At 47.1% G+C, this 71,417-nt stretch overlaps 1 protein-coding gene across 1 annotated transcript; it reads left to right on the top strand.

Moving 5' to 3' along the window:
• Positions 1-30,470: 30,470 nt before the first annotated feature.
• On the top strand, positions 30,471-43,412 carry EFNB1 (ephrin B1). The gene is made up of 5 exons (XM_055563776.1): positions 30,471-31,371; positions 39,952-40,229; positions 40,977-41,069; positions 41,284-41,412; positions 41,565-43,412. The coding sequence occupies exons 1-5, from the start codon at positions 31,244-31,246 to the stop codon at positions 41,975-41,977; spliced, it is 1,041 nt and encodes a 346-aa protein (XP_055419751.1). The 5' UTR covers positions 30,471-31,243; the 3' UTR covers positions 41,978-43,412.
• The last annotated feature ends 28,005 nt before the right edge of the window (positions 43,413-71,417 follow it).

The raw sequence follows: 71,417 nt of genomic DNA, 5'->3' as shown, positions 1-71,417 counted from the left end.
TTTTCTATTGCTGCTTTTCATATTTTGTATTTGTCTTTGGTTTTTGTCAGTGTGATTACTATGTGTCTCAGTGTGTTCCTCCTTGGGTTTATCCTGCCTGGGACTCTCTGCACTTCCTGGACTTGGTTGACCATTTCCTTTCCCATGTTAGGGAAATTTTCAGCTATTTCTCTTCAGATATTTTCTCGAGTCCTTTCTCTCTCTCCTCTCTCTCTGCTGCTGCTGCTGCTAAGTCATTTCAGTTGTGTCCAACTCTGTGTGACCCCATAGAAGGCAGCCCACCAGGCTTCTCTATCCCTAGGATTCTCCAGGCAAGAATACTGGATTGGGTTGCCATTTCCTCCTCGAATGCATGCATCCATGCTAGCTCCTCTGTCCACGAAATTCTCTAGGCAAGAATACTGGAGTGGGTAGCCATTTCCTTCTCCACTCCTTTCTCTCTCTGGACCCCTATAATGTGAATGTTGGTGGGTTTAATGTTGTCCCAGAGGTCTCTTAGCCGGTCTTCATTTTTTTTCCCATTCTTTTTTCTATAGTCTAGTCTGTGACAGTGATTTCCTCCTTTTGGTCTTCTAGGTCAATTATCTGTTCTTCTGCCTCAGTTGTTCTGCTATTAATTCCTTCTAGTGTATTGTTCATCTCTGTTTGTTTGTTCTTCACTTCTTCTAGGTCTTTGGTAAAGATTTCCTGAATCTTCTCTCTTCTTTTTCAGAAATTCTGGATTATCTTCACTATCATTCTTCCAAATTCTTTTTTTCTGGGAAGTTGCCTATCTCCACTTCATTTAGTTGTCTTTCTGGGGTTTTATCTTGTCACTTCATTTGGGACAAAACTCTCTGCTTTTTCATTCTAATTAACTTTCTGTGACATGGTTTTCATTCTGGCAACTGCGTGATTATGGTTCTTGCTTCTTTTATCTGCCCTCTGGTGGATGAGGCTAAGAGGCTTGTGTAAGCTTCCTGATGGGAGGTACCGGAAGAAAAAACTGAATCTTGCTCTGGTGGGCAGAGTCATGCTCAGTAAAACTTTAACCCAATTACCTGCTGATGGGTGGGGTTGGTCTTCTTCCCTGTTAGTTATTTGGCCTGAGGTGACCCAGCCCTGGGGTCTACAGGATCTATGGTAGGGTTAATGGTGACCTCCAAGAGGGCTTACTCCAAGGGGCACCTTCCAAGACGCTGCTGCCAGTGCCCCCGTCCCTGTGGCGAGCCACTGCTGACCCACACTTCCACAGGAGACCCTCCAACACTAGCAGGTAGGTCTGGTTCAGTCTCCTGTGGGGTTACTGCTCCTGTCTCCTGGGTCTTGATGCACACTAGATTTTGTTTTTACCCTCCAAGAGTAGATTCTTTGTTTCCCCCAGTGCTACAGAAGTCCTGCAATCAAATACTGCTGGCCTTCAAGGTCAGATTCCCTGAGGATTCCTAATCCCTTTGCTGGATTCCCAGGCTCGGAAGCTTGGTGTGGGGCTCAGAACTTTCACAAGAGTGGGAGAACTTCTTCGGTATTATTGTTCTTCAGTTTGCAGATTGCTTACCCAGCAGGTATGGGATTTGAATTTATTGTGATTGCACCCTTCTAGCATCTTGTTGCAGCTACTTTTTTGTCTTTGGACACAGGGTATCTTTTTTGGTGGGTTCCAGTGTCCTCCTCTCCCAACAACACAAGAGAACACTCTACACATGGACATCACCAGATGGTCAACACTGAAATGAAACTGATTATATTCTTTGCAGCCAAAGATGGAGAAGCTTTATACAGTCAGCAAAAACAAGACCAGGAGCTGACTGTGGCTCAGATCATGAACTCCTTATTGCCAGGTTCAGACTTAAACTGAAGAAAGTAGGGAAAACCACTAGACCATTCAGGTATGACCTAAATCAAATTCCTTATGATTATACAGTGGAAGTGAGAAATAGATTTAAGGGACTATATCTGATAGATAGAGTGCCTGATGAACTATGTACTGACGTTCATGACATTGTACAGGAAGACAGGGATCAAGACCATCCCCATGGAAAAGAAATGCAAAAAAGAAAAATGGCTGTCTGGGGAGGCCTTACAAATAGCTGTGAAAAGAAGACAAGCAAAAAGCAAAGGAGAAAAGGAAAGATATAAGCATCTGAATGCAGAGTTCCAAAGAATAGCACGGAGAGATAAGAAAGCCTTCTTCAGCAATCAATGCAAAGAAATAGAGGAAAACAACAGAATGGAAAAGACTAGAGATCTTTTCAAAAAAATTAGAGATACCAAGGGAATATTTCATGCAAAGATGGGCTCGATAAAGGACAGAAATGACACGGACCTAACAGAGGCAGAAGATATTAAGAAGAGGTGGCAAAAATACACAGAAGAACTGTACAAAAAAGATCTTCACGACCAAGATAATCATGATGGTGTGATCACTGACCTAGAGCCAGACATCCTGGAATGGGAAGTCAAGTGGCCTTAGAAAGCATCACTATGAACAAAGCTAGTGGAGGTGATAGAATTCTGGTTGAGCTCTTTCAAATCCTGAAAGATGATGCTGTGAAAGTGCTGTGCTCAATATGCCAGCAAATTTGGAAAACTCAGCAGTGGCCACAGGACTGGAAAAGGTCAGTTTTCATTCCAATCCCAAAGAAAGGCAATGCCAAAGAATGCTCAAACTACCGCACAATTGCACTCATCTCACACACTAGTAAAGTAATGCTCAAAATTCTCCAAGTCAGACTTCAACAATACGTGAACTGTGAACTTCCTGATGTTGAAGCTGGTTTTAGAAAAGGCAGAGGAACCAGAGATCAAATTGCCAACGTCCGCTGGATCATGGAAAAAGCAAGAGAGTTCCAGGAAAACATCTATTTCTGCTTTATTGACTATGCCAAAGCCTTTGACTGTGTGGATCACAATAAACTGTGGAAAATTCTGAAAGAGATGGGAATACCAGACCACCTGACCTGCCTCTTGAGAAACCTATATGCAGTTCAAGAAGCAACAGTTAGAACTGGACATGGAACAACAGACTGGTTCCAAATAGGAAAAGGAGTACATCAAGGCTGTATATTGTCACCCTGCTTACTTAACTTATATGCAGAATACATCATGAGAAACGTTGGGCTGGAAGAAGCACAAGCTGGAATCAAGATTGCCGAAAGAAATATCAATAACCTCAGATATGCAGATGACACCACCCTTATGGCAGAAAGTGAAGAGGAACTAAAAAGCCTCTTGATGAGAGTGAAAGAGGAGAGTGAAAAAGTTGGCTTAAAGCTCAACACTCAGAAAACGAAAATCATGGCATCTGGCCCCATCACTTCATGGGAAATAGATGGGGAAACAGTGGAAACAGTGTCAGACTTTATTTTGGGGGGCTCCAAAATCACTGCAGATGATGACTGCAGCCATGAAATTAAAAGACACTTACTCCTTGGAAGAAAAGTTATGACCAACCTGGATAGCATATTGAAAAGCAGAGACATTACTTTGCCAACAAAGGTCCATCTAGTCAAGGCTATGGTTTTTCCAGTGGTTGTGTATGGATGTGAGATTTGGATTGTGAAGAAAGCTGAGCGCTGAAGAATTGATGCTTTTGAAGTGTGGTGTTGGAGAAGACTCTTGAGAGTCCCTTGGACTGCAAGGAGATCCAACCTGTCCATTCTAAAGGAGATCAGCCCTGAGTGTTCTTTGGAAGGAATGATGCTAAAGCTGAAACTCCAGTACTTTGGCCACCTCATGCGAAGAGTTGACTCATTGGAAAAGACTCTGACGCTGAGAGGGATTGTGAGCAGGAGGAGAAGGGGATGACAGAGGATGAGATGGCTGGATGGCATCACTGACTTGATGGACGTGAGTCTGAGTGAACTCTGGGAGATAGTGATGGACAGGGAGGCCTGGTGTGCTGCAATTCATGGGGTCGCAAAGAGTCGGACACGAGTGAGCAACTGAACTGAACTGAACTGAGTGTCATCCTGTCAATGGTTGTTCAACAGCTAGTTGCAATTTTGGTGCTCTTACAGGAGGAAATCACAGCTTCTTCTCTAAAAAAATATTCTAAGTGTTGATTCCTTTAAAAAGAACAACTTTATTGAGATATAATTCACACACAATTTATCCATTTAAAGCATAAAATTCACTGGTTTTTAGTATATGTGTAACCACTATCGCAGTCAACTTTTGAGCATTTCTTCACCTCAAAAAGATATCCTATACATGTAGCAGGCATTCCCCTTCCCCGCTGCCTCCAACTCTTGGAAACCACTAATCAACTTTCTGTGTCTGTGGATTTGCCTACTGTGGACCTTTCATATAATTGGGATCATACTATACATGGCTTTGTATGACTGGCTTCTTTCACTTAATGTGATATTTTCAAGATGTATCCATGTTGTAGCATGTATTAGCACTTCATTTCCTTTTATTGTGGAATAAATTTTCACTGAACAGATATAGAACATTTAATTTATCTGTTCATCAGTTGGTAGATATTTGGGTTGTTTATACCTTTTGGCTGTTTTGATTAATGCTGCTGTGAGCATTCATGAACAAGTTTTTGTGTGTGCTCCTGCTGCTAAGTCGCTTCAGTCATGTCTGACTCTGTGCAACCCCATAGACGGCAGCCCACCAGGTTCCCCTGTCCCTGGGATTCTCCAGGCAAGAATACTGGAGTGGGTTGCCATTTCCTTCTCCAATGCATGAAAGTGAAAAGTGAAAGTGAAGTTGCTCAGTCATGTCTGACTCTTAGCGACCCCATGGACTTCAGCCTACCAAGCTCCTCCGTCCATGGAATTTTCTAAGCAAGAATACTAGAGTGGGTTCCCATTGCCTTCTCCGAGTTTTTGTGTGTATATATGTTTTAATTTCTTTTGGGTATATGCCTAGGATTGGAATTGCTGGGTCATATGATGTGTGTGTGTGTTAGTCATGCCTGACTCTTTATAGCTCTATGTTTAACCATGTGAGGAACTGTCAAACTCTTTTCAAAGTGGCTACACCATTTACATTGCCTCCAGTAGTGTATAAGAGTTCTGATTTCTCCACATACTTGGCAACACTTGTTATTATATAGCTTTTTGTTTATAGTGATCCTACTAGATGTGAAGTGGACATTTCATTGGTTTTGATATGCATTCCCCTGAGAACCTTTTCATGTACTTATTTGTCAGGGAACGTTTAATTTTAAGGAATCTTACATGTTGTTTTCTGTTTTTCAAGGGCCTTTTGTTTTTTATCAGTTCCTGGAAAACAGGAACGAGCAGAGTTGTACCTAGTTCTCAGGACTGAGGTCATGAGATGGAACGCATACATGGATTTTTTTCAGTAATCTGTTCAGTTCAGTTCAGTTGCTCAGTCATGTCCGACTCTTTGCGACCCCATGAATTGCAGCATGCCAGGCCTCCTTGTCCATCACCAACTCCCGGAGTTCACTCAGACTCACGTCCATCGAGTCAGTGATGCCATCCAGCCATCTCATCCTCTGTCATCCCCTTTTCCTCCTGCCCCCAATCCCTCCCAGCATCAGAGTCTTTTCCAATGAGTCAACTCTTTGCATGAGGTGGCCAAAGTACTGGAGTTTTCTTTTACTTTTTTATAAAACTACTTAGTCATGTTCTTATTTCCAATACACGGATTGTCTTCTGGCCCTGTGATGATTGTTATTCTCCTAGTTACTGTTGTTATGGCCCTATGACTATTATTATTCCCTTAGTTACTGTTGTTATGCGTCTGGTTTTGGTGTTTTTTACTCAACTTTATTTTTCTGCCTAAAGCTTCCATGTATAACAATATATAAGCACACACCACCATGATTAAAGTACCCTTGTTCCATTAGAGACTTGGGTCCCACATGTCCTTCTTTTCTTCACCTTCTTTTTGTCAACTCCTGTCCCCAGGTTCCAGTCTGTCAAAAAGACCATAACAAGTGGTGCCTGAACAGAAGGAGTGTAAACCTTATACATACTCTGAAAATTACAAAATTTTGTTGGAAGAGATTTAAAGATCCTTTTATTAGTTATTCTTAAATATTTTATTCTTTTTGCTGCTATTATAAATGCAATTGTTTTCTTAATTTCGTTTTTAGATTGTTCATTGCAAGTATATAGAAATACCATTTATCTTTGTATATCCATCTTATATTTTGCAACCTTACTGAATTTGTTTATTAATTCTAACAGGTATTTAGCGGGTTTATTAGGATGATCTATGTATAAGATCTTGTCATCTGTGAATAAAAATGGGTTTATTCTTCTTTCCATTTTGGATGCCTTTTATTGCTTTTTTGGTGCCCAGTTACCCAGGCTGGAACCTTTAGTACAATGCTGAACACAGGTGGTAAGAACAGATATCTTTGTCTTGTAACTGATCTTATGGATGTTAGATGTGAGTATATCTTGCTGTTGTTTAGTTGCTAAGTTGTGTTCAACTCTTTTGTGACCCCCTGGCCTGTAGCCCGCCAAGTTCCTCTGTCCATGGGATTTTCCAGGCAAGAATACTGGAGTGGGTTGCCATTTCCTTTTCCAAGGGATCTTTTCAACAGGGGGATTGAATCCATGTCTCCTGCATTGGTAGGTGGGTATATCTTATATGTCTTCTATATAGTTAAGTAAATTATTTTGTATTCCTAATTCATTGAGTGTTTTTGTCATGAAAGGGTGTTATATTTTATCAAATGGTTTTTTCTGTACCCATTGAAATGACTTTGATTTTCATTTTCTATTCTATTGATATGGTGTATTAATTGTTTTTCAGATTTTAAACCATCCTTGCTTTTCTGTGATAAATCACACTTGGCCATGGAGTATAAATCATTTTATGTTGCTGAATTTGATTTGTTAGTATTTTCTTTTATGGCTTAAGCTATGATCTGTCCTGGAGAAAGTTCCATATGCTTTTGGGAAGAATGTATATTCTGTTGTTGGATGGCATGCTCTATACATGTCTGTTTTCTAATATCTTGTTGAGGATTTTTGCATCTTTATTTCTATGAGATGCTGGTCTTTAGGTTTCTTTTCCTGAGATATCTTTGTCTTATTTTAGTATCAGGGTAATACTGGCCTCAAAAAATGAGTTGGGAAATTGGGAAATATTGCTTCCTCTTCTATTTTTTGGAAGAGTGTCTGAAGAAGTAGTATTAGTTCTGTTTTGAATTTTTGTGTGATTCACCAATGGATCCATCTGTGCTGATACTTTCTTGTAGCTTTTTAAAAAATACCAATTCAATTCATATTATAGATACATTCTTACTATCTATTTCTTATTTAATCAGTTTTGGTGGTCTGTATCTTTCTAGGAATTTTTCCATTTCATCTGAATTATCTAATTTATTGACACAATCATTCATAGTATTCCTTTTTGTACTTTTGTAATATCTGTATTAATGTCCTGTCTTTTAGTTTCTGATTTAGTAATTTGAGTCATCTATGTTTTTTTTTCTTTGTGAATATAACTATAAATTTGCCAATTTTGTTAATCATTTCAAAGATTCAGCTTTTGGTTTCATTGATTTCCTGTAGTTTCTACTCTATTTGATTAATTTGCACTTCATTGCTTCTTTCCTTCTGGTTGTTTTACATTTAGTTTGGTTTTTTCCCCCAGAGCTTTAAGGTGGATATTAGGTTGTTGATTTGGAATATTTCCTCTTTCATAATGTAAGTATTTATAGCTATAAATTTCCCTAAAAACACTGCTTTAGCCACTTCTTAACTTTTGCAATGTTTTGTCTTCATCTTCAGTATTTTCTAATTTTTCCTTTGATTTTTTTTTCTTTCACCAAGTGGTTATTTAGGAGTTTTTTTTTTTTTTTTTTTTTTAATTTCCACATATTGGTGAGTTCCCAAAATATCTTTCCATTTTGATTTCTTAATTCAATGCATTGTGGTGAGTGAAAATAATTTCTGTGATTTCTATTCTTTAAAATGTGCTGAGGTTTATTCTATGGCCTACTAAATAGTCTATCACAGAAACTGTTCCAGGTGCACTTGAGAAGAATATATATTTTCATAAAAAATCATGGAAGCTTGTAAATGGTAGAATGACATACTGAAAGTGTTGACAGAAAAAAAAAGTCACCTAAGAATTTTATACTCAACAAAACTATTCAAAAATGAAGGAGAAATTAAGACATTCCCAGATAAACAAATGCTGAGGAAGTTTGTCACTGATAGACCTGTATTATGAGAAATGCTAATGGTAGTAATTCAGGCTGAAATAAAAGAACATTAGATAGTAAGTCAAAGCCATATAAAGTACTAAGAACAAAGCTGAGTAGGTAAATATAAAAGCCAGTGTTATTGATTTCTGCTTCATAAATCCTTTTTTTCATATACAATTTAAAAGAAAAACACATAAAATAATCATTACAAATCTGTTAATAGGTATACAGTGTATAAACATGTTATTTGTGAAAATAACATTATAAGGAAGATGGGCTGGATCTGCATAACAGCAATGTTTTTGTACACTAATAAAGCTAAGCTGGTATTACTTCAAACTAGTTGGTACAAATTTAACGTGTTAATTTATTTATTCTTTAGTCAGTTTTGGTAGTTTGAGTGTATCTAAAAATTCATCTATTTCATCTAAGTTATCTAATTTGTTGGCATACAATGTTTCATAGTATTTTTCTGTAAGTTTTTTTTTCTGTAAGGTATAACAGCAATGCCCCCACTTTCACTTATGATTTTAGAAATCTATGTCTTCCTCTCCTTCTTTCTCTCTCCCTCTCTTTCTTTGGTAAGTATAGATAAATGTTGGTCAGTTTTAATGATCTTTAAAAAGAAACAGCTTTTGGCTTTATTGACTGTCTCTATTATGTTTTTGTTTTCTATTTTATTTTCCTCAGTTCTAATCTTTGTTATTTATTCCTTTCTGATAGTTTTTGTTTAATTTGCTTTTCTGTTTTTACTTCCTTAAGGTATGACAATAAGTTGTTTATTTACAGCTATAAAATTCCATCTGAGCATGGCTTTCATTTCATCTTATAAGTTTTGGTATATTGTGTTTTCATTTTAATTTGTATCAGAGTACTTTATTGTCAGGTAACATTTAACAGGAGGATTCCTGCATGCTGTTTTCTATTTCTCAAGGATTCTCTGTTCCTTATCAGTTCCTATTTCGAGAATGAGTAAAGCTGCATGCAGTTCTCAGGACTGAGATCATAGGATGAGACATGCAATGACTCTTTTCAGTGTCAGCGACCTTGTATGTATTAGATTATCCATATTGTGGCTATTGATAAAACTTCATCCTGCGTAATAGCTGAGTAATCATCTTACTAAAGATATATAAGCCTACATTTCTGCTAATAAAGCACCCTTGCTCCATCAGAGCTTGGGTCCCCATGTCTTTCTTTCTCTCTCTCCCTCTCTCTCTTTCTCCTCTTTCACTTTCTTATTGTCAACTCTGGACCACCAGGTTCCGGTCCATTAAAGGACCCCAACACTTTATGATTTCCTTTCTGATTTTTTCTCTTTCACTCATTGGCTATTTATGTATGGCTTTATTTCCACATATTTGGAATTTTCCAGTTCTCCTAATCTTATTGATTTCTAGTTTCATTTCTTTGTGTTCAGAGCTTATCTTTTGTATGGTTTCAAACTTTTTTGTACTTATTAAGACCTGATTTGTGGCCTAACATATGTTCTATTATGGAGAATGTCCCATATGGAATTGGAAAAAAAATGTGCATTCTGCTGTTGTTGAATTCTATGGAGAATTCTGCATATGTCTGTTAAGTCTGGTTGGTTTATAGTGTTATTTAAATTCTCTATCTTCTTAATGATCTTCTATCTAATTTTTCTCTCCATTATTAAGAGTAAGATATTGAAATCTCCAACTATTAGTATAGAATTGTTTATTCCTCCCTTTGATTCTGTTAATTTTTGCTTCGTATCTATGGGAATCTGTGGTTGGGTGCATGTTTTCATAATTGTCATATCTTATTGAAAATGTGACTAGAGCAGTAACAAGTAATGGCATTGTATCAGTAATCAAAAAATTTCCATGCAAGAAAATGTCAGGATCAATTCTGCCCAACATCTAAAAATAAGTTAACACCAATTCTCAAAATCTTCCCAAAGAAGATGAGAGAATACTTTGTAAGTCATTCTGTGAGGTCACCATTACCCTGATACTAAAGGTAGACCAATATATCACATTAAAAGAAAGCCATAGATCAATATTATTTATGGATATATATCCCAAATTTCTCAACACGGTACCAGCAAATGGAAATCAGCAGTATATTAGAAGTATCATACACCAAGAATGAGTGATTTATGCCAAGTGTGCAAGGATGTTTCACCATATAAAAAGCAATCAATATGATAAATTATATTAATGGAAGAAAGGAAAAAAATCCACACGGTTATCTCAATTGATGCTGAGAAAGAATTTGACAAAATCCAGCACTCTTTCATGATAAAAAAAAAAAACCTTAACATACATACTCAGAATATCTATATATCAGGTATATATAGAATTTCCATCCAAAAGCAGCAACTACACATCATTGCAAGTTCACACAGAACATTCTTCAAGATTTTGTCATATGTTAAGCCAAAAAACAAGTCTCAGTAAATTAAAGAAGGTTAAAATCATGTCAAGCATCTATTCTGACCAGAAGACTTAAGGCTAGAAATCAACTACAAGAAAAAAGTGTATAAAACATAAAAACATGGAGACTAAAAAATACAATGCTAAACAATCAATGAATCACTGAAAAAATCAAAAAGAAATTAAACAATACCTGGAGACAAAGGAAAACAAAAATACAACAATTAAAAAATTAAAAAATCTATGGGACACAGCAGAAGTAGTTCCAAGAGAAAAGTTTTTAGCAATACAAGCCTATGTCAGTAGTCAAGAGAAATCGCAAATCAACAACCTAACTTTATACTTAAAGAAAATAAATAAATCAAAATATGCATAGAAACGAATGAAAATGAAAACATGACACCCCAAAACCTATGGGATTCAGTAAAAGCAGTACTAAAGGGAAGGTTCAGAGCAATACAAGCTTACCTCAAGAAACAAGAGAAAAATCAAATAAATAACCCAACTTTAGACCTAAACCAACTAGAAAAGAAGAAATTAAGAACCCCAGGGTTAGTAGAAGGAATGAAATCATATAAAGTAGGGCAAAAATAAATGAAAAAGAAACAAAGGAGACCATAGTAAAAATCAACAAAACTAAAAGCTGGTTCTTTGAGAAGATAAATAAAATAGACAAACTATTAGCCAGACTCATCAAGAAAAAAAGGGTTAAGAATCAAATCAACAAAATTAGAAATGAAAATGGAGAAGTCACAACAGATAACACAGAAATACAAAGGATCATAAGAGACTACTGTCAGCAACTATATGACAATAAAATGGACAAATTCTTAGAAAAGTATAACCTTCCAAAACTGAACCAGGAAGAAATAGAAAGTCTTAACAGACACATCATGAGCATGGAAATCAAAACTGTAATCAAAAATTTCCAACAAACAAAAGCCCAGGGCCAGATGGCTTCACAGGTGAGTTCTACCAAAAATTTAGAGAAGAGCTAACACCTATCCTACTCAAACTCTTTCAGAAAATTGCAGAGCAAGGTAAACTGCCAAATTCATTCTATGAGGCTACCATCACCCTGATACCAAAACCAGACAAAGATGCCACAAAAAGAAAACTACAGGCCAATATCACTGATGAACATTAATGCAAAAATCCTCAACAAAATTCTAGCAAATAGAATTCGACAGCATATTAAAAAGATCATACATCATGACTAAGTGGGCTTTATCCCAAGGATGCGAGGATTCTTCAATATTTACAAATCAATCAATGTGATACACCACATTAACAAAATGAAAGATAAAAAACATATGATTATCTCAATAGATGCAGAGAAAGTCTTTGACAAAATTCAACATCCATTTATGATAAAAACCCTCCACAAAGCAGGCATAGAAGGAACATACCTCACCATAATAAAAGCCATATATGACAAACCTACAGCAAACATTGTCCTCAATGGTGAAAAATTGAAAGCATTTCCCCTAAAGTCAGGAACAAGACAAGGATGCCCACTCTCACCACTACTATTCAACATAGTTTTGGAAGTTTTAGCCACAGCAATAAGAGAAGAAAAAGAAATAGAAGGAATCCAGATGGGAAAAGAAGAAGTAACACTCTCACTGTTTGCAGATGACATGATCCTCTACATAGAAAACCCTAAAGACACCAGAAGAAAATTACTAGAGCTAATCGATGAATATATTAAAGTTGCAGGATATAAAATTAACACAGAGAAATTCCTTGCATTCCTATACACTAACAATGAGAAAACAGAAAGAGAAATTAAGGAAACAATTCCATTCACCATTGCAACGAAAAGAATAAAATACTTAGGAATAAATCTACCTAAAGACACAAAAGACCTATTATAGAAAACTATAAAACATTGGTGAAAGAAATCAAAGAGGACACAAATAGATGGAGAAATATACCATGTTCATGGATCGGAAGAATCAACATAGTGAAAATGAGTATACTACCCAAAGCAATCTATAGATTCAATGCAATCCCTATCAAGCTACCAACAGTATTTTTCAGAGAACTAGAACAAATAATTTCACAATTTGTATGGAAATACAAAAAACCTCAACTATCTAAAGCAATCTTGAAAAAGAAGAATGGAACTGGAGGAATCAACCTGCCTGACTTCAGATTATACTACAAAGCTACAGTCATGAAGACAGTATGGTACTGGCACAAAGACAGAAATATAGATCCATGGAACAAAATAGAAAGCCTAGAGATAAATCCATGCACCTATGGACACCTTATCTTTGACAAAGTAGGCAAGAATATACAATGGAGAAAAGACAATCTCTTTTAACAAGTGGTGCTGGGAAAACTGGTCAACCATTTGTAAAAGAGTGAAACTAGAATGCTTTGTAACACCATACACAAAAATAAACTCAAAATGGATTAAAGATCTAAATGTAAGACAAGAAACTATAAAACTCCTAGAGGAAAACAGGCAAAACACTCTCTGACATAAATCACAGCAGGATCCGCTATGACCCACCTCCCAGCGTAATGGAAATAAGAGCAAAAATAAACAAATGGGACCTAATTAAACTTAAAAGCTTTTGCACAACGAAGGAAACTATAAGCAAGGTGAAAAGACAGCCTTCAGAATGGGAGAAAAATAATAACAAATGAAGCAACTGACAAAGAATGAATCTCAAAAATATAAAAGCAGCTCACGCAACTCAATACTAGAAAAATAAATGACCCAATCAAAAAATGGGCCAAAGAACTAAACAGACATTTCTGCAAAGAAGACATACAGATGGCTAACAAACACATGAAAAGATGCTCAAAATCACTCACTATCAGAGAAATGCAAATCAAAACCACAATGAGGTAGTATCTCACGCCAGTTAGAATGGCTGCTATCAAAAAGTCTACAAACAGTAAATGCTGGAGAAGGTCCAGAGAAAAGGGAACCCTCTTAAACTGTTGGTGGGAATGCAAACTAGTATAGCCACTCTGGAGAGCACTGTGGAGATTCCTTAGAAAACTGGAAATAAGACTGCCATATGACCCAGCAATCCCACTGCTGGGCATACACACTGAGGAAACCAGAACTGAAAGAGACATGTGTACCCCAATGTTCATTGCAGCACTGTTTACAGTAGCTAGGACATGGAAGCAACCTAGATGTCCATCAGCAGACGAATGGATAAGAAAGCTGTGGTACACAATGGAATATTACTCACCTATTAAAAAGAATGCATTTGAATCAGTTCTAATGAGGTGGATGAAACTGGAGCCTATTATACAGAGTGAAGTAAGCCAGAAAGAAAAACACCAATACAGTATACTAACACATATACATGGAATTTAGAAAGATGGTAATAATGGCCCTACATGTGAGACAGCAAAAGAGACACAGATGTAAAGAACAGACTTTTGGACTCTGTGGGAGAAGGCGAGGGTGGGATGAATTGAGAGAATAGCACTGAAACATGTATATTACCATATGTGAAACAGATCACCAACCCAAGTTTGATGCATGAAACAGGGCACTCAAAGCCGGTGCACTGGGACAACCCAAAGGGATGGGATGGGGAAGGAGGTGGGAGGGGGGTTTGGGATGGGTGACACATGTAAACCCATGGCTGATTCAAGTCAATGTATGGCAAAAACCACTGCAATATTGTAAAGTAATTAGCCTTCAATTAAATAAACAAATAAAAAGAAAATTAAAAAAAAATTTAGTAGAAGGAAAGAAATAATAAAGATTAGAGCAAAAATAAATAAAATAGAGAATAAAAATATAAAAGATCAATGAAACTAAGAGTCAGTTTTTTAAAAAGATTTTAAAAATTCATAAACTTTTATCCAGAAACATCAAGAAAAAAAGAGAAGGCTCAAATAAATAAAAACATAAATAAAAAAGAATTATACCTGACACCACAGAAATACAAAATATCATAAGAGATTTTTATAAAAAATTATACACCAATAAAATGGACAGGGCTTCCCTGGTTGCTCAGACTTCCCAGGTGCTCAGAATGCACCTGCCAATGCAGGAGATGCGAGTTCAGTCCCTGGCTTGGGAATATCCCCTGGCAAAGGAAATGGCAACCCACTCCAGTATTCTTGCCTGAGTAGACTGGTGGGCTGCAGCCCATTGGGTTGCAAAAGAGTTGGACATGACTTGGTGACTAAACAACAACAAACAGCAACAAAATGGACAACCTAGAAGAAATGGACAAATTTCTAGAAATGTATATTCCCTCAAGACTGAGTCAAGAAGAAATATAATATATGAACAGACTGATTCCCAGGAATGAAATTGAACCATTAAAAACAAACAAACAAAACAACAGCAAAAAAAAAAAAAATTACCAACAAAGAAGTCTATGACCAGATGGCTTCATAGGTGAATTCCACCAAACATTTAGAGAAGTGTTATCACCTATCCTTCTCAAAATATTTCAAAAAATTTCAGAGGAAGGAACTCTTCCAAACTCATACTATGAGGCCAACATCGCCCTGATACCAAAACCTAACAAAGATACCACACACAAAAAGGAAAATTACAAGCCACTGTCTGATGAACACAGATACAAATATCCTCTACAAAATGTTACAAACCAAATTCAACAATACATTTAAATGATCATAAACCATTATCAAGTGGTATTTATCCCAGGTTCAATATCCACAAATCAATCAATATGATATACCACATTAAAAATTGAAGAATAAAAATATATGATTATCTCAATAGGTGCAGGAAAAGTATTTCACAAAAGTCAACATCCATTTATGATAAAAACTCAACATAGTGGGTAAAAGAGGGAACACACATCAATATAATGAAGGCCATATATTACAAGTCTATAGGCAACAGCATACTCAATGATAAAAAGCTGAAAGCATTTCCTCTGTGATTCGGATCAAGACAAGGATGCCCACTGTCACTATTTTTTTGTTTGTTTATTTTTTAAATAATTAAAAAATTTTGATTCTACTCTCATCACTTTTATTCAACATAGTATTGGAAGTCCTAGCCATAGCAATCAGACAAGAAAAATAAATAAAAGTGATTCAAATTGAAAAGGAAGAAGTAAAACAGTCACTATTTGCAGATGACGATACTCTACATGAAAATCCTAAAGATGCCACTATAAACTATTAGAGCTCATCAATGAATTCATAAAGCTGTAGCATACAAAATTAACACATAGAATTCTGTAGCATTTCTATACACTAGCAATGAATCATCAGAAAGAGAAATTGAGAAAACAATCCAATTCAAAATGAACAAAATACCCAGGAATAAATCTAACTAAGGAAGTGAAAAAAAAAAAAAGGAAGTGAAAAACCTGTACATAGAACAGTATAAAACATTGACGAAAGAAACTGAAGATGACACAGACAGATGGAGAGAGATATTGAGCTCATGGATTGGGAGAATTAATATTGTTAAAATGACCATACTCCCGAAGGAAATCTATAGATTCCATGCAATCTCTATCAAAATATCAATGGCATTTTTCAGAGAGCTAGAAGAAATAATTCTAAAATTTGCATGAAAACACAAAAAACCTCAAATAGGCAAAACAATCCTGGGAAAGAACAGAGCTGAAAGCATCATGCTCCCTGACTTCAGACTCTGCTACAAAGCTATAGTAATCAAAACCAATATGATACTGGCACAGAAATAGTTACATAGATAAATGGAATAGAATAGAATATGAACCCACATTTACAATCAATCTATGACAAAGGAGGCAAGAATATACAATGGGGAAAAGACATCCTCTTTAATCAATGGTGCTGGGAAAACTGGACAACTACATGCAAAAGAATCAAACTGGACTACTTTTTCACACCATGTACAAAAATTAAGTCACAGTGGAGTCAAAGAATAAATTTAATGTTCAGCACTGTGAAATTTCTAGAAGAAAACAAAGGCAGTACACTCTTTGACATTGGTCTTAGCAATATTTTTTTGGATGTCTTCCCAAGCAAGGAAAATGAAAGCAAAAATAAACCAATGGGACTACATCAAACTAAAAAGCTTTTGCATGATGAAGGAAACTATCCACAAAGTGTAAAGGCCACCTACTTACACAATACTGTATGTCAGTTATATCTCAGTAAAACTGGAAGAAAAAAGAGAAATAGTAGCTTACTATATAAATAGGAATAAATGCAGGAACTAATTACCAGGAGAAACCATTAAAGGAGAAGAAAGTCTGGCATGGGAAAGGATGGAGCAAGGGATGGTTGGTTGTTATATTGACACTTCTGGTCTTTGATTTTTAACCATATACATGTGTAATATTTTGATTTCAAAAGTACTTTTTAAACTCTGCAATTCTAATCCTGTCCACTCCTGGCCTCAGATCCCCCTAGTGATACATGTTAAATTATAAATTCTTTACATATCATTCAAAACCCTTTAAGATCTGGCCCCAACCTACATTACCAGCATCATTACTGCTCTTTTCCTTAAAGTACTTGAGACTCTAGTCATAGCAATCTTTTTGCAGCATCTTGGGTGCCATATTCTTTCATGCTTCCATGATTTTGCATACTTTGTTGCTTCTGCTTAACTTTCCCCTCCTTCTTCTCTTCCCTCTCTACCTTCCCCTCATCTCCCTGATGAACCCACACTCATCTTCCCAGAGTCTGAAAATGTCATATGTCCTAGTAGGCCTTCCCTACCACTCCACAGTAAGAGTTTTGTCCTCTTTCCCCTGTGCTGTTTCAACATTTAGTACATTGCCCCACTATAGCACAGATCACATAGGATTTAACTTGATGAGTCTGCTTCTCCCACTGGATTGTGGGATGCCTGATTTCAGTGACCAGCTTTGCTTCATGTTTATAGTCCCAGGGCTTATTCCATGCTTTATTGAATTGAATGTATTTTAAAAGGGCATTTGAAAAAAATACTTCACCAAGAAACTAGGGAAAATCAAAATAAGTCTCAGAAAGCTAGTACAGGTGATTGTGTTACAGCATCACCATAACTATGAAGAAAGAAACGTTGATGGTATGGTAGTTCTTCAAAATGTTAGAGTTACCATATGACCTAGCAGATCCACTCCTAGGTATATAACAAGAGGAATGAAAATATATATTCACACAAAAACTGGTTTATGAATGTTCATAGCAACATTATTCATAATAGCCAAAAATGAAAATAACATAAGCACTTACCGACTGAAGATTGGATAAACAAAATGTAGCATATCCATATAAAGAATATTATCTGGCTATAAAAAAGAATGAAGTACTGATACATACTACAACTTGAATGAACACTGAAATCATGCTAAGTGAAGCCAGACACAAAAGGTCACAAATTGTATGACTTCATTTTTATGAAATGCTCAGAGTAGGCAAATCTATAGAGACAAAAAGTATATTAATGGCTACTTGGGCCTGGAGGTGAGTTGGAGGTACAAAGTTTCTTTTTGGGTGATTAAATGTTCTAAAATTAGATAGTGATGATCACACAACTTTGGGAACTATGCTAAAAAACATTATATTGTGAACTTTAAAAGGGTGAACTTTATGGTTTAAATGATATCTCAAAAGAGTTGTTTTTAAAAAGAAGAAATCTAGAAAAGATCCTGGAAAGAAATACACCAAAAAGTCAACAAGCTGTTAACTTTGAGTTGTGGGGTTTTGTGAAGGTGATTGTTATTATTTTTCTTTTGTTCTACTTTACATTGTTTTCCATACATTCTACAATGAACATGTAATTAAGATCGGACACTTCATGCTTTAAAACATCAAGGAAGAAGAGAATTAACATGTTCTGAGCACATGATATGTACTAGGTAGGGTAACCCCCACAGTATTTCTGTCAGGTTGCTATTTCTTTTTTCAACTTCACCAGGGTGAACGGGGGGGAAATGAGACTTAAGGAGTCACGGTCTTTCCTCATTCTCTCCCCCTTTCTAAAAAACTTCTTGGGTTTTCTGGCTTCATTTGGGGCCTTTGGTTTGTTGAACTGGTAGTAATGACTAAAGAAAAATTGAAAGAGACTTTGAAAGTTAGGACTGATTTATAGTAGAGTAGAGAGTGACCAGAGAAAGCAAAGAAGACTCTGGGGAAAGATCAGAGGAGAACAGAGAAAGAGAAGATGTGTCAAGGGCTGAACGTAGAGGGAATTACCATGTGTAGAAGGATGGACTAGATTCTGGATGCCTGGATTTTTTAATCATTCTGATCTCAGCTCAGACATGGCCTCCTCAAAAGCCCCATGAGGTTGTGATGCCCACTTCTGAAGGAGCCGCTCTCACCTCTATCTCCACCTTGTTCCATCCCATTACCCTGTGTTATCTTTTCCATAGTATTGACTACTATCTGAACATGTCCTGTCTTCTTCCACTGATGTGAGCACTGTTCCAGAAGCAGAACCTCCTCTGGCTTGTTCAGTGATCTGTTGCTGGAGTGGGAACCAGGTCTGGTAATGTGTGGTGCTCAGAATGTGAGAACTGTACTTTCTGTTATCATTCATTGACTCCTCTCTCCTCACTTTTCTCCACTTTTTCTAATGTTCATCCTTCAAAGCCCCAGTCAAAACCCAGCAACTACTGAAACTCGTATCTCTTGGCTAGAAGTGAGCCCTTGACCTTGACACATGAGCCCTCAACTACTCCCATACTGGTTTCATAAGCTCTTTGATGTCAGGGTTCATTTCTTATACATCACAGCAACACATTTTACTGAGCTTATTTGTGTGTGCATGCCATAAAATTAACACATGAGAAAAATAGTCATTTTAGACTGATAACTTATGAAGAAAATTTAAAAAGGTAAGATGATGACAAGGTAAGATGACAAAAAGGGTTGGGGGAATGGCACTAATTTCATCTGAATGGTTGGAGAAATTTCTCTGAGGAAGTGACAATTGAGCTGAGATTTGACTTGAATCTTTCTGTATCTCCCACAATGCCCTATATATTGCCTTTGCTGACTGACAGACCATGGAGTGTCAGGAGTGGAAGTTTCCTAAAGGTTCTCTAGTCCAGGTCCAATCTTACATAGGTTTCATCTCCTGATAGTAAGCTGCTGATCCCAGGTAGGGCAATCTGCCTCAAGGTCCCCAGTTTCCCATTTCAGTTGGTTCTTCAGACACCCTTATGAATAGCTACAGAACCAACATTTTCTAGGCACCTTTTGTGTGCCAGATACTTCCATGCTCAGTATCTTACTTACCTCTTACCTAGTAGTACTACTATTCTTATTCCTATTTGAAAGATGAAGCAAACTCAGAGAGTTTATGTAACTTGCCCAAGGTCACACTGCCAGCAAGTGTGTAGTGAATATGCCTAATGTCAAGACTGGTGCACCTTGCTATTATCTCTTGCTCTCCCATTATTCTGAAGTTTAAACTATCTTGTTCAGGCTTTGAGATTCCTAACTTTGGGACTGGCCTGATTTCATTGGAGCTGTCTCACTAGAGATATCAAGTTAACCTTTTCCATCAGCTGACCCTTTAGAGACACCAAGGTTTACTGTCTTTACTTTTTGTAGTCATTACATGAAGACTGAGATCATGTCTGACCCCAAATGTTCCTGGCTGGACAGTCTCATGCCTCACTCAGGCTCCTTTCTCTAAGTCTGGGACTCCCTCATAACCCGTGTGTGTGTGTGTGTGTGTGTGTGTGTGTGTGAGAGAGAGAGAGAGAGAGAGAGAGAGGCAGAGACAGAGAGACAGAGAGTAACAGACTGATGCTCTTTACTTGCCTGGTGCCCAGGCTAAGAGGTCATTCTGATCCCTGTATTGTGACTTCTTCTACCCACCAACCCAATCCTCAATCTGCTGAGTCTGTTCTATTTCCCCTTTTACTTTCTTCAGGGGGTCAACACCAGTATCTGCTCTTTTGTGCCTCAGAGAGTTACCTGTTAATCTCCTATATCTCCTCCCTCCCTCAACCTCCTTTTCAGTCTCAGCTAGGACCTAGAGGTGAAAACAGGGAGCAGGAGCCCAGGATTTGGGAATCTCTGAACCACCCCATTATGAGGGGTGCACGCCCTCATGTGTTCACCTTACATAAATTCAGCCTGAGATTACAACTTAAGGCCCTGCTGGCAGAGCCTTCTTTCGCTGACCTGGCCAAGGATCTTAGCCTTTCTCTGGCCTGTCTATGCCAATGCCTCCCTGGCATTTGAATCAGTCTAAGTCTTGGGGACTCCATCTGGTCTCACTCCAAATGGAACACCTTCTGGTTGTTTTCCCCTTTCGCTCTAACAACTGTAACTGTGCTGTGCTTAGTCGCTCAGTTGTGTCCGACTCTTTGCCACCCCAGGCTCCTCTGTCCCTGGGGATTCTCCAGGCAAGAATATTGGAGTGGGTTGCCATGCCCTCCTCCGGGGGTCTTCCAAACCCAGAGATACAACCCAGGTCTCCTCCAGGGGCTCTTCCCAACCCAGAGATCCAATCCAGGTCTCCCACATTGCAGGTGGATTATTTACCATCTGAGCCACCAGGGAAGCCCAAGAATACTGGAGTGGGTAGCCCATCCCTTCTCCAGGGGATCTTCCCGACCCAGGAATCAAACCAGGGTCTCCTGCATTGCAGGCAGATTCTTTACCAGCTGAGCTACCCAGGAAGCCCAACAACTGCAACTACACAATAATAATAGCCACTTTCTGGCAAGCATGTAATATGGACCAGGGGTTTATATTCATCAGCTAGTTCAAGCTGCACAGCACCCTGATAGGTAAGTGATATTTTCTTGGTACATGATAGGCACTTGTGAACGAATTAATGGTTTCTCCCCAGTTCATCATAGGGCCAACAGAAGCTTAGGGAAGTCACAGAAGTAATGGGTCAGAAACAGAATTGAAACCCAAGCCTAACTGATCTCAAAGCCTGGCTCCCAGCAGTCATATCAGGATGCTTCTCAAACAACTGCAACACCATGAATTCCAGTTCACAAGCCTGTTTGAGGGAGAAGCTGATGGATGTGGTTAGGGATACTGTATTCAAAGTCACACAGCTAGTAAGCAGGCACCACCACTTCCTTGTTCTGTGAGTGTGGGCAAGTTGCTTGACTTCTCTGTACCACAGCTTCCTTATTGGCAAATGGGGATAACAATAGTAACAACCAGAGGGTTGGGCCACTTTAATGAGATAATATACATAAAGGGCCTAGCATGGAGCTTGGTATACGGTAATTACTCAAAAAATGTTTATGATGGTGCCTGAGACAAACACAACATGACAGCCCCTTCTAGCACCTTCTCTCTGTCTTGTACCTTACTGCATGCCTTCCATCCCTTTATTCACCATACTGGGCTGAATGTGGCCACCACCATGTCCATGCCCTAATAGTTAGAACCTATGAATATTGTCTTATTTGGAAAGAAGATCTATCTTTGTAGATGTGATTAAGTTTAATGATCCTGAGATGAGGAGATTGTCCTGGATTATCTGGGTACATTCTAAATTCAATGACAAGTATTCTTATAAGAGAGGCAAAGGGAAATATGGGTATCAGTATTTAAGTATTGTTAACTTCCTATCATAATATTTAATTCATAGGATATCAAGGAAAAGAGTAAATAGCTTTCAAGAACTTTATTTCCTCCTCTGCAGAAGGGGTCAGTGTGCTTTGGGTGGTAGGCAGGATAGTTGTACTATGTTGGCAGAAATATGACCTTGTTATTATCTTTATCTGGAGATTAAGTATGGTTTAGAGATAAATATGGGTGCCAAGTAGACAAGGGGTGGGTGGGTTGCCTTGCGAAGGCATGTCTGCTTCCAGAGGAAGACCACTGTGCTTCTGCCCAGAAGTGGGCCCTGGGAGGCTCTTCTGGTAGGGCTGAGATTTCCTGCAGGAAGCAGTTCCATTCTGCTCTCATGTGAGGAAAACGGGTAATCAGAGTCATAGAAGCCTGTACCTTATTGCCTGGCTCTAGTCATTTCAGTCTGGACCATTTTAAAAGCAGGTGGTGCCAATCCACTTTAGTCATAATCCCTTCATGAAGTGCCCTTGGAAGACACCTGCAAGCTCTGCACCTTGGAGAATGTGCCTGGGAAATGGAATAGGCTGTCTGCTTTCCAGAGTTGTCAACTCCAAGCCAGGGCCTTGGGAGAACCCTAGTAGTGGATGCAGGTAAGGGAGGGGGGTTGAATCACCTCAGACTTCCACAATAGGTTCTTTTCCTTTTCAGTCTGGGCAGGTATTCTTCACACCAAGGACTGCTGCTGCTAAGTCACTTCAGTCGTGTCCGACTCTGTGCGACCCCATAGACAGCAGCCCACCAGGCTCCCCCGTCCCTGGGATTCTCCAACCAAGAACACTGGAGTGGGTTGCCATTTCCTTCTCCAATGCATGAAAGTGAAAAGTGAAACTGAAGTCGCTCAGTCGTGTCCGACTCTTAGCGACCCCATGGACTGCAGCCTACTAGGTTCTTCCATCCATAGGATTTTCCAGGCAAGAGTACTGGAGTGGGGTGCCATTGCCTTCTCCACACCAAGGACTACTAAGACCTAAGTGACTGAAAGAGTCTCAGGTGAGTGGCTTACGTGGGGAAGGGAAGAGGATAGAGTGCCTTGATTTCCAACATCACCAGGCTGGAGAAAGGCAAAATGGCTCAGGGAGGCCACAGACAAGAGTAAGGTTCAGGTTGATGGGCCCTCTACTCAATGGTGCATGTTGACCTGGGATGGTTTGCTATCAGAGTCTAGCACCTTGTAGGCTCCCGGGGGAGGCCTAGCAGTGTTTGTGAACTGACTGACCCATGTTTGTTCCTGAGAAGGTCTATTTTACAGATAGCAATCTCTGATGGACCCTCCTTCTGCAGGCCTGGATTCTTAAATTTTTGGGTTGTCCATCGTCTATAGGACTCTCCTAGTTGGCTCTAGCCTCCTTAGGTGACAGTAGCTGAGAGACTGCCCATCTTGGCTGAGCTGTCTGTCCTTCTGCCAAATGAGCAAACTGGAGAAGTGCCCCAAGACAAGAGAGAGAACAAGGAGGATAGATGCAAAGCCAGTTTCTCCATGCTGCACGGAGTTACAATCTTTGCTCTGCCCACACCATGTCATGTTGTCAGGGACTGCATCATAGTCATCCCTGTGTCCCTTACAGGAGTAAAGGCAGTGTCTAGTATGTAGGAGATGGAGGCAGAGATGGAGCCAGAGAGATCTGCACCAAACTTCAGGGCCTGTCAAATACTAGACATAAGATGCTATTTGGGTCACTTAACTTCTGAGAATGCCAGTTTTATCATTGGAATATAAAATGACTTTGAGTGAGAGAATAGATACAAAGTACCTGGAATGTAGTAGGTGCTCAGTAGATGGTGCCTGTCACCACCATCCCCACCATCATCATCACCAACACCATTAGCATTTATTGTGCACCCACTGTATGCCAGTCCTGATGCTTGGCTTTGATGCTTGGCAGAAGATAAAGGAAAAGCAGTCAGTGATTTCTGCCCCAGGTTAGAATATAGTGGGAGAGCTCAGGTACACAGTAATATTGGAAATCCAAGTGCTGATCAGAGGCACACAATCAGGAAATGGAGATCAAAGGAGAGAACAGATCTGCGGGCTTGGGGCTTCTAGGAAGGCTGCTCAGAGGAGGCGAGTGCTATGGTAGGCCTGGATAGATTGAATCTCTAGTACTTAGAGGAGGAGGGGGAAGAGAATAAAGGGATTCCCGGCTTAGCTCAGCCTGGGCCAGCACCTGAAGCTGGCAGTATCGTCTATCTTCCTTCAGGCTGTTGGGGGCCAGGCCCAGTACTGCAAATACTGGGCTGGCCACTGGGGGTCGACAGAGATTGAGGAATAGGGAGGCTACTAGGGAGAGATTTCCTTAGAGACTACCTCTGTGATTGAACAACCTGCCTAAGGTCTCATTTCCCCTCTGAAATTCCCTCCTCCTTCCTCCGCTGTCTATAGAGCCCTAATCCCCCCGAGACACTCTTGGTTCAGAAGCCCCAGAGCTTCCTGACTTCCCCACCCCTGCCCAGAACACCAACCCAAGGAGGAAAATTCCCTCTCTCTCCACATCCCCACCCCCATCTCCAGTTCTGGCTAAAGCCTGGGGCTGCCATAGTCTCTGCTTTGTGTCCAGGAGAGCAGCTGTGAAAGAAAAACAAGCCAGGCCAGGGAGATTTATCTTCCTCTGAGGAGGGGGTGGCTTCATTGTGAGGAAGATTCTGGGTGGTTTGTCAACTGAGGCCTCACCCAGCCCCAACTTGGTCAGCACTTGGAAGGTGGAGGTATGGCAGGGGTGGGGGTGAGGGAGGTTGGTTGGGAGACTAAAGGCTTAGAAGGAAATTGGACCTTCCCTGGGAGGTACATTGAGCCTGGGCACTGGGGTCTTGATGATTAAAGATGAGAAGGAAGGTCTCGAAACCAAGCTGGACTAAGTAGAGAATGGGGAGCGGAGGTTTCAATGTCAGAGATCCTGGCTTGGTTGGCTCAGGGGCAGCTGGAGGGTGGTGGGCCTGGGTCCCATATATTTGCCTTTGGTTATCTGGCCAGTTGTGTCCAGTCCCTTATCTCGCCTCAGGATGGCCCATGGGCTCATGACCTTTCTACCAGTAGGCTTGAGCTTATCAGTTGAGAAAGCCCAGACCTGACCCTTTAACCATTTTTTTTTTTACTTCACTGAAAAACTATGATTACATATTGCTGACCCTTTAACCCTTATGGTAGGTTGGGAGATAGGAAGTTAGCTCATAGACTAGTGAGGGGTAAGAACTAGGAGGGCTGGAGAGAGGAGGAAGCACTGCCTCTTCCCTTGGTTCCTCAGGTTGTTCAAATATTTGCTCTGCTTTGGGTGTTCCTCCAAGGGAATTTTATTCCCTGTGTTTATGGGGCTTGACAAGTCCAGTGTGTTCTTTAAGGAGCCAGGAGCAGGATTGGGCAAAGATGCCATTTCTGCAGCCAGCATTGTCCTCCTCGGGGCTTACTAGTTCTCTGAGATGGGAAGCTAAGCTGGGGTTAGTGACAGATGGGGACAATGGCTGATCCCCACCTTGAATTCCTGAGCCCCTGACAGTGATGAATGGCCCAGCCCCTCTTTGCACATTCCCCAGGTAACTGGAGTGAGAGAGTGACAGGTGGGCCAGACTGGAGTGCTGCAGAGTTTCCCCCACAGCTGCCCTCCCTGGAGCCAGAAAGCAAGGACAGGAGGGACTATTAGAGTAAGCTGAACCCAGATCAGTGACACACAGGGGCTCAGGGATATCCAAAGATGAGGCCTTCAAGGAGCCAAGGGTTCCAGCTGCAGTCCAGAGCCTGTGCTACCTGCCGTGCCACCGGTAGCCATGCGCTGGCCTTCAAATCCCCTGTTCTAGGCTCTTTTCAGGCACAAGGGAAGGTCATTTGCCTGTGTGGGCCCAAGGGCTTTGGACAGATTTCTAGGAGTTCAAGGTAGGGTAATGAGGTGCAAGGAGGGGATAAAGAGAGAGGGAGGGAGAGGGCAGGCCCATCTCAGGAAGAGAAGGTCTCTTATCTCTGGTGTCATCCTGCCAACAGCATGATCTGGAGCCAGGCTGACACCGGAAGATCAAGGTAATCTCAGTGCACACACCCATAAACCAGGCTTGAAGCTGGGGCAGGGACCAGGGATTGAACGTCTGGTTGAACTCTTGGTTTTTGGGACAACCCTCTCTTTCCCCAGCCACTGGGAATTGCCATGGCTACAGTGAAACTAGACTAGCAGGGCTTACCTACCTGGGGCTTGGTCTGGGGTGTGGTGCAGCCAGGAGAGGGATGGGAGGAAGAGTAGGAAGGCTCCCACCCTGGGCTTGCCCTGAGCCTGACCCAGAGATAGAGTGATTTGGGAAAAGCAAGATGTTCACTGGGGAGGGAGGACAGCCTGAGCTCAACACAGACCCCAGGTGGTCTCTGCTAGCGGGCAGTGAAGGCAGAGGAAGACCAGGAGAGAAGCGGCTAGTGGGATAAAGAAGTTGGCTGGGTAAGAGAGGGCTCTGCAGGCTGAGGGTGGTAGGGGCAGGGGATGCAGCCTGATTGAGCCTGGAGCCTCAGTTTTCTCTTCTCTAAAATAGGCCTATCAGTATCAATCTCACGGATGTTGTGAGAATTAAACAAAGATTGCATAGCATCAAGGGTGAGAGTGCCCAGCTACAGTGCCTGGCATACACATGGGGTTCAAGAAACACAACTCTCCTTCTCCCTGTAGGGATCAGTTGTGTACATCTGTGAAGAGGATGCAGGCAGAGGCTGTGGGTCTTCAAGAGGACGACAGGAGGATTAGGGTAGGCCAGAGATGACTGTAGACAGGAGAGAGGGCTGCTAGCCTCATGGAGTAGTCCCAGCTGGCATCACCCCAGGCCTCAGGGCAGGCTTCCTGTCCTCTGACCCTTCACTGTACAAGGTCCACACTTTGACACATATTTCTTTCCAGGGCCCTGGAGTATCCGAGTAGAGTCATGTGTCTAAGCTCAAGTTACGCAGCTCTATGGCCCAGGTTTGAATCCTGACTCTTCTTCTCCCTGGCTGTGTGGCTTCAGGTGAGGAAGTTCACTTCTCTTGTCTCAGAGTACAAAGAAGACAAGGAAAGGTCAAGGACAAGGGCCACGGTAGTAAGAGAGGGAGTGTGAGTGTTCATGCACATGGACAGGACAGTCCCATGAGAAAATGTGGAGGCTAGACTCTATGTCCCATAGGGTTAGGAACCAGGCCTGATAGCTGGTGCTGTGCGAATCAATAGGCAAGGAAGACAGTAAGTTCATATATGAATATGTACATGTGTGAGAATATGAGAAGAGCTAAAAAAATGTGCATGTGGCACATAAAGCATGTGTGAACGGGTGAAAACATGTGTGACTGGGAATGAGGGTGTCTGTGGGAGGCTCTGTGGAGGAGTAATAGTTTCCATTTAGTAAGCACCATGGTGGGCTGGCTGTGATGTTGAGACCTTTCTGTGCATTATCTCATTCCCCGCTCAGCACAGTTCCATGAAGGAGAGATGATCTCCAGGTTACAGAAGAGTTAACTGAAGCACACAGGGGAAGCGACTTGACCAAGGAGATACAACTGATAAGCAGTGAACTCTATGGCTCTGAAGTCCATAACTCCATGCCTCCCGAGGATGTGGGAAGCTGAGTTATGTAGCTCTCTGGGGGGCTGTTATGATACCTGAGGCCTCCTGCAGCTGCCAGTTGTTTTTTGGCACCCCTGGGTTCAGAAGGCCCCTACATACAGATTTCCATCTGCTTGGAGATTCTTGAAGGCAGGGCTTGGTGGGATTCCTCTTTGGATCTCAGCTCAGAGGCAATCACAGGATCAGTGCTCAGGAAACCCTGGTGGACTTTAACCCTGAGGGGTGTGTGTGTTCAGTGACACTGATCTGGGAGGCTTGGGAAGGTGTGTAACTGCCACTAGGATAGTGAGCTTGGATAAGAGAGGGTCCACACCCCCCACAGATCCTGACTTCCTTTTCAGCTTCCCTGGGGAGTAATTTTCCTTACCTTAGGGGGCATGAATCACTACCTAAGAGGCCCTGCTAGGGTGGGGCAGGAGGTGGGATCCTGGAGTCATTGGCCCTGGCTACAGCATGGAATAGGCCCAGCCCTGCTACAGAGGCTCCAGTAGGCAGGTTCAGGCAGAAAGGCTGCACCATGACCAGCGGTGACCAGTGTGTGGAGCAGGCCTAGACACAGAGTCCTCTCTTCTTTCCTCTGTGCCCTCCCCACCCAGGATGAGGTGTTGGCACACACAGGAGCTGCTGCTGTCTTCCCAGGCTTCCCAAGTCTGGCAGCATAGCTTCATCTGCCACATCCCCCACCTGATCAGCCCCCCACCTAGGCTCACCTCCTGAAGGGCACTCGGCATGTTAGCAGTGGAATCTGAGGCTGGTTCTGGAATTGATGGTGGTTGACTTTAGCTGGGAACTTGGGGATATGGCTAGGGACATAGATGAACTTCCCCAGGCCTAGAAACCCCTCAGAGGACTGTGAGTGAAGAGTGGAGTCCTGGCCATTCTGAAGGTTGCTGCTTTCCAGGCATGAACCAGCTTTTAACCAGGAATGAAGTAAGTAAGCAAGTAAGCAAGAAGAGGGGCTGGAAATGTGGTGACTCAGTATGGTATAGGAAACTGGGCACAGGCTTAGGAGACAGAGAAGTCTGGGGCCACATTCTGCTTCTACCATCAATCAGCTCCATGACCTCAAATGAGTCACTTCCCCTTGAGCCTTAGTTTTCCCTCTTACGTAAAATAGGGATCATGGAACTCATCTCAAAGGGTTGTGAAGGGAAATGCCTCTACCATGGTTCCTGGAACATAGTAGGCACTCAGTAAGTGGCAGGTTGTTTTCCATCCTCACAATTTGCTGTCCTTCTATGCCCTTTGGACAATCCTAGTCTCCAACTTTGTCTATTGGTGTGTCTCTGCACCTTGTTCTTATCTTTCCTTGCTCACACCCTAATAAGGAATCCAGCTGGGAGGTGAGAGACCCTAAACAGCTCCTCCTCTTCTATTTCTACCCATATCCTCCTCATCCTCTAGGCCCTGTTCCTGAAAGTGAGAGTAACCCACTTCCTCTCCTGGAAGTGAGAATAACCCACTTCCCTCTCTGTTTCCCCCAAATATAGGTCCACTTTATGAATCAAAGAGGTCATCAGAGGATCCAATGAGAAAGTCAGTAACTCAGCCTCCTCTTTAAGTGAGAGAAGGACAGGAAACTGTGTAAATGGCAGAGCACTTCGGAAATGTCTCTAATTATCTCCATAAAGCAGCAGCAAAGAGACTTTAAGTCCTCGGCAATCCCTGAGCCAACTCCAAACTCAGATCTTCCTCTAGTGCTCTGTCTTCCTCCCCATAGGGGACCGCGGTTCTAGCCAAGGCCACTACCCCTGTCCTGGGTCTTGTGCTCGAGCGCATGTGCCAGGCTCGTGTGTGCCACGCTCCTGTTGGAGTGGGTACTCTCAGTCGGTCCCAGGAGCCGGTAGTGTTATAAAAGTCCAGTAGAGGGAGACATTAGCATGTGGGTACATCTGTTGAGGTCCGACAGGGAGAGTGGGTCGGACCTGGAGGGTCTGAGCTATGGGATTGAGCCAAAGTTATAAGCAAAGAGGCGAGGAGGGGCGGGGAGAACAGGCCAGGGCTGGGAGACAAAGACCCAGATGGCGAGGCCGGGAGGCGCTGGAGTCTGGTGTGCTAGGGCCAGGGCATCTGCTTTTGCATTTTTTAAAGGTGCTTCTGCCCTATAACCTTTCCTCTTTGCGTCATTCTTTATCGAGGTGCCCTCTCATTCCCTCTGGCCTATCTCAGGGCCTTGCCCATACCTTCAGACAGGACAAGACTCGAAATCTGGGCCCCTGGTGTCCCACAAGGCTCTTCTGCAAAGTTGAGATTTCCAAGGCCTAGTCCCCAGGGGCGAAGAAATTCTCCCCCACCCTCCTCTTTCCCCGCCTTGACCCCTCTAAGATTCCACCACCCACCGATATCCATTTGTCTGTTCAGGACTCCGGGTCCGTGTGCAAGTGGACACTGCACTGCGAAGGTGAAAGGAAGAAAGCCTACCAGAGTCCTGCGAGAGAAGGGACAGGCAGTAAACAAGTTATCTTTGCCACAGTGGTGGGCATGGAGCAAAAACCTCAGGGCTCGCGTGTGTAACAAGAATGGCAGTACTTTCCCGGGATACTCGTGACAGGACCTGTCTGGCCCAGGGCAGTGGGCCGGAGTGTTGAACAGGCGCGCAGGGAGCAGAGCAGGCCAACAACTCGAGAGGAACGCCAACTTCCCACGGGCAGAGCGCTCTGAGAACAGGACTAGGCGGGACCCATCCCTAACCGCACGAGCCGCACACTCAGATTGGTGCCATCGAGAGTGCGGCGTCCTTAAGAGTTCCCGAAACCCCGCCCCCTTCCTCTTCTAGGGGCGTGGTGCGGGGCAAGGACCCCGTAACGGAGCTTGCTATTGGCTAAAACGAGTAGGGTTGGCCTTGCGTACGCCTGAGCAGGGGAGTAGACAGCTCAGCGGCAGCGGAGGGAGTCTATGCGTGCTGGACAGCAGTGGGAGGTGTGTGAGCCTCGCACTGAACGCAGACCCTCGGGCGCAGTCGCCGGGAAGCTAGGACTCGGCGACTGGGCTGCCAGGCCAAACGCCTAGGCTTCAGAGGCGCAAACTGATGGGACTGGCTTGCTCGGCAGCGTCTCCCCGCTCTTCTAAACACACTAAGCGGGGCCCGCGCTGAAGTCGAAGCTGTCGGGGGGCGCCCAGCCCGGAGTTCCAGTGTGGCCTGGAGGAACGGAGCCCGTGCAAAGACGGCCCGGTCGGGAGCACCCGGACCGAGCTTGTGTGGTGGGGAGACTCCCACTTCTTCCCAGGGGTGCCGATTCCAGGACGGTTGAGGCGTCGGGGCGGCCACCAAGTCCCCAGCGGGGAGACCCCGTCGGGGAGAGGGCACGCAGTCCCAAACAGTCTCGGGGAGCCGAGTGGAATCGGAGCGGATCCTCCGGTGGGGGGCAGAGCCCCCGTCGCGCTTCGTGTGGCAGAGAGGCCAGGCGAGCGAGCCCTCGGAGGCCGCAGCTCATGCCGGAGTTGCGGGCGGCTGCCCAGTGAGTCCTCCTGGCCGGCGGGGCGGAGAAGAGCGACACCAAAGCCGGCGGGAGGGGAGCACTTCAAGGCCGGTGGCTGCGGAGGATGGGCGCCTGAGAGGTTCGGAGCGCAGCGCGGCACGGGAAGGCGAGGCCAGCTTTGCTGAGGAGGTGCCAGGGGATCCCGAAGTGCAGTCTGCCCCCGGGAAGATGGCCCGTCCTGGCCAGCGTTGGCTCGGCAAGTGGCTTGTCGCGATGGTCGTGTTGGCGCTATGCCGGCTCGCCACTCCGCTGGCCAAGAATCTGGAGCCCGTGTCCTGGAGCTCTCTCAACCCCAAGTGAGTAACTTATCTCTTCTGGTCCCTGAGGGTGGGAGGCACTCCTTCGGGGTGAGGCCGCGCGCCCCCGAGCGCCTGTGGGAAGGTGTTCAGAGGAGGAGCGGCGCCCTATTTTGTCTCTGGCTTTTTCGAGTGTGTTTCCCTGCGGACGGGCGGGGAAGGGTGCGGCGGGGTTGGGTGGGGGCACTTGGCTGGATTGTGACCCCTCGGCTTCTCGGCTCTCTCCTCCGCACGTCCCAAATCAAGTCGAGATTGTCGCGCCGGGCAGAGCTGGGAGTCGGAGCGCTCTAGAGCGCACCGGAGAGCTGGGTAGGGGAGAGAAAGCAGCCCCCTTTAGGGCCCCTGGGAACGTGGCGGTTTTCGCGGAGAGCCGCTGGCGGAGTTGGGGAGTGGGGGCGAGCTTGACCTGGGCAAGGGAAGAGGCCAGAACACGGGTTCCCCGTTTGTTTAAGCAGTGAAGGGACCGCAGCGCGGGACTTCGCGCTTGGGGTGGGTGGCAGTGCCTGTATCCTGATTCGGGCTTCTCCCATTTTCATTTCTTTCTTCCCAATTCGCCTCCCTAGCTTTTCGTTTTGCTGCCTTTTCCAGCCCTCGCGCCCACCCCCCCGCCACCTTTCTCCCTGCTGGGGCCATGGAAGGGCGGGCGCCGCTCCCAGGCTCACAAAGGCGGCGGGTGGAGAGAGGCGGAGTGGGAAAGGGGTTTTGTTGGAGGGGGGGTGGGTTCGATCCATCGCCCGTCGGGGGTCCAATGGAGCCGACAGCAGAGCTTCCAGGGCTGGCCGGGGTGGAGTGTGGCGGCCGAGCTGGCGAGGGAGGTGGGTGGCAAATGAAAGATTCCTGCCCAGGCTGGTCCCATTGCTCCTCCCCATCTTCCCCGTCCCTCAGACTGGGGAGTTGTGCTTAGCTTTTCCAAAGGGGTTGGGGAGGCAGTTATGTAGAGGAGATCCTTTCTTTTCTCTATTCTCCTTCCCCTTCACAATCCTCGCCCAACCTCCCCCTCCCTCCCCCCCCCCCGCAACCCCAACCACACACCTTTCAGGGCGGTGGCTCAATGGTTTCTGGGCTGTTAGTGGGGAGTCGCTGGGTTGTGCAGTGACCTCTGGACCTTTTTCTCTTTTGGCATCCAGGACTTAGGTTGGAACCCAGGGTCAAAATTGCTTTTCCTTCCTGTTTTCTGGAGGGCCCAGCAGTGTGCGGACACCTCACTTAGTGGGAAACTGGGGGCCCTAGGCCTGCCCTATCGGTATGATTCCTATATCTGGAATCTCTTTCTGTCCACTCTCCTGGGCTCCCGCTAACTTCTCGAGCTCCTGCCTGCCTTGGCCTCTTAGGTTCCAGGGGCAGTGCATCTCTCAGCCCTGGAGTGGAAGAGGGCAGCTTCTTTAGTTCTCTTCTCTTTGAGTTAAGGTACGGTCCTATTTATTGGTTAGTGGGATGTCTAAACCAGGGTCAGGGTACAAGGAAAGGGATTGACAAGAATTTCTTCTTAACTCAGAAGCCAAACTGGACACAGTGCTCTGCTAACAGCAGGGACTCAAAATGGTCTTGGGCCCTGGGGCTGCTCAGCCCAAGGAGAAAGGTTGTGAAGCTCCCAGTTCTCTCCTGTGAAGGTGGAGGCTGGAAATGCTGTCTCTTGAGTGTGGAGAGCTGAAATCCGCCTGGGGTAGCCCATCACAGGGGCTCATGGGAGTGACCTAATTGCTCTCTCGGGTCTCTAACCAGAGATAGCAGGCTGCTCCACAGCTGGAAGGAAGCCCTCCTGCAGAGTGCGGGGGGTGGGAACTGGGAGAAACAAGATCTCCCTGAGCTTCACCCTTTTTGTGTTTTGAGCCTTGAGTGCTCTGGACCAGTTTACAGATTTTTGAGATCTGCCCCCCTCCCAGATCCACTTCAGGCTGAGGGCAGGCATCCTGGGGGTGGTGGGGGTGGTGGCTGGGGCCTCAGTAGGACCTGCACGAATTCCATCCTATAATTGAGCAGATTCTAGGAACAGTGGGGGACTGATCCTGGTGCCCCTATGGCCCCCCAATCCATGTTCCGTCTATACTCCGGGGTCTGGAATGCAGCCTGTCTGTGTGTGTTGGCACGGGTTGCGGGGGCGGGGTGCAGGAGGACAAGAGGAAGGCACTGCCCTCAGCTTCACTCTGAGCTCTGGGGGCTGCCTCTGCCACCGCGCCCAAGCCTTGAGCTCCCAGTCTTTCAAATCAACAGTCTCTTTCTGTCCGTGTCTCCCTCTTTGCCTCATGCCTGACTTCTCCCTCTCAGGCCCTTGTTGGTTCGCCCTCTTACACCCTGTGTGAGCTGCGTTCACCTCCCCTCTCCAGCTCGACTTGCCCGGCTCTCCCTCTTTCTCACACTCCCTCTCACTCTTAGTCACTCTCTGCCTCTTTTTCTCAAGTCCTTTTGTTTCTCGCACATGCCCGTGCTCTCCCTCACAGGCTCATTTTCTCTCTTCCCTCCCCTCTTCCTCCCGGCTTTTGGTTTCTCTCCTCAGTCCTGTCAGGAGCTGGCAACCCCCTCCCCCCAAAAAAATCTCCCAGTGCCTATAAACCCTGCTTAATTGCTTCCTCCTTGGGAAAAAAATCAAAATAAAGAAGTGGTGGGGCTGGGGGTATGTTTCCAGGTTCCAGGGTACAGGGAGCCCCAGCTCTGACCAGAAGAAGGGAGCTGGAAGGGCTGACTCCAGACTCTCAGCATCTTACCCCAATTGGTGCTGGGGCCTTCCAGGGTGATAGTCTCTGGTGGCAAGAGCATCTGTCTCCTTGGCCCCTCTTGTCAGATTTGCCCAGTGAGTGCAGTGTGAGAAGATGGGTCTGGGCCCACTAGAGGTTGGGAGGAACCAGAGTGCGTGAGCGTGCTTGGATCGGTGGGGGTGGGGGGCTGTGATGGAAGGTCCCAGGGCAGCCCCCTCCTCCAGCCTCCTCCCCTGAGAGCTTGGGGCAGCCGGCAGGCCTCATACTTGAGTCCTCAGCCAAGTCCAGCTGCTGCAGTTCAGTCTCTCAGTCCTGTTCTGACCCTTTCCTGCCCCCCACTCAGGTTCCCCCACCTCCAGGGAGTGGGAATGTGCCTGAGATCATATTACACCTTCCCTGCAAGGGGTGGGGGTGGGGGTTTCAGCTTGGCATCCAGGACCCTTGACTCCATCCAGCATGGGTGGGGGCAGCTGCAGACCCCAACCCAGGCTTGCCTGCTGTAAGCCAAAGTGTTGGTCCCAGCCCCCTCACAGCTGTTCCAGCTCACAGTCCTGGGGAGGCCAGCTCAGGGGGCCCCCTTTCCGGGGCGGCTAGGGACCTGACCTCTTACTCTGTGGCTGATTGGCCACAGGTGGGGGCCTGAAAGCGATGGGAACCCAGCAGCTCCTAAAGTTCCCTGTTCCCCTCCCTCCCTCCCCCAACCCCAGGCATTCAGTCCAGGGCAAGAAGGGCCTGGTGAGGCTGGGCCAGGAGCTGAATCTAGGGTTCCCTTTCTCCTCTCAGGCTCTCCACTGCCTCAGCAACTGTGGTGGGTGGGGATGGGTGGGCCCTGGATACTACTGTGCATCACTGTTTTTTGGTATTGGGGTTATGGAGCGGGTAGGCCAGCCAGGAGGCTGCTGGTTGCCATGGGAACAGTAGGTTTAGGGGGAGGATCCACCCTATGATTATTAGGGGAGCTGAAGTAGGGGGATGCTCACCAGCCATATTGGGGGTTAATGGCCCTGGGCTCTGTGGCAGCCCCTCCTGGGTGGATTTTCATGGTAGTCATTTTGGGTAGGGGCGCTGCAGCCAGGAGTGTAGTAAGCTTCTTCAGCTTCTTCTAAATGGTATTTGGTGTGCTAACAGTTGGGCAGTACCTTGCTACTTCCAAAGCATCTTCATTTGTGAGCTCATTGGATGTTCCCAACAGCCCTGGGAAGTTAGAATTGCCCCTGTTTTGCAGATGAGGAGGCATTTGCCCAGAAAAGGAAAGTGACTTGTTTCGAGTCAGTCAGCTCCTAGCGGGGAGAGCCGCCTTGTGCTGTTCTTTCCACACCATCCTGCTGCCTTGGGATATGGGAGAGACAGGGTTTGGGAAGAGGCGCTGGTCTAGCCGCCGGCTTCCCCTCTCACTTCACAGGTGTATGTGCATCTGTCCTTGTGACTCAGGCCCTGCCCACGTGGGATGAGCAGAGCTCCAGCTTCCTCATTTGACTTTCCTAGGCCACCATCTGAGGGCAGGCTGCTCGGGATGATCTAGATACAAGGCCCGGACACGCGAGACGTGCAGAGCAGACATAATGCCTCACGTGGACCCCAGGCCGCACCTGCGCAAGCAGCTAGCTCCATGCCTGGTACACTTCCTCCTGAGCTCTAAACAGCCCCCTTGGTTCCTCTCTGGGCCAGGAGTCTCCCTGCCTTTTAGGGACCCCACAGAAAGCAGACAACAAGGAAGGGGCTGTTGAGCCTCCAGTGGGCCCTAGTGTTGGCCAGATGGGACAGAGGGGAGGCATGGTTTAGTGTAGGTGTGTGTGTGAGGGGTGGCTTCCTCTGGGGCTGTCCTGGCTTCCCTGCCTCTGACAGCACTGTGTGTGTGCCAGGACCCAGCTGCTGTTCCTGCCCACCCACGCCTGGGCGGGCACTGCTGGGACACGCCAGGCCTGCTCCTGCTGCCTCGGGGGCTGGGTGGAGCTGGGGGAGTGAAAAAGGAGCCTTTAATTTGGGGACTCTCCACCCTTGCTGGAATGAGTGTAGACTTGAGCTCTGGCTTGGGGTCTGTCCTCCACTGGTCCTGCCACCCTTGGGGGTGCCGAAGTCACTAAATCAAAGCTGTGGCTAGAGTCTTCTACCAAACCTGTGGTGGCGTGGCCTAGGACCGGACTTGTCCTTTTGGGCAGTCTCTGACCACAAGTTCCTAGGGCCTGAGGGAAGGGTGAGAGGGACAGAAATGTAGAGCTGGTGGAATGTGGGCAGGTTTCTAGACACAACCCCCACAGATCCAAAACTTTCCCTGCTGTCGATTGTTGGTTTTTGGGTGAATAGGGGCTTAGCTGGACAAAGAAGCAGGGGGGTAGTTGGCCTCTGACCAGTACTGGCTACTGCGCCAGACCCTCAGGCTGCTCCCCTTCTAGAATTCTTTAAGCTCAGTAGGCAGCCTGGGGAAGAGACTTGGGTTAAGGTGGAGGGGAAGAGGCAGGCCACAGATAGGAGCCTGAATGCTCAGGCCACCTCCCGAAAGTCCTTCTACTCCCTGGGGTGGCTCTCTGGGGTCCCAGGGGCTATCAGAGGCTAAGGAGGGAAGGCCTCAGGGGTTACCATGGTGACCTGCTGCAGGCTTCCTGCTGGGCCATGTCAATCCCCTTATTTTCCAGAAAAGGGCTTTGTCTGGGGGTGGCCCCAGACAGAAAAGCTTGGTTTGATGATGAAGGGAGTGCTAGTTTTTGAAAACTGGGGGGTAAACAGTTTAACTAGGCACTCTCATCCTCTTCCTCTCAGCCCCTACTCCTGGTGGATATAAAGGGAGACCTGCAGGGTCCCTGCTGTAGAGGATGACTAGTGTATTACCTGACCTCAGGCTTCACTCTCACAGGCTGCATACCCATCCCTCATGGCCCCTCGCCACTTTCTGGGGCTTCTCACAGGCCCAGATGCACTTTTTTCAGTGGTGGGGAAGAAAGAGGCTGAGAAGGCACCATCATGGTGCACCAGGGTCAGGGAAGGCAGGTCTCATCAGGCTCCGCTCCATTCTGCATTTTAGAGGAAGGTGAGTTTCCCTCTGCCAGCTGCTATGCAAATAAACTCATGCATATTTATGAATCCTGTTCGCTGAGGTTGATGAGAGTCTGAGGGGTACTGGGGGCAATAGTCCTCTCTCTTTCCCATTCCCCCACCCCCTATGTAGACATCTGTTTCCTTGGTTGTGTCTAGGTTCCAGGGCTGCAGAACCCAAGTGGTGATGGGAGACTGCTCAGAGTTGACAAAACTCCCTGATGGGTAAGGTGAGCCAAGTGGTTAGAAAAGAGAGCTGGCCTGTACCCCTATGCGTGCTCTCTGTCTACCTGCTGTCATCTCCAGGTAGGGTCTTGTGGAGGAGAAGCTGCACAAGGATTCAGCCAATGTTTCAGGTACTCTTAGACCTCTGGGGGATAACATCCTGGGTGAGTTTAGGCTCCCTGGCTTGGCTTTGAGCACCCCTCAATAGGAACATTCATCTGGTTGCTCATTCCCTCACATGAAGAGCTTGGACTCAGTGGCTCTCAAAGGTTCCTTCTAGTTGTTAGAAGTTGTCTAATCCTACTGCCTGGCTGGAACCAGTATGAGGATTATAAAATGAAAAATGCCTTGGGAATTATGAAGGCTTTGGTGAAACTTCTTGGCTTTTTGTGGTGTATGGAGTTGGAGGTGTTTTCTCTCAAATGTTTGTGTGGGCCTCCATCCCATGCCTGCTTCCTTGCTGGCCCTCTGGAGTTTGGTAAAGCCAGGTACTAAGTGGGGAGACCTTCTCGTTGTGACTTTTACCCTCCTGCACAGCAGGATGGCAGATTCCAGCTTAGTGGAGCCTCCCTGGAAATGGAGAGAGGGCTGCTGTTCTTCATCTACTTCATCTGCTTGGTCTAGTTCCTTTACCTCCTTGGATCTCATTTCCCTCCCCTGATACTGAGCTCCCGTGTAGTCCCTGCTGTGGAATGGGTCCTTGGGGAGTGGAACCATGTTTTTCCACTATCAACTTCATTCCATTGAAGCACTACTTTCAGCTCTTCATTGCCCTTCCTGCTGGAGAGTCTGTCCCCAACTGGATGAAACCCACACTGATTGTTGTAACCCTTGCCTTTCAGTCTGACCCCAGCTGAGCTGTTCCGCCTCTTCTGCTCTTCTCTACCCATCACTGGTACAATCCCTGGCCTAGATTTTGTGTCCCAGCCAGTGCTGTCTATTATTGCTGAGTGTTGACTTCTTATTCCTCCCCTGGGACCTGCTTTCATCCTACTCTTTCTGTGGGACCATTTCTACACTTCATCCTAGCCAAAAGGCCAAGAAGCAATCTATGGGACCATTTCTGAGTATCCTGTCAGATGAGCTGTCTCCTTCCTCTCTCTGCTTCCAGCCCTTGCCTTTTGAGCCACCATCCTTGCATATAGCCTCCAGATAGCCGGGTGCTGTCCATTGCTGCCACATGAGCCATTTATTTTTCCGACCCACACGAGACAGTAAAGTCCTTATGGATGGAGCTGTATCATCTTTTCCTCTTTCCCACCCAAGAAACAAGACTGGGCTCATAGGTCCTTGGTGTTAGTGTCTGGTTTCCTGCCTCTTGGCAGACCAGACTATTTCTAAGCAGGAGTCAAATGGTTGAGTGCCAACTGTGTGCTCTGTACATGCCATCATGTCTCCCCTCCACCATCCTTAGAGGTGGGACTCTTACCACTCCCAGTTTATAAGTGAGGACACAGAAGCTTAGGGAGATCAGGCAGCTCATGCAAGGTCGCAGAGCTTGTAAGGGCCACTGTGTGTCTGATTCCAAAGCATGTCTTCTTTCTCCTACATTTCCCAGGCTCAGAAATGGCTGAGAGAACTTAGTGTGTGCTTAGGCAAGGACAGGATGATATGAATCAGTGGCCCCAGGCAGCTGCCATCCCCTTGCTATTTCCCAGTGCCTGGCCTTCTGGATCAAAAGATGGATCTGGCTCAGGAGGCATTTATCCATTTTCTCTCAGGATTGGGAGCAGAGTCAGTGTGTGTGTGTGTGTGTGTGTGTGTGTGTATGGTCAATAAAAGGCGGGTGAGCAAGGTTCTTGGGGCCCTGTCCTATATGATTTGTCATTCTTGCTTGGGCCTCTTCTCCCCTTTCTCTATTCTTCCTAGCAGTGAGACTGGTCAGATTTGGGCATTTGGGCTCTGGCATTATGGGGGTGGGATAAGTCCTGGTAGGATGCCAGGCAGTTGGAGTGGGGAGTGGAGAGAGCTGTGTGGAGCTTTACCTGGCTGGAGACTGTGCCCATTATCCCTTGGCTCTAGGCAAGGTCTGTTCCTATCTCCTTATCATGCCCAAGATTAGCACGAACTGGGGAGAAGACATGGGTCTTAGATAGGTTGTGCACCCCCAGCCGTTGACTGGAAGCTGCGGGGGTGGTTTCTAGGGCATGTGTGGGCTTGTTCTGTGTGTGTTTTTGTGTTCTGTGCACATAAGTGCATACACATGTGTGTGTGCTGAGGAGCTGGTAGCAGTGGCTATGAAGGAATGTGAGTGTGTTGGGGGTGAGAGGAGGACAGGGCCACCACCTCCAGGCAGCCCAAACCCGACACCTTGGTGCCCAGCCCATCTGCCACGTCAGCCCCCTGCGGAAATACCACATTAGGACAAAGGGCTCTCCCAGCTAGGTAGTGCCCTACCCTGCCGAACAGTCAAAGGCTGGCAGCCTTGCCCATGGGCCACCCCTTCCACGCCCTGTTGGCAGTGTGGTTCTCTTTCCCCACCCACAGCATAAGGTTGAAGGAACAGAATGTCTGTCCTCTCCATCTCCACCCAATGGGCCTAGCCTGGTCCTCACTGTCTGCTCTCCTGGTTCTGGGAATGGCCGGAGACCCCCAACCCTGAGGCTAACCATCTCTCTTTCTTTTTGGGCAGGTTCCTGAGTGGGAAGGGGCTAGTGATTTACCCAAAGATTGGAGACAAGCTGGACATCATCTGCCCCCGAGCAGAAGCTGGGCGGCCCTATGAGTACTACAAGCTGTATCTGGTGCGGCCTGAGCAGGCAGCGGCCTGTAGCACTGTGCTTGACCCCAATGTGCTAGTCACATGCAATAGGCCAGAGCAGGAAATCCGCTTCACCATCAAGTTCCAGGAGTTCAGCCCCAACTACATGGGCCTGGAGTTCAAGAAGCACCATGATTACTATATTACCTGTGAGTCCCTACCCACCGTGTGTTTCTGTCTTGTCCTGTAGTGGTGGGAGCTTCTGAGTAGTACAAGGAGACTACACACATTTCAGGCCCAGCCTGATCCAGTCCCCTTGAGGATTGACATGCTCTCCTCCTAGCCTGGTATTGGAATTCTGGCCCCAACAATTACCATGGGGTCTGCTGCCAGCTCGCCCTGGCTCTTAAGAGTTGAGAGAGGACTCCAGTCCATGGTGCTCTGTCTCTTATTTTCTTTGCCCACCTAAGATCTAATCTTGGGAATGGCAGAATTGGCAGACCTTCAGCCTTTCTCTTTATGGGAAACTGAGGCCCCAAGAGGTGAAGGGGCTTCTTGCTTTAGATCACACAGGGAGAGAGAGGATTGGGTCTCCAATCTAGTTCTCCTGACCTCCAATCTAGGATTCTTTCCAGTCTGTAGAGAAGCCTCCCTCACCTTGCGAGTTCTAATTGCTTGGCCTCTGAGCCACATTACCCAGTGAGGAGACGCACATAGTTTCAATTAAGAAAGAAGGGCCAAGGCCTGGTCATGATAGAGGAGCAGCATCTTCGTGGGAGGGGCTAGGTCCCAGACTTTTCCTAGTGGGAGAGAAGTAGAAAGGTTCACAGGTGGGTGGGACTGCTTGTAACTCCCAAGTTCCCAGTTCTATTCTTATGGACTCAGGCATCTCTAGGGCTTCTAGGTAATGCTGGCAGACCCCTCCTCCCTCTGACTGCTCTGGCCTCTTGCTGCAGCTACATCCAATGGGAGTCTGGAGGGACTGGAGAACCGGGAGGGAGGTGTGTGCCGCACACGCACCATGAAGATCGTCATGAAGGTTGGGCAAGGTGAGCATCCAGGCCAAGGGGTCCCCAGCTGGGCTTCTGCAACAGATGCTCCTGATTGGGTGTGGGGGTGTGGAGAGTAGTGGCAGAGGGGGCAGCAGGGATAGGGTATCTGAGGTCCAACATCTGGACCATTCTTGGCTGGGAGGTACTACATAACCAAGGCACCTGTGCTTCCGGAGTTTCCCTGGCTTACTTGCCCTATCCCCACCTCCAGACCCCAATGCTGTGACACCCGAGCAGCTGACTACCAGCCGGCCCAGCAAGGAGGCAGACAACACTATCAAGATGGCCACGCAGGCCCCCGGTGGTCGGAGTTCCATGGGTGACTCTGACGGCAAGCATGGTGAGTGTATGGGAGTTTTCAGAGGGCAGAAGCCATTGCTTGGCTGCCTGTTCAGGCGCTAGCTCTGAAGGAAGGCAGGGCATAGCCCAGCATCTGCCATGTATCCCTGCAACCCCTGGCTGACCTTTCTCCCCTCCCTCCCCCATCCGCAGAGACTGTGAACCAGGATGAGAAAAGTGGCTCTGGTGGGAATGGAGGCAGTAGCGGGGACCCCGACAGCTTCTTCAACTCCAAGGTGGCGTTGTTTGCAGCTGTGGGCGCTGGCTGCGTCATCTTCCTACTCATCATCATCTTCCTGACCATCCTGCTACTGAAGCTGCGCAAGCGGCACCGCAAGCACACACAGCAGCGGGCGCCCGCCCTCTCACTCAGCACCCTGGCCAGTCCCAAGGGGGGCAGTGGCACTGCGGGCACCGAGCCCAGCGACATCATCATCCCCTTACGGACTACAGAGAACAACTACTGCCCCCACTATGAGAAGGTGAGTGGGGACTACGGGCACCCCGTCTACATCGTCCAGGAGATGCCGCCCCAGAGCCCAGCGAACATCTACTACAAGGTCTGAGGGCCTGAGCAGCCTCAGTCCCGAGGGACAGTCAGCCGGGACTGCACCTCCCCTTCCTCACCTACACCCCTCCCTTTGCCAGCTGTGCCCACCTTTGTATTTAGTTTTGTAGTTTCTTGGCTTTTATAATCCCCCTTTTGCTGCACCCTCTGGGCTTTGGAGGGGGGTGCTTGTGCCCCCAGCCCCCATGCTCTTGTGCCTTCCCCCTCTGGCCAGGCCTCTGGGCTCTGCGGGGGTGCCCCTTCTTGGAGGGCAGGGTCGGACGCTGATGGACAGCAGGCAGGGAGATGCCCCCCTGGCCCTGCCCCACTTCGCCCCCTTTCTCCCTTCCCAGGACTGCTTGTCCGCTATCATCACTGTTTTTAATGTTTTGTGTTCATTTTTTAGCTGTCAACTCATTTTCATCTGTTTTTTTTTTTTTTTTTAAGAAAAATGGAAAATGCAGCCCCTCCCCAGGTTTTCTGAGCCTGGCCTACCCCAGTATCAGGGGCCTGGGGCAGGTTGTGACCAGCCAGGAAGCATAGGATGGCACTTCTTTTGTAAACTCCTTGACATTTTTTTTTGCAGGGGGGTGCATGGGGGGAGGCAGGCCAGGGCTGTTCTTGCCCATGAGGGAAGACAAGAGTGTCACTGGGCAAGGTGTCTCACCCTCCCCCACTGACCCTACTTCTACAGTGCTGATCTTGGCAATGGGGTAGTGGCTGCCACCCTTCCACCAAAAAAAAAAAAAAAATCCCTCCCTTGTGGGATTCTTGGGCATCTCCTGCCTCCCTCACTCTCACGGTAATTAACGTCTTAATTGGCTGTTGCCTGGGGAACAGGAGAGCTGCTGCAGGCAGATGACCTCATGGGGGGTGGAGGGTGAGGTGCCCAGGTGGCTATTTGCCCTGCAGAGCTGGGAGTTCCCCCCTCTCCCCTCTGCCCTGTTCTCCCCTCACCTTTGGCATCCTTGGCCTGGTGGGGAAACAGAAGCCCAGGGTGGAGAACTAAGCGGGTATAAGGCCAGGTGGCCTGCTCCTTTTCTGGGCTCTATCACAGGTGGGTGTCCCCCTAACCCAGCTCCCACTAGCCCCCCAGTCTTGGTCTGGGGCTTGGAAAGAGGAAGAGGCTTGCCCAGGGCTTGGCCAGCACGCCGTGCACTTTGACCCCGGCTCCTTGCCAGCACGGCTGCTAACAGACTGCCACTTGCAAGCGCCTTGCAGGCGCTCCCAGAGTGGCCATGGAAGGAGCTGGGCCTTCCACCATCCACCTCCACACTGCCTCCTGGCCAGCTGCCCACTCCAGAGCCAGGTGGGAGAGGGAGCAGAACAGCCAGCCCCTTCCAGGTGGCAGTCAAAAGGGTTTTTTTGTTTTTGTTTCTATTGCCATTTGTGTAAATACTAGTCTTTTTGGAAAAAAATAATGTAAAGATGTTTTGTATAAACTCTGAATTATTTTCTTGTTGCTTTTTTCTTAGAAAAAAATGAGAACTAAAAAAAAAAAAAAAAAACCACATGGAGAAATGGGTGTAAAATGATGTCGTGATGTTTGGGGAATGAAGTGTGAGTGTATGAGTGAATATATGAATGAGACACAGAGAGAGATTGAGTTGTGTGTGTGTGTGTGTGTGTGTGTGTGTGTGTATGATTTTCACCTGACCAAAACGCTGGTGATCTGGGCAGGTGCGGGAAGATGGTGACTATATCCTAGTGGAGCGAGATGCTGCAAGTGTTCTGTGCCCTTCCTCATCACAGATTCCTCTGCCTTCTTGTTCTGCTAGATACTGTGACCATATCCCCCTCTCCATCCTGTCACCACTGTGGCGTAGGCCACGGGCATCTGCCCAGTCTGGCATTAGGTTCAGCTAGAGAGGGTAGATGGGGGAGGGGCTGTTCCCATGGGGACCTGGGTGTGTCCGCAAGTACTGCCACCACCTGGCTGGGGCTAGATCTGGAACCTGCTGACAGGCCCAGCCCTGCCCTGCCTCAAGACACCTGGAGGTGGATGGAAATAATTTCCGAAGAGCTGGGCCTCAGCTTTGGCCCACTGGGTAACCAGGCTGCTTTAGGCATCCCAGTTCGCTTCTTAGCCAGAAGAGCCCTTTCTCTCTTGCACACCAGAGTTCTCAGCATGGCATACTCAGGGGCTTCTGGCTGACAGTTAAAGCCCTGAGTACCCAGTCTCCCTCCCACAGGCTGAGGGTCTGAGAGTGAAGTGAGCACCCTGAATAAGGTTTGGCCTCAGTCCCACAGCAGAGACTCAGGCTGACAGGGCCTGGAGCAGCCCACAGTCTTCTTGGTAGGGGATTAGCTATCGAGATGGCTGAGACAGATATCAGGAGAGGAGAACAAGTGGGATCCCAGCAGCTAAAAATGGGTAAGAAGGAACTAGAGGAAAGGAGGAGGAGGAAGGAAGGGGAGGGTTAGTTAGTGATCCAGAGCAGGAAGCCCCAGCACACCAGCCAAGGAGTAGGCAGGGCTGTGAGGGAAGTGGGAAGCGCACAGAGAAGGCTAGGGGAGGAGAATCACGGGACCTGCACGGTGAAGGGGAGGGAGGCTGGCTGGAGCAGGCAGGGCTGGGCCCGGCTGGGGCGCTCCTGAAGCCAGCTGGGGCAGAGGCTGTTTATTTGGTTTCTCATTAACCAAAGGAAGTGCCTGGATCAGATGGGGCCTCTGCTGCTTGACTGCCTGCCCAGAGCAGGGCCCCTGCCTGGGCCAGGGGTCTCTACCCAAGGCTGGTTTAGGCCAGATTGATTTCTCTAACTGAGGGGGATCTGAATTGGGTAGAGCCCTTCCCACACATCACCAACTGAGTGTCCTTGGGTAGCTCACCACCCAACCTGGGACACTGGCTGCCCCCACCATCTCAGTGGGGGATCGAGTTTCTGGGGGCCTGTTGGAAGTAGCTGTGGGGAATGTGAAGTAAAATCTCTGGGAGAGGGCAAAGCAAAGTATGGGGCAACTTCTCCAACAGCCTAGAAGGTTTGTGACCTCTGCTGTCACTTGCTCTGGCCTGGGAGCCGAGGCTGCTGTTGGTCTGAACTCCATGTCTGTGCTTTGCCGGCCACACAGCACCACTCAGTAGCCCTTTGTGGCAGAGTGTCCTTCACCTGGACAATGCCTGCCACTAAAAAAAAATGCACTTTTACACGTGTTATCTCATTGAATTTCATTAACTTCCCTGTGAGGGTAGGAGGTGAAGAATTCTTGGCCTCATATTTGAGATGAGGAAACAGACCTATTGCAAGAACACACATCAAGTGAACGCAAGTCCGAGGCTTCAAGCTCAGGTCTTTTTACTATACTGTGAGCAAACAGAAGTTGCTGGAGGGTGATTCTCCTCCACCCCACCCTTACACACACACACACTCCTTGCCCGCCTTGGTTGAGACTGAGGAAGTGTGCTTCCTTGTGGCTCTTGAAGAAGGGGAGCCATACCCTCCTCATTCCCTTACTGTCTGTGTGGGTCAGGGAGGGACCAAGCCTAGCTAGCTGGAGGCAGGGGGTGTGAGCTTTCTGTGGTAGGGCCCCAGTCCGGCCCCACCCTCAGCTCTCCTTCCTGTTCCAGCTGGGCCTAAACTCCCTCCCGGTGAGTCAGGGATAGAGGATGCTTCCCAGGTGAGGGTGGGGCTGCTTGGCTTCCTCCACAGGCTGAGTCCAGATCACCAATGAAGCCAAGCTGAGCAGGTGCTAATCAGGCCTCAGTTTCCCTGAATGGCTAGGCCTTGTGGGGCTGAAAGGCCAGGGCTCTTGGGACTTACTGCACTGATCAATTTTAAGCTCCCAGCCTCCCTGAGGCACCAGGGATGTGGATGGCCTGACACCCTCTAGTCAGGGACATGAGCATGAACTGAAGGACCCAAGAAAAGACCCGGCCCTACTGGGACCATCCTAGGTTGGGCCCTGCTGAGAAAGCGGCCCTTTGGCCACCTGGCATCAATCACTCTCGGAAATCCGGCCTGCCTGCCTGCCTGCCTGCCTGCCTGGTCTCCTGTCCTGCCCAGGCACGTCACAGTCCCACTGACACCCTAGCTGAGTCAGCCCCAGCCTGCTGGGGGACCCTCCTCGCCCATCTGCTGCCAGCCTCCTGTACAGCTGGCCATCAGATCTGGAGAGTGAGGGCCTCAGCTGGTGCTTGTTAGGTTGACTCCCCCTTTGGGAGGCTGCTGAGGGGGAGACCAACTCCCATCCAGGACAGGGGTCATAGAACCCAAACTGAAAGCAATTTAAGGGCATGGGGGAGACGGTAATTATAGGTTCTGTTTCCAATGGTTAATTATCTAGCTGGCAAAGAGAAAGGAAAGAGGGAAAGCTGGGCAGTGGGGGTGGGGAAGAGTGGATAAGGAATGTGTGAATGGGTAGGGAAGGGCAGGAAAAGTTTGCCATGGGGCCTTTTGAAAAAGCCCTGAGCTGAGGCTGGAGCCCAGAGCCTGTCCAGATCTACCATGACTCTTTCTGAGTAGGGGCAAGCAGGTCCCTGCCTCTTTGGGCCTCAACTTCCCTGTCTGGGTAATGAGTGGGATTATATTTCTTCAGTTATTCAGAGAATATTTACCGAGCACCTATTATATGCCAGTCAGCAATCTGGGCACTAGGGTACGGTGATGAACAGGATAGTCATGGTCTCTGCCCCCAAGGATCTCACATTCTAGAATGACCTTTAAGTGCCTGGTTAGCTCTTAAAGTGCTTCTATGGTGATGTGAGAGGCAGAATGGAGGATACAGAGATTAAAAGCTTGGGTACTAAAGTTAGCCTTCCATGTGTTCGTTCATCCATTTTTTAACAAGTGTTGAATGCCTGGCACCAATAAAGGGTAGCTGTTGCTTCTCCCACGAGGTGTGGAGTGGCCAGTTAAGCTCTGGGACTGTGCTTCCCAGGGATCATTCTTGCTTTGAGAGTGGCCCCCAAGCTCTGGCTAGTCCCATCTTCATTGACCAAAGCTGGCCTTTTGCAAAGTTCCTAAACATCATCATCAGAAGTTATCTTGAGGTCTCACTCCCAATCTGCATCCCCTATCCCCAGTCCCACCTGGGCTGGGGGCTGAGTGAAATATACCCATGATATATACATCCCAAAGCCAAAGTAGAAAAGATGTGTGCCCTCAGCCCTTACCTACTGCTGTGGCTCCATAGGTTAGTCTCTACCAGCCTTTCCCAGGAGCAGTAGGTAAATACCTGCATTCTGGCCAGGGCCCTAGGGCTCCAGGTGGCTCCTTTGCTCCCAGGGTACCAGGAGCAGCCAAGGAGACTGGGAGCCACCCTGCACTGGGGTCTGTCTGCCGGCTGGATTCTGATGGACAGAGCCCTTGTTCTTGGAGGGACCAGTGGGTTGCCTCCCTCACTGCCCTCATGCTTGTTCAGTAGAATCTGAGAGGTCAGAGGCCAGGAAATGGTAGAGCTAGGACTTTTCTGAGAGTCCTTTCTAGATCAAATGTGTCATGGGGAAACTGAGACCCAAATACCAGAAGGGACTTACTGAGAGGCCTATGAAGAGTGCTGATAGGGCCACCTCTTGTCCCTCACAGGTCACAGATGTGGGCCCTCTTTGCACACAGCTGTTTTGTTCTCCTGGAATCCCCAGGAGCCCTTTTGAGCGAACCAAACAAACCTGTATATACACAGTATTTATATTGACAAACTATGTAAGTTTATACAAGGCAATTACCAAAAGGACACATAATCCTGAGGAAAATATGGTCCTGAGAGGTTTATGCCTGGTCAAAGCAGATCTGGAAAAGCAAATGCACTAACAGTTGGCCCCCTCCCTGGGGCCCCTCTCTTGTGGCACCTCGTGCAGCTCTGAAGTCACTCTTTGACAAGGACAGCCTGACAGCCTGGAGGTCTCTGTAGCGGCCAGACCAAGGATTGGGCATCTCGAGGCTGGGTGGCGCCCTAAAGGTCTCGGGATTCATCCTTCCCTGGGAACCCAAGGCAGTGGTCCAGCCTCCCTTGCACACCTCCAGGACCTCCCTCGCTCCCTCCCCCACCTGGGCAGCAGGCCTTTCTGGAGAGCCTGACTGTTAGCTGTCCTTGCCCTGTCTTCAGGCCCCCTGCACACACTAATAGCCATGGCAGTAACATGCTTTCACATGCAAATTGCTATGGAATTCTCAGCCCCTGCCTGTGCCCCAGCCCCCAAGGCCTCCCCCTGGGCAGATTCAGAGAAGAGAATGGAATCTTTCAAGCTGTTTGGGCGTTTAGAGACCTACTAGTCCAGCCCCCTAGTTGGATGGATGGGAAAACTGAGGTCCAGAGAAGGGAAGAAGGAGCTGCCCAGAGTCACACAGAGAGTTTACCAGGACTGGCCCTCACCCAGGTCTTCTGACTTTCAGCCCAATGCCCCTTCACATCACCGCACAGCTTCCCAATCCCTCTTCTCCCACCCCACCCCCATCCAAGGCTGTTAATTGTGGGCTCTGGGATCCCTCCCTTTAGCACAGCCACTCATCCAATGCACTCTCAGTGGAGCCTAGGAGAGTAGAATCCAGAAAAGAAAAGGCCAGAGGTGCCCATGACTTAAGGGCGCTGCCAAGGGAAGGGAGCCTTTCTCCTTTCAAACAGGCAACAGGCAGGATTTGCTCACTTCTCTCTCTCTGTGTACGCCCCACCTCCAGTACCCTGATCCTGGCCAAACTGCTCTTGTCCCCCACAGCAGGCCTGCCAAGCCATGCCAAACCTTTTCCTGGGCTCTAGCCCCACAGATCTCCCAAGCTTTGTGTATCATCACGCTGCTGGAGTTGCCACCAGCAAAGCCTGGACCCTGGAAGATCCTGGGAGGCCCCGGGAACCCAGATCCCAGCTAGGGTATGGAAAAATCTCCTTTCTCTTCTGTTCAGCTGAAACAAGATTGGAATTTTCTGAATCAAACTTTACAAGGAAATGAAAATAAACACCGAAGAGGGGGAAGAGACCAGTTTACAAGAGCACAGGTGACTGTTCCCAGCTCAGCTGAGGTCTTGTCACAGATGGGTCTGAGCTAGAAACTTCTGGGTTATCCTTTAGTTCTGCCTCTTCAGCATCTCTTAACTCTGCTCACTTCTTATCACCCCCAATGCTGCCACACTGGTTCTCCTGCCTGGATTATGGCAATCACCTTGCAACTACAATCCCTGCCTCCATCTATCCCTCTCTCTTGCAAACAGCAGCCAAAGTGTTTTTTCCCAAACTCTATCCTGTCTTGTCAACCAACTTCAGTTTCCATTTCAGCATTTCACATTTGTCAATGATCCCTTAACTCCATAGCATGGTGGTTGAGGCCCTGGGTGACCTGGCCCCTGCCAACCTCTTGTTTCTCACCTCAACCCCTCCACATTGCATTCACCTCACATTCCAATCACACAAGTCTATTCACAGGTCCCTGAGCAGGACAGGGACCCTTAAGCCTCTGAGTCTTTCCATGTGTACTGCCACCAGCCAGAAATGCCCATCCCCTTGCTCCTGGCCTGCAACTCCTATGCATCCTTCATGTACACTCCCAACCCTCAAATCCAGGCAAAGTTGGTACTCTCTTCTCAGCTTCTGTGGTGCTTCTGCTTACACTATGTGGCCTGTGTCTGTTTCCCCAATATATTTTGAATTTCTGGAGAGCAGGAACTGTGTCTCATTTGTCTCTGTGTCTCATTTAGAGTGGGACCCAGAACAGAGCTGAGGGCAGAGCAATATCAATGAAACTTTGAAACATTTGTCCAATTGAATGGGTTTGGCTGGGCTGTCTCTGCCCTCTCTATCTGCTCACATTACTGTCCAGCCAATCTGAAGAGTCAATGCCTTATTATATTACCCTACAATAAAAGCAAACATTTATTGAGTACTTACTATGGGCCAGGCACCATGCTCAACACTTAGTCACATGCATTGTTCCATGGACACCTTATGTTTCAGTGAGGTCTCAGGGAGGTCCCTATCTGAGGTAGAACCACAATTAGCCCCGTCTTACAGATAAGGAAATGGAGGCTCATACAGGGAAAGTAGCTTGCTCGGGGGCACACAGCTAGGAAGTTGTAGAGCAGGGTTTGAAATCAAGAAGCCAGAATCCAGAGTCCACACGCTTAGGTATTTTGCCACTTGAGAGGAGTGAGGTGGCAGTGCCAGCATGGGGAGAGAGTGAGCTGGAGTCCTGTAGCCTGCAGCCTTGATGTCAGCCATGTGGCTTCAGAGGCCTCCTAGTACGGGGCTCCAGATCCCATACTCTGGGATCAGGCTGCCAGGATTACATCCCAGCTTTGCCACTTTCTAGCTATGAATTCTTGAACAAGTTACTTAACCCTCTCTGTGTTCCTGGTTTTTTCTTCCATAAGGTGGGGCTGAGAGTAGCAGTCATCTCATGAGACTGCAGTGAGGATAGAGTGAACGTGCACACAGGAAGCCCCGAGAACAGGGTCCTGGTGATTGCTCAGTACATGGATCTTCAGAGCCATGACAGTTGTGCTCCCCCTCCTCTCCATTCATGCCCTCATCACTTCCCTCTCAAGCTCAAGGCCCCGGGACTTGGCTGGCCTGACCTTGATTCCTGAAAGCCCAAGGGGAGGAACACCCAGTCTGCTGTGCCCCCAGAGGGATTTGCAGTCAGAGTTGGGAGCCCTGCATTGGAGGCCTGACTCTGGCGGTCATACTTGAATAAGTCATCTCTTCTCTTGAGGCCTGGGTTTCTTCTTCATTTGTTGGGAATGAAGTGATGTCAGCAAAACTGCTTTGTAAAATGCAGCAAGTATACCTCGATGCAAGGAGCTATCACTTCCCATCAGAATGTGTGTTCCTTTAGGGCAGTGAACCTGGTGCTCAGTTAAAAGCTGATGAACCCATGAATCAGTGAGTATCTCCCACCAGAATCCATGCTCATCCTCAGCCAGGATCCAGCAGCCAGAGGCCCAGATCTGAAGCAGAGACACCAGAGCTTCCAGGTACAGTTGGAAAGAAAGATGCACTACTAAATGGCTTTTTTTCTACACTCATTAGGCTGGTGGTGTTTAAGCTAGTACAGCCTTTCTGGAAGGCCACTTAGGTAATAATATATATGTATATATGTAAATTATATATAATATTTTATCATTTATATATGACATATATATGATATTCGTCAAAGTTGCTCAGTCGTGTCCAACTCTTTGCGACCCCATGGACTATACAGTCCATGGAATTCTCCAGGCCAGAATACCGGAGTAGGTAGCCTTTCACTTCTCCAGGGGATCTTCCTAACCCAGGGATTGAACCCAGGTCTCACGCACTGTAGGTGGATTCTTTACCAGCTGAGCCACAAGGGAAGCCCAAGAATACTGGAGTAGATAGCCTATCCCTTCTCCAGTGGATCTTCCTGACCCAGGAATCGAACAGGGGTCTCCTGCATTGCAGGTGGATTCTTCACCAACTGAGCTATCAGGGAAGCCCAAATATATGATATATATCATACACAAAAATTATGTGTGTGGCTCAGTCGGTAAAGAATCTGCCTGCAGTGCAGGAGACCCGGGTTCAATCCCTGGGTTGGGAAAATCCCCTGGAGAAGGAAATGGCAACCCACTCTATCCTTGCCTGGAAAATCTCATGGACAGAGGAGCCTGGTGGGGTGCAGTCCATGGGGTCACAAAGAGTTGGGCACGACTAAGCGACTAACATTTACTTACTTACATATATATATGTATCTCAAAAGTCTAAAACATTATCCTTTTACTTACATATATATATATATATATATATATATATATATATATATATATATATCAAAAGTCTAAAACGTTATCCTTTTACTGGGTTCGTCACCTCTTAGTAACTCAGTTTCCTCATCTGTAAAATAGGGCTGCTGATACTACCAATGGGTCATTGAGAAGGTGAAGGCATGGAAAAGGCATTGAGAAAATAAGACATGGAAAGCCCTTAGCACAGGGCCGAACACATCATGACCACTCAGTCAACACTATTATTACAATTACTATCTCCATGTGTGGTAGTTGCATAACTGCCTCTGTCATTAGAATATGATCTCTTGAAGGGTAAGAACTATGCTCTATTTTTTTTTTCTTTCTGAATCTCCAGGGCCCAGTATAGAGCTTGGCACATAGTAGATGCTGAATTTGGTAAAGAGAACAAAGCCCTCAACATGAAGAAGAGGCACCTGAAGCCCAGGAGAGGGCAAGTCAAGAGTTGGGCCTAGAATTCAGGTCTTCTGTCTTCAAATTGTGGTGTCTTGGGGTCTTGGGGGTACAGGTGGGGATTGGGGCAACCACCCAGGTTCATTGAGCTGAACTACCTGGGTTTTTTTCTGTACTTTGGGTCTGGGGTCCCTGTGGTCAGAGGATCTCCAGGGCTGGAGCAGTTGTGCAGCCCCTCCTCCCCATTCTTGCCCTCATTTCCTCCATCTCAGGCTCTAGCCTGGCCCAGTCAAACAGGAAGATTCATTAACCGTCTAAATATACAGAACCCAGGGGCCATGTGCAGCCTGCAACAGAGCTGGGGTCCCAGCAGGGCCAGAGCCTGAGGCAGTGGTGCTGGCTGAGGGCTGACTAGGAGGGGGTCTGGGAAGGGGGAATCCCCAGGAACAGCTAATGTGATGATTGATGGGAAGGTGAGTGAAGCCAGGCCAGTGCCAGGCCCCAGATCTCTCAGTCTCTAGTCCCCTTTGTAGCCACCTATCCTTGCACACCCTCTCTCCACCTGGCAGGTTCAATCCTGATCCTCACAACCAGTTTTGGTACCTGGTACCCCTCCCTGCACTCCCCAGCCCTTCAGTGCTGGTCCTTGAGCCTCTGAAGTATGGAGCCTAAGAGGTAGGTGACCAGGAGTGGGGGTGGGTTTCCCTAGGCTTCTGCCTGCTTATTATTGTAAGGGCTATTTCTCTAATCAAAACTTCCCAATTACCCAAGGGCCCCTCTGATTAATATTCCATGATAACAGGAACAGGTCACATCTGGCTGCAGGAGCTGGAATTCGACACTCCAGGAGTTCCATGATTGGTCTGCAGGAAGAATAATAAACTCTCTTTCTCCTGCCCCCCTTTTCCCTTCCTTCTCATTCAGAGGCTCCCCTTTTCCTCTGCCTCCCATTCCCCAGGCCCTGTCTGCCCCTCTGGATCCCCATCCAAGTTCTGTGCTTTGCCCTCTGCCCACCTCCCCAGGCTTGGGCAGCCTCCTGGCCATTACCAGCTTCTGCTTTGCTAGCTTGGCTCTTTGGCCCAGGAGTGTTTTACACTGAAATGTGGCAGGCTGAGCAGGTAGGGTCATTGCTGAGGGATTATGGGTTCTCCGAATGTATCGTCTCATCAAGTCCTTATTACCATCGTCCTACGAGGAGGTGGTGTTATCCCTGTTTATTGATGGGGTGTGTGTGGTACATCTGAGAAGCCACAGGACTTGTCCAGTGTCACAGGCTTTAAGTGACAGCACTGGGGTTTCAAACTCAGGGCTTTCTGCTTCCAAGGGTCCTCTTCTCTCCACCCCTCCCCCCGATCTTCTGAGGACAGTGTCCATCCCTGGATATCTGGATGGAGATGTGACCAACCAATAGGTCATAGTCAGTGTGATGGATTTTTAGGCAAAAATGATATGAGATTTTTTTAGTTGAATTTCATAGTCCAGAGAGGAGAAAAGACTTGCCCACATCCATGTGGGAAGGTAACACTGAATATGGGATGTGACCCAAGTTTTCTAACCCTCAGATGAAAACCCCTTCTGTTTGTCATTTTGCAGACAGCTTTCACACCACAGCTACATGCAAGGGACTGCTAGATGCCACCTTCCTTCCACCTGATCTGCAGAGACCTGCATAGGGCACAGCTGCTTGAGTTTGTTCAGTCTTCACTGGGGAGCTGGGCAGAAAGAGTTCTCTGCCTAGAGCTGGGTTGGAGGTGGCAGGGCTAGGGGTTGGAATAGATACTGGGGGACAGAAAGGATTTGCCCTGAGCCAGCCCTACCTTGGGCTTTCCAGGTGGCTCAGATGGTAAAGTGTCTGCCTGCAATGCGCGAGACCTGGGTTTGAACCCTGGGTCAGGAAGATCCCCTGGAGAAGGAAATGGCAATCCACTCCAGTACTCTTGCCTGGAGAATCCCGTGGATGGAGGAGCCTGGTAGGCTACAGTCCATGGGGTTGCAAAGAGTCAGACACGACTGAGTGAATTCAGCCCTACCCAAGGGAAAGTTGTGTGGCTCTCTAGTCGCTGCTTCCTCCTCCTCCTTAGCCACCGTCATTCTCAGTAGCCAGGAGGACGGGCAGTCCCGTGGGTATCTGGGACACCCATTTTCTGTTCCCCTTCCCAGTGGCGGGACGCAGGCTTCATCAGTGCCTTATAGCAGTTTGACTTTGTCGAGGAGGGGCAGGCCAGTGAGGTGTGTCCCCTTCCCCTTACTCCCTAACCTGGCCCATTTCTCTGCCTCTTTCCTCTCTCTTAGCTCCCCTGGCATACACCTTCATTCACTGCTGTTCAGAAACACCCTGGAGCCACCTTTCCAGTTCATCACTGGGTAAACCGAGGGCCCTGAATAAGGCGACTAACTAAGGCTTTGACTCAGTCATTGTCCCCAGGCTCCAAGAACTCTTTCCATCCCCTCCATCTCCCAGCTGGACAGTCCTGGCCAGAGGGCTAACACATGGGGCGGATCCATCCTCACATCCCGCCCCATGGTGGGGTTTGAGGCCCACTGTATTTTGTAGTGAGTGGTGAGGCTTCTGGGACACAACTACTCAAGATTAATAGAGGCCCAGATGGGACTTGAGAGATATTGAGCCGTCTCTGTGCAGTAGGGGCCCATGTCATCTATCCATGTCTGCTATCTCCCTGCGTCTGCTCTTAGTGCCCTAGCACCCCAGCCTCTCAACTCAGACTCCTGCCTCTGTCTCCTCCATGGTCCCACATTACCTTTGTCCTCTACACTGAGGGAAGCCTGACCTTCAGTTCCAGATCCAGGGTAGTAACAGAGCTTCTCTATGCCTCAGCTTCTTCCTCTTAAGGTGGGAATAAAAATCAGGTCTATCTCACAGGGCTGTGAGGACAAGCTGAGAGCATGCACATAAAGCATTAGGACCATTCCTGGAGTGGAGGAAGCCCCTGTCATCATCCAATCTGGTAAAAATGATAAAAGCTAACACCAAGTGAGGGGTTGCTCTGTGCCAGGCATTGTTCTAAGCATTTCACGTATGAGAGTTTATTTAATCTCCAGTGCAGTTTTCCACGGTAAGTGCTATCATTCCCATTTCAAAGATGGATATGCTAAGGTACACAGGTGTTATACAATGTGCCAAAACTCACATTTGCTAGTACTCTGTCAAGCAAGCATTTGAACCCATGTAGTCTGAATCCAGAGTTTGACCTCACCCACTGAGCCATTTTGCCTCCTAAGAAACAGTCCACGCTTCCGCAGTACTTACAGGATAAAGTCTAAATTCCTTAAGCTGCCACTCAAGGCTCTCCTCCCGACACATACACTATAAATCACCTTGAGAACTGAACACCAAGGGTACTCACTAGCTTCCAAGCCCTGGTTTAGGCAGTTTCCCCCACTTGGAATGGCCTCTTCCCACCATCACCACACACACACACACACACACACACACACACAGTCCCTGTATGTCACACGTGAGTGCACGCTAAGTTGCTTCAGTTGTGTCTGACTCTGTGCAACCCTATGGACTGTAGGCCAACACGCTGCTCTGTCCATGGCATTCTCCGGGCAAGAATACTGGAGTGGGTTGCCATACCATCCTTCAGGAGATCTTGCCGACCCAGGGATTGACCCTGGTCTTTTATGTCTCCTGCACTGGCAGGCAGGTTCTTTACCACTAGCGTCATCTGGGAAGTTGTGGATGTCCACACAGACACAAATCCAGTCTCTCCAGGTGTTTAACTCATTCCAAAGCCAACGGGTTCAAAGTAAACACCTGCAACGGTGGGGTTTGTGTATGTTTGTGTGGAGTGAGGGTGGAGGTGGGGGTGGTCTGGGGGAGAGGGGAAGTTTAGAGGCACATTTCAAGCCTGACCACCCTCATGAGGCTATATGAGACCTTAGAGGTGCCATGAGCCACGGGTCCTTAACCATTTCACCACCTAGGGCTGTCCTTTTTAATTATTCCTCCCCATTCTTCTCTTCCTCTTGTGCTCAATCCAAAGGCTTTAAAGATCTTGTCTACCAAAAACTGCATTTGAAAAATATAAAGCAGAACCATCAGGGAAGGCCGGTCTCCTGGCAAATCAGATACCACATTTGAGAGGTGTATGGATTTTACCTTCTCTCCCTACCCTGCTTCTTCTGCACCTGAGTTTGAATGACTTGATGTGACTTCTGGGCAAACCAGATGCTGGGACTGGGCCCCCTGCAAATGAGAACAGAAAGATCAGTCTTTTTCTCTCTGTTGTTGGTGTGATTCTATTGTCATGGTCTAGGACTAACTGCAACAGACAATTGATCCTACTGCCCAATTATTGTCAGAAAGCAGTCCTTGAGATCAACTACCTGAAAACCCAGATCATCAGCATTGGCATACAGCCCCCAGCATTCAATTGGTTTCTCTCCAACAATTTAATACAACAGGTCAAATCATTCAGTTACCTGGGGGTGCAATTTGCAACCAATTCATCTTGGAGGGCTCACCAGGAAGCTATATTGCCTAAATTAGATGTTCTTGGGGCGTTTTATTGAGAGTTTTTGAGAGTTTTTAAATGGCCACAGTGGCAATTGGTAACGCCTGCTTTGAAAATGTTCCAGACAGAGATGGCTGCAGGCCTGACTCTATGGCGGAGAACTTTGTATGTTGGAGGGAATTCAGAACTGTTTTCAGGGGAATGGTGTCCTCATCCATGGGAACCTTCTGGGTCTTTCTGTGAGAATCTCTCTTAGGCCCTCTTGACCCATCGAAGCCCTCCCTTCTGCCAGGCTCTCCAGTCAAGCACAGGGCTCTGCCCAGCATCAGTGACTCACCACAGCGACACTCTGGGATCCCTCTGGATGACTTAACCTTGAAGCCCCTGATGCCCCAGCCTTATCAAGAGCTCATTCCAAAGAATTAATATTTATGGTAGGCTGTCTACAAAGCAGGCTCCCCACCTATCTCCTGGAGTCTTTTATTATCCTTAGTTTAAGGCAGTTCATCAGTATTTGGAGTGCAACACTGTGGTCTTGCCAGAGGCAGAAAAGTGATTATTAGTTTGATTCTGGTAACAGAGAGACCTGGGTTTGCATCTAGCCCTACCACTTTTGGCCTGTGTGTCCTTGGGCAAGTGATTTCACCTGATGCTCAGTTTCCTCATCTATAAAGTGGGAAATAGCTATTAATAACAACAATAAAAAACAATAAGAATAATATCAGTAATAATTAATAACAACAATAAAAAATAATGCTCACTTCCTGAGTTGATTTGGGGGAATCTATGCCTGGCACATAGTAAATGGTGGCTATTATTGTTTATTTTTATTTTTGGAGAATTGCCCTGGGTCCCTGTAGCAGGTAGCTGGAGGGAATATTGTGAGAAAGTCAGCCTGGTCATTGCTAGCTGCAGGGATGTTATTGAAGACACCGCGTGGTAGCTTCTCCCAGGGTCCTCTTTGTGAAGGGTTAAGGGAAAGATGTGATTTCCTTTTTGACCAGGGAAAGCCATGCTTCCCTGGAACACTTGGTTTATTTTTATGTTACAGATGCTGTGAAGCTTATAATTGATGATGTTTGCCTCTTTAATGCGGCTACCAGGAGAGCTGAGAGCCAAATGCAGACTCTAGTAACTACAGAACTTTAGAGAAGGCATTTTGTGTGTGTGTCAATTTTACTTCCAGCTTTATTATTTTCCTACCTCATTTTTCTTTATCTTGATTTCTCTCAAGTACATATTTTATCATTTTCTATTTTATGGCATTTGTTCAGCTGTCCCAAATCTTTTGATGAATAACTTGTGATATAAGTTAATGTTCTAAAAGGCACCATCATTTGCTGAATGTTTTCTTTTACCAGTGCTTACCAAGAATTAAATTATTTAATCTCACAATCACCCTATCAGAAAGGTACAATTATTATCATCTCTCTTTCATAGATGAGAGAACTGAGGTTCAGAAGGCCAAGTTACTCACTCTAGGTCACACAGCTTGGTAGACCTGGGAAGCAATTTCTACTCTCTGAGTCCAGAGCTATACTGTCACTCTGCTGTGTGCCTCTGATAAGTAGGCAGGTTTCTACGGGATGTATGTCTATAGAAGACAGGTTAGATAAATAGGTATAGGCAGGTAAGGTAGGCATAGGCAGCAGACAGTGAGATGAAAGATATGATTAGTTTTTCCATAAGATAACTAGGGTTGCCTTATGGAGGTGATATAATTCTAGCCCAATGCAAAAAGAACTTGATGTCTTAGCCTAAACAATCCTACCACAAGGAAATGTTCATTTTCCCTTAGAGCTTTCGAAAATTGAGATACTTGTGGCTGTTCATTAACACCTTCATGGACCCCACTTCATTCATGCGTGTATCTGTTGTGCAGCTACTCTGTGGCTGGGCACTGGGGACACAGACTAAGTAAGGCACGATGGGTCCCCATCCTCAAGGGGCTCCTGACTCACTGAGATAGACATACATGATGACTAGAAATCACGGTACAGTTGCTGAAACCCAGGCCTCTCCAGAGTGTTTAGGAAGTACAAAGGTAGCCAGGGATGGGGAGCAGGAGGTCAGTGAGAGTCAGGAAATGATTTAAGTCATCATCTCATTGAGAAATGCTTCCAAGATGAGGAGTTGAGCTAAGGGTAGAGGATGATTAAGAGTTTGCTAGGCTACAGAAGTGCCAGAGGGCAGACAGAATCACATGGGAAAGGCACAAAGGTGGGTGAGACCAGGGCACTTTGGAGAAGCTGCAAATAATCTATTCTGGTTGGAAGGCAGAGGGTATTTCAAGTGGCCTAAGAGATGATGCTAGAGGAGTTAGGAGGCCAAATTATGAAGGGTCAAGGCATTTGGAGTTCACCTCAGGACTGATGAGGAGTCCTGGAAAGGTTAGAGTCAGGGAAGGGACCTGATCAGCTTGTTGTTTTAGAAACTTATCCACATCCTCAGAGCAGAGGGGGAAGGGGTCAAGGCAAGGAGAACAGCTAAGACGTAGTTTCCACTGTCCCATTCTGAGTTGCTATTAGATGTGCCGCTCTCTCAGCCAATATTTATTGAGTACCTATTAAGTGCCAAGCACCGTTGTGGGCACTGGAGAGATCTCAGTAAACAAAATAGACAAATGTTGTCTATGCCCTCAGAGACACACAATAAGCACTAGACATAATACATAAGTAATCTATATATTATATTAGAAGGTGATTTCAGTTACAGGAAGAGAAAATAGAGCACAGCTGGGAGGGATTGGGGGCAGGAGGAGAAGGGGATGACAGAGGATGAGATGGCTGGATGGTATCACTGACTCGATGGACGTGAGTCTCAGTGAACTCCGGGAGTTGGTGATGGACAGGGAGGCCTGGCGTGCTGCGATTCATGGGGTCTCGAAGAGTCGGACACGACTGAGCGACTGATCTGATCTGATCTGATCTAGGAGGTTCAAGATTGTCATGGTGGGGCTGGCTTCAGGCCTTATCGAGAACGTGATATTTCACTAAAAACATGAAGACAGAAAGCAAAGGTCATATGGGAACTCTTCCTGTGTTTGATTCCCACAGATGTTCACAGCCCAGGCCAGTGGACTTGGGCTTTAGCAGTCCTGGGTTCAAGTCCTGTTATACTGGGCAGGAAACCACCTTTTGGAACTTGCATTTTCTCCTGTGCTCCTTGCCTTGCGTGGCCGTGGTGACATGATGGGCACAACAGTGCTTTGTAGTCTGCACAGGCAGGGCCCAGAAGTAAAGTGGTTATCACGAATCTTCTCTCCAGCGTCCCTTCCCAGGCCTCTGGCGACCCCAAGGCTCTTTGCACCTGAGGAGCCAGTGGAAGAGACAGCCGTGGGAGAGTTGCTGACTGTCTCTTGCTCCAGGGAGGGTGAGCAGCTTCTCTCAGCTCCAGAAAGGCTGAAACTGGGCCATGGGCTGGGCCTGTGGCATTGCGGCTATTGCCTCTACCATGCACCACTGGGCATGAACCCACCATGTGGCAGAGCTGGAAGAAAGCCCTGACAAATGATCCGGCTCAGCCCCTATGGGACAGATGGGAAAGCTGAGGCCAGGGAGGGCAAGAGACTGACTCACAGGCACACAAGGAGTGATTTAGAAACACCTGGCCTTGGGGTCTAGGTCTCCTAGCTCCCACGTGGATTGAGGTAGAGCCAGGAGACTGCTTTGACCCAAGTGAGTTTGTTCATGGTTATGAACTACCCTGGAGTTTTTCTCCTACTAAGGCTTCCTTTGGGGGCTTGGCGCCCACTGCTAAAAATAGCTAACATTTAACATTCTTCCAAGAAAGTTTTACTCATTATCTCATTGAGCCTCTCGATAACCCTATGAAGCACTATTCTTACCTCTCTTCTTATTGGTGAGGAGACTGAAGCACAGGCAGGTTGACTTGTCCAAAGTCACATATTAGGAAGCAAGGGAGCTGGCTGATTTGGGCAGTTCTGTTCAGAGTCTTTGTTATTTAGCCATTAGGTTATGTAGGTGTGAGATGAGTGTGTGTGTACATGATGGTTGTGTGTGTGAAGATGTTTGAATGTGTGTTAGGAAGGGTTCCTGGCTAACTCTTGATTGCTCACTCATGCTCTGCACAGGGGTTGCCTGGGGGACAGGGCAAGCTAGCTAAGAGATATTTCCCTGGCAGGCGCCTGTGGGAGCTGGATGGGGGTGCCTGTGGTTCACATGAACCGTGACTTAGAACAACACACACAATGAGAACATGCACAGTTAGCATTTACAGAAGACACCGTTTGCACATGGTTCTCCAACTGTGGTCTCAGGACCAGCAGCCTCGGCATCACCTGGGAACTTGTCAGAAATGCAAATTCCTGGGCCCCACCCAAGTTATACTGAATCAGACAGTCAGGGTGGGGCCCAGCCATCTGTGTTTTAACAAGCCCTCCAGGTAATTCTGATGCATGCTCAAGCATGAGCTATAGGACAGATGAGAGGGGCCGAAAGTATGTTGGGGTGCCTGCTTCCATGTACATGTATGCATGTGCTCAGGGCACAGCAATTTACAGTCTGCAAAGGGCTTTCTCACCCATAACTTCTTCCGGTCCTCTCAAGAATGGGGATCCCGCCCACTTCCCAGATGAGTAAACTGACATCCAGGGAAATGAGGTCATACAGCAGCTGGTCACTGACAGACACCAAGCCTGGCAGTCTTCTGCCCGGCACTCAATGCTGATCTTAGATCTTCCCACCCCTGCCCCTATGCTGGTCTAGGGCTCCCCCTGCCCACCACAGCCTCTCAGAGAAAAGAGATAATAGAGTGATGGCCGTTCTTGGCTTCTTGCCCATTCTGCTCCACTCCCCCCTCCATCCAGTCCGCAGCACCTGTAGAACAAGTTCCTTCCCCAGGTGAGTTCACCTGGCAAGGCAGTAGAGAGGCATCCATGGAAGGAGGAGAAGCTCCAGGGGCCCAACAGCTGTTTTCTAGCAGATCCCTAGAAGTGGATCTGGGGCAGCAGAAGTCTGGGGCTTAGAGTCCCCTGTCCATTTCCTCTGCTGGATATGGGAGCTCCACTGGGGCTGGCCAGTCCCAGGGCAGGGTGAAAGCCAACTCCTGCCCAGGCCTGTCTTCCTCTCCTACCACACAGTTGCTCTGGGGGCCTTGGCAGGGAAGTGAGGGGCCTATCTAGCTTGCCAGAAGAGTTGGGAGTGATAGGAAGGGACGGGGAGAGAGGGCATGCCTGCATCTAAGGAAGTAAGGTGCACACACAATCAGTTCAGTTCAGTTCAGTCACTCAGTCATCTCCATCTTTTTGTGACCCCATGAACTGCAGCATGCCAGGCCTCCCTGTCCATCACCAACTCCAGGAGTTTACTCAAACTCATGTTCATTGAGTTGGTGATGCCATCCAACCATCTCATCCACTGTCGTCCCCTTCTCCTTCTGCTTTCAATCTTTCTCAGCATCAGGGTCTTTTCAAATGAGTCAGTTCTTCGCATCAGATGGCCAAAGTATTGGAGTTTCAGCTTCAGCATCAGTCCTTCCAATGAATACTTAGGGTTGATTTCCTTTAGGATGGACTGATTGGATGTCCTTGCAGTCCAAGGGACTCTCAAGAGTCTTCTCCAACACCACAGTTCAAAAGCATCAATTCTTCGGCGCTCAGCTTTCTTTATGGTCCAACTTTCACATCCATACATGACTACTGGAAAAACCATAGCTTTGACTCGACAGACCTTTGTTGGCAAAGTAATGTCTCTGCTTTTTAATATGCTGTCTAGATTAGTCATAACTTTTCTTCCAAGGAGCAAGCATCTTTTAATTTCATGGCTGCAGTGACCATCTGCAGTGATTTTGGAGCCCCCCCAAAAGAAAGTCTTTCACTGTTTCTCTATCTATTTGCCATGAAGTGATGGGACCAGATGCCATGATCTTAGTTTTCTGAATGTTGAGTTTTAAGCCAACTTTTTTACTTTCCTCTTTCACTTTCATTAAGAGGCTCTTTAGTTCTTCTTTGCTTTCTGCCATAAGGGTGATGTAATCTGCATATCTGAGGTTATTGATATTTCTGTCAGCAATCTTGATTCCAGCTTGTGCTTCATCCAGTCCAGCATTTCTTGATGTACTCTGCATGTAAGTTAAATAAGCAGGGTGACAATATACAGCCTTGACATACTCCTTTCCCGATTTGGAACCAGTCTGTTGTTCCAAGTCCAGTTCTAACTGTTGCTTCTTGACCTACATACAGATTTCTTAGGAGGTAGGTAAGGTGGTCTGGTATTCCCATCTCTTTAAGAATTTTCCACAGTTTGTTGTGATCCACACAGCCAAAGGCTTTGGAATAGTCAATAAAGCAGAAGTAGATGTTTTTCTGGAATTCTCTTGCTTTTTCAAAGATCCAGTGGATGTTGGCAATTTGATCTCTGGTTCCTCTGCCTCTTCTAAATCCAGCTTGAATATCTGGAAGTTCATGGTTCATGTACTCTTGAAGCCTGGCTTGGAGAATTTTGAGCATTTCTTTGCCGGCGTGTGAGGTGAATGCAATTGTGCGGTAGTTTGAGCATTCTTTGGCATTGCCTTTCTTTGGGATTGGAATGAAAACTGACCTTTTCCAGTCCTGTGGCCACTGCTGAGTTTTCCAAATTTGCTGGCATATTGAGTTCAGCATTTTCACAGCATCATCTTCCAGGATTTGAAATAGCTCAACTGGAATTCCATCACTTCCACTAGCTTTGTTCATAGCGATGCTTCCTAGGGCCCACTTGACTTCGCATTCCAGGCTGTCTGGCTCTAGGTGAGTGACCACACCATTGTGATTATCTGGGTCATGAAGATCTTTTTTTGTATAGTTTTTCTGTATATTCTTGCCACCTCTTCTTAATCTCTTCTGCTTCTGTTAGGTCCATGCCATTTCTGTCCTTTATTGTGCCCATCTTTGCATGAAAATTTCCCCTGGTATCTCTGATTTTCTTGAAGAGATCTCTAGTCTTTCCTATTCTATTGTTTTCCTCTATTTCTTTGCATTGATCACTGAGAAAGGCTTTCTTATCTCTCCTTGTTATTCTTTGGAACTCTGCATTCAAGTGGGATACAATCCGGAGACCATAAAAGTAGGCATAGGCCCAGAGGGTGTGGGCAAACATCTGGCTCAGGGCTTCTCAGCCTGGGCTTTGTGCAATGCTGGGGTGATCTACTGATATATTCTCAGGGGTCATGAGTTCTTTGAGAATTGAAATTTTATGTTCTTATTTTGATGGTAAGCTAAACACAATTTTTCTTACACTTACAAAGACAGCTATAATTCACAACTGGAAGACATTTTCATAGCCTATCTTCAGTTCTGAAGGCATTTCTCAAGTGGGGGCCATGCAGATCTGGGAGTGGGAGTTGTAGTTGTCCAAAGATTTCTTCTCAGGGGCTGTTTCAACTGAAACTTTTATCCTACCTATAAAGGGAAGACACTTGGATTCCATTCCAAGGCTGAGCGGCACTGATCTAGTCCAGCCACTTTATGTTTTAGTAAAAGGCACTGAGGTCCAGAGAGGGCCTGGCACTTGCTCCAAGACTTCCAGCAAGTCATGAGCAGAGCTGGGACTGGAGGCCTGGGCTCCCATACCCTGTCATTCTCTACAGGGGTTATGGCACACACCAGCTCAAGGGCAGTCAGGGTGGCAGGAGAGTGGGCCTCAGATAGCTCCATCATGGATTTGTCTCTCCTCTTTCTATTCATCAGAAATATATGGACTCATTTGGATCTTTTTAAGAGACCCAGTCAGCCAGATGGTGCATGGAGGAGAAGGACTCAAAGCTTCATGCCGTGGTGACTATTGTGTCTCCATTTGGTGAGAGATACATAGATAGGCAAAGTCCAATCCCTGCCTCCCCCCAGCTCCTGCACTGAGTGGGAAGACAGATATAAAAGTGACAATGCCTCACAAGTCTCCAAAGTGGACTTTTCCATTCATAGTGATAACAGACAGCTATTGAACATTTACTCTATGCCAGTAAATACCAGTATTTATACTTTACATGTAAGATGGCAAGATGTCATCGAGGAAGGTAAGGTGTGGCCCCATTCTGTAGATGGGAAAAATGAGGCCCAGGAAGCTTAAGTAAAATGCTTCTAGGCAGCAGAGCAAGGCAGACTGATTCCTGAGCACACTTTTCTTAACACTGCCCTGTCTTGTGTAATCCTTGTAATAAGCCTGGAAATGAATCGGGAAGGGCCATTTCTCCCCATTTCACAGAAGAGGAAACTGGCTCAGAGAGGGGGAGTGGTTGGCCTCACAGAGTTTGAAGCTTGGAAGTGTCCTGTCTGATTCCTCATCGCAGACCTGAGGCCATGAGACCTTCGAGGATTTGCTAGCATGTCAAACTTGTCAAACAAGCTTGCAGTGACAATGGCAAATTGGTTGAAAAGAAATATTTCCAGTCACCAGTTTTCCATGTAATAGTAATTTTCAGACACTATTGGAAGTTTTTTTTTTTTTGCCACCTTTGAGCATGTTTGCTTCTTTTCTGGAATTTTCCATTTTTATATCTTTGAGGAGAACAATTTGGGAATTCATTTTCAACTCACTCATCCTGCTCTGGTTGTTCAGCAATGTTTCCCTGAACTTTGAAATCTTACCTCTGGTTCTAAGTAAATTGCCCCCAAAAGCAAACAAGTTGAAGCTGAAATGTTTCCATTGCTGCTTTCAACTTCTCTAACTTTGTGCAATCGAGGATAAATATATAACCTTTAAATGCAATATAATCTGCTTTTCAAGTGATTTGCCTTTAAATTTTTCAAATAAGTGTTTTGGCCAGCAATGCCAACTATCTCTGTAGCTCATGTTCTCACTGATTTCAATATCCATCCCTTTTCAATGTAAGCAGCTTTTGCTTAGTATCTTTTTGACTGTGCCATGGTGATCATTTGCTCCCATTGGGAATGCTGCTCAGTGTCAGAATTGAAGTGCTGTGTGGTTTCCGGGACAGGGACAGGCTTAGCCTGAGCTTTGTTTGTGTAATGGTGCTTGAAAATATTGGCAAGAAAAATGCCAGTGGGCCTAATGTCTACACACACTTGGCACACCAGGTAGGGTGGGAGGTGAAGGAGGCATCTGAGGCTCTTGGAAGGAATCAGGGCATATCGTTCATTGCAGCCCATGTGCTGCTGCCTCAGTGCCAGTCTATGTTGTCCAAGCCACTTGGTGCTTCCAACGTTGGCCTTCCCTCAAAAACTGGTTTGGGCCCCTCTCCTGGATGGCAGTGGTGTAGATTCCAGGCTCGGAGTAGTTGGTCCAGTGGCCCTGTACACACTGACCCTTCCACCAAAAGAGATAACACCCCCAGTGCAGCTGGTCAGGAAGAATAGGAGTTTAAATGAATCAGAGATAACACCCCACAAATAAAAACCAAACTCCTCCCCTCAGCATGGACACTGAAGTAAAAATGCTTTAAGTTGTCAAAAAGTTTGTTAAAACATCTCCTTGTAAGTCAAAAGGATCAATGCCTAGAAAAGCAGTGCCTAGGAGTAGGAATTTTTCTCTAGTTTATCATTTACAGCCAACTTTTTTTCATAGTTTCATTTGGAGCCAGACCAGATGGGTTGGAAAAAAGGTCCTCATCTCCTTCTCCCTGGAGTTGCCCAGAGTGCTGCTGGGTCCATGGTTGAATTGAATTCAGCTGGGCCTCGTGCCGCTTTTGTCCACACACATGCACCACAATATCCATATTGAACTAGATCCTCTGGCTTTAGAATTCAGAGAAGAGATGTATGTAGACCAATTGAGGTCCAACTGAGGTCAAATCAACCCTATAGCCATTATGGATTCAAAGTAGATTTCTTCTTCTTTTTTCCAAAATTGTCCAGGTTTTCCAGATTTCCTACAATGACCATGCATTACTTTTGTGATCCCACAATAAAAAGTATCAAAGTACATACTCTAAATACAGAATCAAACTTACATACTTGACACCACGATAGGCATTTTGTGGTTGGGTCTGTGGGTCTCTGTCCTGGGCTGTCTCATCCGACTGGGAGTTTACTCTTCCAGCTAGTAACTGGGCTCCTCCCATCCCTCCCCTTTCCACACTGGCTACATCTGCCAAGAGAGCCAGGGAAGAAGGTGGGGGACTTGGATCTCCATCACTGCAAGGGTAAAGTGATTAGTCTAAGGGGACACATAGTAAATTGAGGCTAGGTTGGGATAAGACAGCAAAATTGAAGATGGCAGGAGTTAACTATTCAGCACATGTTTTCTGACTGCCAACTGTGTGCCAGCTATGGGGAGTGTTCAAGAAGGCAGAATTCTACCCTTTGAGAGGTGGTATGATGTATGGCTCCACCATTTAATGGCCTTGAAGCTTTGAAGGTCAACCCTTAAGCTCCTACAGATTCAGCCTCATCATCTGTGAGATGTGGACATTGATTATCACACTATTACTGTAAGTATGCATCCAGGGCTTACTAAGTGTTAGATACGTATGTACACTTGACATGCATGATCTCATTGCATCTTCATAGCAAACCTACAAGGAATGTACTCCTTCTCCCATTTGACTTGTGGGAAAACTGAGGCTCAGAGAGATGAAATGACTGGCTGAGCATCACACAGCAAGCAAACAATGAAGACAGAATTTGAAGCCAGGCAGGCTGACTCTAGAGTCTGCTCTTTATCACTCTGTTTTACTGCCTCCCATCACTGAGCTGGTGTCATGAGTCAATGGGGCATCTGTATATCAAATGTGCCCAAAGGTCCCAGGGTAGGACAAAGGGGTGGTTATAGCACCCCACTTCACTGCCCTGGCACACAGTAGGTGTTCAACACAAGCTGGTCCACTTCCCTTTCCAACATGAGGAGCAGAAGAAAAGGGCAGAGTTGTGTCCCACCCAGGAAAGCATTTCCATCGCAAAGACAAATCTCTTCTGCTTCCTGCTTCCCTGACCCTCAGGCAGACCTAGAGCCTCCCTTCTCCCTCCTCCTACCTACATTTCAGGGCAGACCTCTTCTGCCCCTCCCCATGGTCTGTCTGGGCCAGTCTGTCTCCCCGACCCCGGCAAAGCATTAAAAATTGAAAACTCCTTTGAAGAGAAAACAGTTTAATAAAAGCTCCATCCATTTTTCATGAGAGGATCAGGAGAAGGATGGTGAAGAGAGAAGGCAGGATGGAAGAGATGGGATTGGGGAGCAGGGAGAGCAGTGAGGGGCTTAGGGAATCCCTGGTGGGGGCTCAGCAGAGCAGAGGTGAGGAAGTGGAGCCTACCCTTTCCCTGAGCTAGGCTGGCCCCAATGCCCTCTTTTCTACCTCCTCTTATCAGGATCCATCCTGGACCTGTTGATACTGGGAACTGTAGCTTCTTCCTTGAGGGGACCTCCTGCCTTCCTTTGGGGGAAGGTTTCTGGGCTGTACTGTCTCAGGAAGGGGAGATAAGATGACCTCTGGCCTGGAGGGGTCTTTCTCCACAACTGAGCAGCCTCCCAGGTTGTGCACCATAAGATTGGTTTCTTGAGCCCTGGCCACATGTTTTGACCCCAGAGGACTGGGCAGGGCAGGGCCAGGCCAGAACACTAGGCTGAGCACTGGGCAAGGAGCTGAGTTTCAGTAAGAAATCCAACAGAGAGGTCAGAGCATGAGGGGTTGGAGGGAGTTAGAGCCAAACACTGGCTCATTTTCTTTGGACCCTAGAACATTTTCCAACCACAGGAGACACAATTATACCCACTCTTACATCCAGTCTCTATGTTTTCTTATATCTTCCACCTCAACAAAGATGGGTCCACCCAGGAAAGAAACTTCACAGACTGGCCTTGGCAGGAGAGTTATATGCCTGGATCTGGATAAATGTGTGTCTATTTTTGGCACAAGCCTGTGTGTGTGCATGTGATCTACAAGTTCCAGTATGTGTGTATAGTGGCATAAGTGTGAGTGTGGATAACCAGGGGAGTGTGTGTGCCTTTGTGTGTGTATGCATGTATGTATAAGGATGTGGGCTGGTGCCCATGTGTGAGGACTTGATCCTACTGCTCTCTGCTTCTGAGCACAAATATACCCTCCCTGAGCACATACCAGAGAGAAGGTGGGACAGGCAATGTAGATGAGAGGGTGATGGGACAAGCGGAAAAGAGGTTGGGCCCCAGAGAATTGAGCAGGCCTGGGGTCTTGATAGACAGGCAGACCAGATGTGCCAGCCCCAGCCACAAAGGTGTTCCTTGTGTGCCCTGGGAACTGAGAAGGGGTTTGCTTTATTAGTACCCCAATCAGGAGGGTAGCGGGCTGTGTGTATTTGTATAGGGGCAGGGGCTTCTGTTTCATCAGCAGGATCAAGGAGGGCTTCAAAGAATGTTCCTGGAGTAATGGTGGGCAAGGAGGCTGGGGGATGCATTGATGGTGACTCTAGGTTTTCCGATCAAAACCCCAAGCCAGTTTTGGCAGAGCTTCCTCTCCACCCCTCTCCAGCTTACGAGGAGTCGGAGCCTTGGGTTCTGGCCTCCAAATAGCAGAGTGGGGAGTGAGGTACTGGTTCCAGGAGGGGATTCTGGACCAGCACGGAGTCCTTCCTCTGGGCCTTCCTCTGGGTTTGTTCCAGATGTCTCCCCCTCGCTGTTCTTCCCTCCGTCCACCTCACATACATTCTCTGAGGTGTGACTCTCATGCCAGGCATTTTACCAGGATGTTGAACAGGCAGATATGTCCCTGGTCTCCAAGACTGCTGAGCCTAATGCATTCTTGGCTGTTCTCCTCCATGGCTTCATATACCCTGCCTCCTCCATGGCCCTGTAGGGTGGATGGCTGGCCCTGGTGCTGTCAGTTCACCCTGGTAGCCCCACAGGGAGTAGGGAGACACAGATCTTGACTCCCATTCACTGAGTGACCTTGGCAAATTGCTTTCCCTGCCATGTCCTCCATTTCCCCATTTGTCCTGGCACTGACTCCCCTAAGATGAGCTTAGAGGGCCTTTCCTGCTTCAGTGACTGTTTTTGCCTTTGGACACACACTAAGATCTAAGATCTTCCAATTCCTGGGGACTTTTCCCCTTGGTTAATGGCTCTGGGTAACCTTAGGCAATTGATAGCATCTCTTTAAGCCCAGTTCCCTCAACTGTAAAATGAGCATAATAAAACTACCTTGCTCATAAGATCTTTGGGGGCATTAGACTGTGTGTGCTCAGGTATGCAAAAGTCCTGGCACAGAGCCTGTGGGCCTAGAGAAGCATGAGACTGTTGCACCGGGGCTGGTGATGGCATTCCTCAAAGTGTCCCTAGTCTCAGGATCAGGCTTAGCTCCCCCTGCACATGCAGGCAGGGGTGTGAGTTAAGGCAGTGGGCATGGGGATTGGTGAAGGTGCTGTTCTGAGACTCAGAAATCTGACAAGGGATCCAGGGAGAAAGGCCACACCAGGCATGGGCTCCACTTGCCCTGGTCACCTGTGCCCATAGGCCCTAGGGCAGAAAAAAGGGGTGGTTATAACACCACACCTTATCACCCAGCTTCCCCATCATTCCTTAACTGTAAATGTCAGAACTGAAGAACAGCTGGCTGGCACTGCCCTTGGTGGTTAAGCCTAACAAGACAAGGAAAAGAAGGGATATAGTGGGAGGCTAATGGCCATGGGCTTGAGCCCCCTTTCCCCAATTCCCCTTCCCAACTGCCCTCCTCCCCTCCCTGCCCCCAAACTCCTCAGAAGAAAGTATGGTCCTCCTCCTCCTGAGTCTAACCAGCCCCTTCCCCAGGGGACCACACTCCAGTTATTTTCTCCCTTGTGCTGGCTCCCTGCCCTCAGCCTGCAAATATGTTCCATTTTTTCCCTGAAAGCAAAATATCCCCTCCTCCATGCTCCTCAAGCTCCCACCCTCCTGCTTGCCTCCCCTCTCACAATGGAGCATCCATGCTCACTGTCTTCTGGCCCGGTTTGCCTTCCATTCTCCTCTCACTGTGAAAGCCCATGATGTCTGCGTGACTAAAAGTTATCTCCTCCCCACTTGGGCCTGGACACCAACCACTTGCCAGTTTGGACACGGTTGTCCGGCCCCTCCTTACTGGGCTTCTTCAGAACTGCTCTGTGTCCTCCTTTCTCTCTACTAGACCTTCTCAGGCTTCTCTCTCTTTTTACCTACCGCCTCACATCTTCTGAGTGTTAATAATTATCCATTCTAAGAGTTTCATCATGTTGGAGGACTCACCAAGAAGGTGGGCGATGGGGTTGGAGGTGAACAGACAAGGGAGGCAGTTGTAAGGGATGAGTGGGAGACACAGGGAGGGCCAGAACAGACAGGGCCCTGCAGGCCAGGGGTGGGAGACGTGGGGCTTTCTTCTAAGCCAGAGTGAGAGGCCAGTGGTAAGCAAGAGAGTAATTTGATCTGATCTGCATTTTTAAAAGACTCACTCTGGTCTCTGCATTGAGAACAGACTGTGTGGGTGAGGGGAGGTCTGTTGGGGTGAGTGAGCATGGTTGCTTGAGCCGGGTTGGTGGAGGGGGAGGTGCTGAGGAGTGGACAGATTAGGAAACGTTTTGGGAGTAGAGTGGCTGGACTTTTCTGATGGATTGGATGTGAGGTGAGAAAAAGAAAAGATTCAAGGGTAACTCCCAGGTTTGGGGCTAAAGCAATTGGACAAATAGTGATACAATTTACTGAGCTGGGGTGCACTGGGGGGAAGGAAGATTTGGGAGGAACTCAGGATCTCTGCTTTGGCCATGTCAACTCTAAAATCATGTTAGACATTAAGCAGAGCTGTCAAAGTAGGTGGGCTTCCCAGGTGGCGCTAGTGGTAAAGAACCCACCTGCCAATGCAGGAGATGTAAGAGACATGGGTTCAATCCCTGAGTGGGGAAGATCCCTTGGAGGAGGGCATGATAACCCACTCCAGTGTTCTTGCCTGGAGAATCCCATGGACAGAGGAGCCTGGCAGGCTACAGTCCATAGGGCTGCAAAGAGTGAGACACTACTGAATTGACTTA

The sequence above is a fragment of the Bubalus kerabau genome, chromosome X (genome assembly GCF_029407905.1).
Source record: "Bubalus kerabau isolate K-KA32 ecotype Philippines breed swamp buffalo chromosome X, PCC_UOA_SB_1v2, whole genome shotgun sequence".
Taxonomy (NCBI): domain Eukaryota; kingdom Metazoa; phylum Chordata; class Mammalia; order Artiodactyla; family Bovidae; genus Bubalus; species Bubalus kerabau.
This window is presented reverse-complemented; position numbering and strand designations above follow the sequence as displayed.

Excerpts from the sequence above, each read along its gene's own strand:
- EFNB1 (XM_055563776.1), top strand. The coding sequence starts at position 31,244 with ATGGCCCGTCCTGGCCAGCGTTGGCTCGGCAAGTGGCTTGTCGCGATG. Across the intron at positions 40,230-40,976 it reads CCATGATTACTATATTACCT|CTACATCCAATGGGAGTCTG; the intron begins GTGAGTCCCTAC and ends CTCTTGCTGCAG. Across the intron at positions 41,413-41,564 it reads TGACTCTGACGGCAAGCATG|AGACTGTGAACCAGGATGAG; the intron begins GTGAGTGTATGG and ends CCCCATCCGCAG.